The following is a 54,105-nucleotide window of genomic DNA, read 5'->3' on the forward strand; positions in this document are numbered from 1 at the left end:
ACGGTTGACAATTCAATCATCACAAGCAGGATAGAGTACTCAACATTCCTCAGAGATGATGTTTGCTGAAAAGTGATTTTAGAATGAACTAAGGGGTTGTGAGATGAAAAGAAAATTCTTCTAATTTAGTTTCTGTACAAAATCACGTCATCCTTAAAATAGACAGAGATTCATAATGAATCACTCTTATGAAAGAATCATTTGCAGGATTAATTAGAAGTAGGAGGAGCCCTACAAAACATACCCACGGTTCTATGACGGTAGTTATGGATTTAAACCACTAAATGATCAACAACTGCAAGTTTCAAGTAGCAACATAAAAATTAAAGCAGTGAAATGACCAGATGTGATCCAGACTTTACAAAGTAAAAGGGAATTCCCCTAAATTTGGAGATATTATATATCCACGGACCATACATATCTACATTTATATAGTTCCACCTGCCAACTTCTTCTTTTAAGCGCCTTTGGAAAACATTTTTTTTAAAAGCCACCGGCTGCCAATAAAGCTACCCCCTTGCCAACAGCCAACAATTTGTGATAATACGATCTGTGTGGTACAAGCTATTGAACTTATTGTCCTTGCTTGTACATGCTTATCCACGACTGTTTCATCATGGTCTTAGTCTACTGTTTTTTCCACGTTCTGGATCAGCCACGCAGAAATGTCATGTGTAATTTATGGTGGAAATTAAGGTGACGAAGATATATAAAGTTTTACGAGCTTGCTACCGTCCGGACGTCCGATGAGGCTCCGCTGCAATATTAAAACAATACATTTGCAACATCAAAAATATATAGATGCAACATTGAAAAATATGCAAAAAAAAAACTAATTAAGTCGATTGACTCTCGGATACGAAAATTCTCGCCGCAACATGAACACCATATTTCATGCAACATTCATCATGAAACATACGGAAATAACAGTTGCAACATTGAAGATCAACTATTGAAACATATGATGGAGCGTCCGATTTTTCTTCCCCATCGGACATCTGTATCTTAGCATTTCCATAAAGTTTTCATCTAGAAACAATTTCTGTCAAGTATTGATTCGGTCCAATACCTCTAAACCTCACTGAGCGTTTGATTTAGGCAGGCACGATTTTTAGCTGCCTCAAATATTCCCCATGATGTTTTAATGGCATTGCATAAATGCTATGAGAGACATACCCCTTTAAATTGCACACCATCCAGTCTTGCTCCATATGAGAAGGTACTCCATCACGATCGAGCATCAATAACATGAACTCACCACCCAGTACTGCCAAGCGCTACAAATACTTATTCCAGCTTGCCATGAACAATTTTCTTGTCACCGTTGCTGTGTTACTTGGAACCATCTTCTTGCTGAAAGCTGCTCAACTTGTTGGCCACCCTGCACAGATTCTCACATGGTTACACTCAGTGCAGCATGCCCACCTGTTCTTAGTCACCTTCCTTCCAATTGGCCTAGGTGCCCTCTACCTCACGCACCGCTCTCGCAGCTAGTGTATACCTTGTGGACTATGCTTGCTTCCGCCACACATCCGACTGCCGTATCCCCATCGCCTCTTTTGTCGAACATGCTCACCACATGCCATTCATCGATGATAAAATAAAGCATCCGCTTCATGAAGCGCATGCTTGAGAACTCCGGCATCGGTGATCAGAGCTACCTCCCAGCTGCTACCCACTACATCCCACCATCTAACACACTAAGTGATGCTCGCGACGAGGCTGAACAGGTTGTTTTCTCATCCATCGATGACCTATTCGCTAAGACATGCGTCAGCCCTGAGGCAATTGACATAGTCGTCACGAACTGCACCGTGTTCAGTCCAGTGCCATCTTTAGCTGACATGATTGTAAACAAATACAAGCTACGAAGTGACGTTCGTAGCATCCACGCAGGGTTTTTAATTTCGTTTTTGCAAAAATTTCGGCCAACACCGAAATTACCGAAATTCGCGAAATTTCGCCGAAATTTTTTAGAGACTAGCACATAAAGTATGCTTTTTCTAAAAAAATTTAGATCTAAACAACTATTAGTGTGATTTATGAATACACATTATGGAATAGAAAAATATGCAATATGAACAATAGAAAACATGAGTCTAAAGTTATATAGCACATGTATTAGTGTATTACAAAATTTCGGATTTTTCTTTCGGCCATCACCGAAATTCGCGAAATTTCGCCGAAATTTTGAACCCTGCATCCACGTCTCCGGGATGGGGTGCAGTACAGGAATGATTTCAGTGGAAGCTGCGAAGAACCTCCCGCAGGTTGCCCCCCAAGGCGCACACGCACTAGTGGTGTCTACGGAGATCATCTCATCACTCCAGTTCTACTCAGGGAGGAACCTTTCCATGTTGCTACCGAATGTCCTCTTTCGCATGGGTAGGGCTGCAGTGCTACTGTCCACATCTAGGTCCAAGTCCCGCTTCAAGCTTATGCACACCGTGCGCACAATCACTGCCGCCCAAGATAGGTCCTATCAGTGTGCATTCCAGCAGGAGGATGACAAGGGTGAGATGGGAGTCAACCTGTCCAGAGACCTTGTAGCTGTTGCTGGTGACACGCTACAAGCCAACATCACGGCGATAGGCTCCCTTGTTCTCCCATTGTCGGAGCAGCTGCAATTCGTGCTCTCACTGATTGCACGCAAGTTGCTGATGAACAGAAAGATGAAGCCCTACGTTCCTGATTTCTGGATGGCCTTCGAGCACATCTGCATCCATGCGGGTGGGCGAGCGGTGATTGATGCTGTGAAGCGTAGCCTTCGTCTATCAGATGAGGACGTTGGGCCATCACGGATGACGCTGCACAGATTTGGGAACACATCGAGCAGCTCGGTTTGGTATGAGAGCTTGGATACATTGATGCCAAGTGTCGGATGCGGAAGGGCGATCGAGTATGGATGATTGGGTTTGGATCAGGATTCAAGTGCAATAGCGTCGTGTGGCAGTGCATCCAGTCTCATAGCAACCTTGATGGACCTTGGGCTGATTGCATTCATAGGTACCCTGTAGGCATAACCAAAGTGGCCAGGTGAATGCTTTGGTCGAGGTTTAAGATACACTTGCACATTTGCAAGGGTCTTGTGTTGTGAACTGTGTGTATCCTGGTTATACACATGCAGAGGCTGAGAGTGTCTCAAGGTCTTTGTATCAGCTGGATGTAAAGATTTTGAATTCAATAAAACTTCCTTGATCGAAAACAAAACACACACTTTTAATGCAAGTATATATCTCTAAAACTTCTATGTGTTAAGTATGAAATAAATAGAAATTTAATTCATTATATGTCTTTTTCTTTGACGTAATTCATTCATTATATGTCTTACATATTCTTTAGCAATTCCAATTTATTTTGAGAAAACGATTCCTTGATGTCTGATTCTACCTCATATATACTACTTGAAAGTTTATAACAATATTTTATTTTTGTTAGAGCCCTAACTAAATGGACCATGGTTTCTGTAGGAACTTAAAACTTTCGAAAAGCATTGCCATCAAAAAGTAACTAGATATTTTTATCACAAGTGGTCATATTAGAATTGATGGCTGTTCGGTGAAAATGGCTGCGGCTGTAGCGGCAGCCCGACAGCAGCAGCAGCACTTCCATAAATTCCATTCCTGCAGCAATTCAAAAACTGCTGGGAAAAGATAGATGCAGTGCCCCAAACACATGTAGATACCAATACTTTATCAAAAATGTATAAAAAGCCACTGAAATGCATATTGAACTCAAGAGCATACATGGCACATATATGAATCACAGTATTACAGTGCTACCTTAGGTGACATCAACGAGGAAGGGAAGAAAAGGAAAAGGGAAACAATTCCAATATTGAGAGAAAAAAAAGGAAGAGGGAATACTATTAAAGACTACTAGTTGTTCAATTCAGATAGATTGGAGCATTTGACTATTTTTTAGATGGAACAAGAGGGGCAAACTCCTACTGGCTATATATATTAACTAAATAAATAAAAGGTACACAATTAGCAGAAGAAAAGTTACAAAAAATTTGCAAGATGGATTCTAGCCAAACAGATATTCCTGGGAAGTATCTCTTCTTTGTCCTGTGAAGCAGTAAAGCGAACTCACGCTTGAAGTTCTGGTAGTTCTGCACCGAGTGAACACTTTGGTTGAAAATAACTCCATTCCTTGTGTTCCAAATACTCCAGGACATTAAAATCACAACTTCCATGAAGAATGGACAAAATAGTTGTCTTCTGAAGTCTTCAAACAGCTCATGCAACTGAATTGAAGTTGATCATATACTTGAAAACCAATAGTGGTCCAGCACAGTTTAGAGAAGGGACATTGTATGAAGTGGTGATGCAGGCCAATTACAGGGTTTCCTCCGCATTGGAAGCGCGCAAAACACAGAAGTAGTTTTGAAGAGACATGTTTTTTTTTCATAAGTGACCTAGTATTAATCTTTCTCTGAGGATGAATCATTCTATATGAAGAATGTTTTCAGAATTTGACTAATAATTGCTGTGCATATCTTGAAGATTGGGGGGGGGGGTGCATTCAAAGGTCAGGCTATCTGTGGTGGGTGGTTTTGTACCTTTTTATCAGGGATACATATTTTTATTTCAATCGAATTGATTAAATTGCCTGAGTTTGTACATCACATGCATATATCTGTTCTAAAAAAATAAAAATTAACCACGATCAATTTACCAATTACATAGGATCTATAAACTAAACTGAGGAAAGAGAAGAAAAAAAAGCTTATAAAATATGCTTCTGTATGTGGGGTTGGAAAGTGTGCTAAGGTTAAGCGAGTATATTTTCAAAAAATCATTTCAAAAGTGAAAAAGCTAAGTGAAGTGGGCTCTCCATTTGGTCTAATTAGAGCAACTCCAGCCGGGCCCTTAAATGGGACTCTATCTCTTGTTTTAGTCTCCCAGTAGAAAAAACATCTCCAACCGGGCCCCTATACGAGCCCCCATTTTGGGGAGGCCACTAAATTTTGGTCCAGAGTCCCTAGAACTGGAGGCCCTCTAAATTTAGTCACCCTGCTGGAGTTTGAAGCCCCTAAATTTTTATAGGCTGGCTCCTAAAACCAATATAGGGGCTCAAATTTAGTCTCTCCGCTGGAGTTGCTCTTATTAAGCCAGTCCAGCTAACAACGTTGAGCTGTCATCTTCCTTTAGCTTTCATGTCCTATTAGGCCAAGGCCGTCTGTTGTTGGGAAGATTTTTTTAGATAATGGATAAAATATCCGGCCTCTACGTCCAGAGACATACACAGCCCAAAATATTACAACGATTATGAAAGAGAGCAACAACTGTTCACAAATAAGAACAACGAACTAGCACAGCCTATATAAGTGCTTCCAACCACCGTGAGCCTGCTCCAACGAGACCATCTCAATTCTAGTGCTCAACGATGAAAGTATGTTCTTGTGCTCATCACGCTGCAACTGTGCCAAAAAACGTAGCCAGTACGTTCCCTTGAAAATAAGCTGCAGAATAGAGTTATATTTAATCCTATTAAAAATAATATCATTCCGGGTATTCCAAATGGCTCAGCATAGAGCAGCAACCCCAACCCAAATCAAATCCCTAATCTTAGTATTTTGATTAGAGAGCCAAGAACAAAATAAATGGCTAATGGATTTGGGTTGAGTTAGACCCGTAGCAAGATAAACCATCCTCCAAACCACTCTAGCATAATGACAATCTAGGAACAAATGTTGGATTGATTCATCCAAATTACAGCCAACACATTTCAGGCTGCCTTTCCAATTTTTCCTAGCAAGATTGTCTTTAGTTAAGACCACCTGTTTTTGTAAAAACCAGAGGAAGATCTTAATCTTTAGAGGAACCTTAATCTTCCAGATTTTCTTATGTCTGAAAGGGTATGAGTATAAATTAAATGCAGATACAAAGAGCAGACCGTAAATAACCTAGATTTGGTTAAGTTCCATCTGAAAGAATCCGACCCATCCACTAGATTAAAAGGTGCTATCTGTGCTACAAGATTAGACCAGTCTCTCAGTTTAGGTCCCCACAATGTTCTCCTAAAAGAAATATTAAGAGGTTGAGAAGCCATAACTTTGGCCACCGTCGCATGAGGATCTCTCACAATATTATAGAGAGATGGGTACCTATCCTTGAAAGACATATTGCCTACCCAAGTGTCTTCCCAAAACCGTGTGGAACTTCCATCCTTGATCAAAAAGGTGCCATTGGTTAAGACTTCATCTTTAATTTTCATAAGTCCCCTCCAAAAATGGGAATCATACGGTTTAGCCTTAACCTGCGTTAAAGATTTGGACCGCAAATACTTGTTCTTCAGCAACTCTTGCCACATACCATCAGTGTTAAGCAAGTTCACAATCCATTTTGCTAGAAGGCATTTATTTTGTATTTGGAGGTCCAAGATGCCTAAGCCACCCTGATCTTTAGGACGACAAAGAATGTCCCATTTAGCAAGCCGATATTTATGTTTTTTGGAAGATCCTTGCCAAAAGAATCTTGATCTAAAATTATCTAGATTTTTCAAAACTCCTTTCGGAATTTCAAAAAATAACATCATGAACATGGGGAGACTACTAAGTACTGAATTTAGCAGAAACAACCGTCCTCCATAAGACAGGTACTTAGCTTTCTAGCAAGTGAGTTTTTTTCTCAAATCTTTCTTCTACTTTTCGCCACTCAGAATTTAGTAATTGTCTATGGTGCATAGGTATCCCCAAATATCTAAAGGGATATTCTCCAGCATTACAGCCAAAGAGGGTGGTATATTCGTCCTCCATCTCTTTAGCAGCACCATAGCAGAAGATTTCACTCTTGTGGAAATTAATCTTTAACCCAGACAAAAGCTGAAAGGCACAAAGCAAAAGTTTCATATTTTTTGCTTGTTCTAGGGCATCATCAACTAAATGAGGAATGACCCCACTTATTTGTCCATCAGCCTTTGCTCTCCTAATGATGTGTCGGCAGTTATGTACTTAGGTGTTCTGTGTGCAGTTAGGAAAATGGAGATCACAAGCATGTGCACGTACGTGGAGAGAGCTAGCATTATTTTGGTGATGAGAAGAGTTTATTAGGTAACCATCACGTGTCTTCACTTTTGAATTCCTGACCAGGGTCTCACATCTCACCATGTCGAACTACCCAACACATTTTCATTTATTTGACATCCTTTGAGGTAAAAAAAGATTCTTAAATGTTATATTCCCTTTCATTTATTTATTGGTACAAAACGAGTGACTGTGTTCCCAGACTAGGCCCAATAATTCATTGTTATAATGTGTTCATTGGATGATAAATGGAGATAATAAAAGCAAAACTTGACTTAGTCATGTATACTACTCCCTCTGTTTTTTTATGTGTCGTATTAGGTTTTTCCTAAGTCAAAATTGTCCAACTTTGACCGAATTTATAGAGAAATATAAATAAAATTTATACTACCAAATATACATACTCTTAAAATATATTCCATAATAGATTTAATGAAATAAATTTGGTATTACCGATGCTATTATATTTTTCCTATAAATTAATTTGGTCAAAGTTAGACAAGTCTGATTATTTAGGGCAAACCTAATACGACATATAAAGAAAATGGAGCGAGTATATGTAAACAACCATCCATTATTAACTAAGACTTTGGTAGATCTTGACGCTACTTTTGCCTAGCAACCCTTAGATCATGAAACAATATTACGAGTATGATATGAGCTTGCACCTTATCATAAGAACAACTAGATGAATCTTGAACCAACCATGACAAGAGGATAAGATTTTTACAAACTGACCGCAGATTTTATAAGCTCAACTCCAAAGGGTAATTTTCTCTCTCTCAAAACTCTATTTGTCCTCATACTAGGATTTGGACCAGGTAGCAATGCTAAGAGATGGCTGCGGTAACACCAATGTACATGCCTTGGGTGGTTTTCTATTGTTGCTATTCCCTCATTAATGTATAGATGCTAAACCTCTCATTAGGCATTATTGTTGCAAGTGAGTAGATGGGGAATTGAGGAGAGCGACCCCAGACTTAAAATGATGTCGAATGGAGGATCAAATCGCAGGCAGAGTTCATGTTTATGCCATTTTCAGGAAGGAGCGACCCAGGGAAAAAATTTCATAGAACTTTGCTCATTTTCCAGGTTTACTAATACAGCCAAATTATTTAAATTTGGTAATAAACTAATAATACATATGACCGAGTGTATTCATAACCGAATTTGGTTATGGGGACATATCCTGTCTCTCCACTGTCTTGACATAATCTGTGAAACGAACCGGGATCTTGTAAGGTGATCCCGACTCCCTGGATCGTCGTGATAGTCCCTGAATCAGACGCTATCACATATAGATTCATCATTTCAGACAATATTATAGTCATACCACTTAAATAGTACAATCGCTTATCTAAAAAAAGGTACAATCGCAGGTTTAATTATTACATAAATCCTGGGGATTTAGTATGGTTCTCCCATTACAAGCCTGTTGGGCTAAATTTAGAGCAAACAGAAAGCGACAGTGGAAACTAGGTCTTCAGGGCCTCCTTCTTCAGGACTCCTTCCTCACAGGCAGACTTGAGCATAGCCCAAGCCTCAGTATCCTGCTAACGGCTACGGCCATCATCCTGCTTTCCCGGGTCTGGGTACAATCTCCCGCGAGAGACCGTCCTGGAATTGTGAAACCTCTCCCAGCTGTATCGGGGCTCGTGAGGACCAATACTCCTTCACGCCAGTACTGGACCTCCCCCTGCACTGATCTCTATCCTCTTGCAGCCTTGGTGCCGCGCGTAGCTAGCTCGGACCGGATCCTTCCTCATAAAAGGATAAGTGGTGTGCACGCTGACATAGTTCCTTCACCAGGTCCAGCTAACTCAGTCCTTACTTGCAGAAATAAGCATCTTTGTCACAAGTGTGTCTCCGCCGCAACGGTCCACGAATGGCACCCATTACAAGTATTGCCCCTCATACGCCTTTCCTATACTACCACGGATCTTGGAGGATCAGTTCCCCCAATGGAAACACTTGTACCTGCCATAGGTACACACAAGGCATGCCCAACACATGCCCCCGACCCTCAATCAACGATCGAATTAACTTGTTCGCTCCCGCGGTATAATCCTATCCACCTTCTCCTCATGTGTAACACTACACTCACGCCAAGAGTATATCTCAGTATCCCACTCTCATATATCACACACAAGATCTCTCGACCATAAAATGGTAGAGTAGGTGATCAAGGGATAGGTATAAATAGACCATGCAGGTTTAGTTCAATAATAAGTAAAGCTATAGCAGATCTAGAATGCGATGCCTATAGGAGATAATAGCAGAGATGGGCATGAACCTGTTGGTTCTTCGTATAACTCCTGGGTCTCCTGGTACTCCTGGTCCTCGGTCAGCTCCTCGATGGCAGGTCCTATTCGTAATTACGTATAAGTATAGGTGCCAAAGTGTAAATATGCACAAAACTCTCAAATAAGATACAAATAGCACTCAAAACCTACTCTAACGTGAAGATCATGATTTTAGAAAAAATATGAAACTGGTTTCATAATTTTTGGAGCTCCGATTGATTTATTATGAATTTTTGAAGTTAAAAAGAATTTCTAAAATTGAAAAATAAATTTCAGAAAAATCAAAAAGAAAATCAGAGGCATGTGGCAGCCTCTGGGCATGCCATGTGGCATGCTGACATCAGCATGACATCATCCCAGGAGTCGGCTCTATTGACATCAGCATGGCCCCGTACTGACGTCAGCGTTAATCGGTCAACGGGTCAATGGTCAGTGGGTCAATCGGGCCCACCTATCGGTCAGTGGGTCAATCGGGCCCACCTATCGGTCAGTGTGTGCCACTGACCGGTGGAGCCCGCGTGTCAGTTCTCAGAAAACAAAAAGGAAAAAGAAAAATGTGACTGTGTTTGTGGGATGGATTTGGCGAGTCGGCCCATTTCCTCCCTTCGCTCGCGTTCGGCCCGAACTCTGGCCTGGTCCAGTTTGCCTCTTGGGATGCAGCCCGATTGTTTCTTCTCTTCTTACTTTTCTTTTCTTTTCCCTCTCTCTCACCGATGCTCTGATCCCACTTGTCGGCGCCGATTTCCTCTCTCTGACGTGTGGGTCCAGCTGTCAGCAACTCCAGGATTTTGTGTGGCGGACTCCCGATCTGGTGCGGCTTCCATGCGTGGGTCTCAGTGTGTGTGTGTGTTGTGTGTGTGTTGGCCACAGGCAGGGCGTTCAGGGAAATGCCCCAAGGGATCTGCGCATGACACGCCCGCAACGTCGCGGCGTGGGCGTGGCTACGGCGCATTGCCGGTGGTGGCGGTGGCGGCGAGGCGCATTCACGCACCCAGGCCAGAAAGGCCTAGCCTTTGGCATCTCCACGCGGCTCAAGAGAGCGCGCGTGCCTGGCAAGGCAGGCCTGCGGCGACTCGGTTCGGCGGCGAAATGGGGGCAAAAGCCCCGCCTTGGGCATGCACGTGCACGGGAGAGACCCTGGGCACGACAGCTGGCCGGGGGTGCGCATGTGCGCACCGGTGTGGCCACGGCTAATTGACGGCGGCGCTGCTCACCGCCGCAATGCAGCGGCAGCAGGCATTGGGCGCCATGGCTTCCAAAGGTCCAGCCTTGGGTGCCCCTGCGCACGCTCGTGCAGCACACGCAAGGTGTGACTGCAACGACGGCGGCGGAGCTCGGTTGCCGGTGATGGCAAAGCCATGCGCGGCTCAAGCGGGTTTGGGCGGCGGGGTGGCATCAAGATCCCTGCAGGCTTTCACACAAAGGGCTAGGGAAAACCGAAGGCAAGCTAGAGTTCATTCGCGGCGGCCAAAGCTCACCGGCAATGGGAGAGGGGCAAGGGGCCGGGTGGCTCGGCGGCGCTTCCCGGCGGGCTTGTGGTCGAGACGCTCGGTGCAGTGGAGAGGCGAGGTTGGCGAGTCGATGCTGTGCGGGAAGAGCCGCAACATTGGTGTAGACGATCGACGCCAGTGTGATGGAGTCCGGAGGCAGTGTAGCTCCCTCCTCACGGCACTCCCTTCCTCTGCTTCTCCTCTCTTCTCCAAAATCGGCGGCAGCGGAAGGGTGAAACCCCCAATTGTGGTAGGGTTATGGTTCGCGGCGGCAACGGGGGTTTATAGGCTGTGGCCAGGGCTCGGACGCCAAGGCAGCGGCGCCAATGGGACAGCCGCGGGGCTTGTTGAAAGCATCTAGGCCCTCAAGGTATGTTTCGGTGATTAATGACAACCATTATTGTGACTAATGAGTTTGTGCAGCTTAATGAAATCTTATCGCTCATTGGATCATATGTTAAAGAGGCCCCTAAATTTCATTATTCAAAAAGGCGATCTCGGTATTCAACTCATGTATATAACAAGACTAAGGATCTTTCTAGTCCTAAGTGTCGCAAGGTTGAGAAGGACACTTAGGTTTGTATAGGTTTTATAGTTTTGTAGAGGTCGCACTATTAAGAGGGGTTAAGGCCAAGTAACTTGAGTATGGACATGGGCAAATCAAAAATGGATGCACACATTGGTCACTCAGGTTCTTGGAAGCTCAAACAAGGGCTATTCAGTTCATATCTCAAGAATATTTGGATTTCATTCAAGACTCAGATTAGAAAAAGCAAAATCAAGAAAAGGTCTTATCACCGGTTTAACCGACGACATCAATTTTCTATACGTCGGCTAAACACAGTTGCTGAAGTCTGGACACAGTGTTCACCGGATTAACCGACGATGTTTGAAATTAACGTCGGTTCAGTTGTCCAGAGAGTCGGTTTTTCATGGGTTTTCAGGCTTACACTCACCGGTTAAACCGACGAAGGATTTGAGTTAGCGTCGGTGCAGTTATCCAGAGAGTTGGTTTTTTAGTTGATCAGTGGACAACTACACTCACCGGTTAAACTGATGATACGTCAGTTAAATTGCTCGAGCTATAACGGCTAGTATTTCAAATGGGCAGTTTACATTCATCGGTTGAACCGACGATGAGTTTTGGAGGGCCGTCGGATTAACCGGCGTTGCATACTTTTTCTGGCAGGTTTTCTCCAACAGCTCTATCCGCGTGAGCTGCCTATATATACCCCTTCAATGGGTCATTTTGAACTCTCTTGACACCAGACAACACTCATACACTCATTCTATTGTTGAGAGCCAGCTTGAGCTTCACATTCCACTCATTTGATCATTCAATCATCCAAGAAGCAAGGCTAAGGACTTGAGTAGGGAGAAGCTTGTGTGCATCCGTTCTTGGTGATCGGTTCTTGTTCAAGTGAAGGCCCTAGCTTGTTACTCTTGGTGATTGGCATCACCTAGGCGATCTTGGTGATTGAGGTGTTTCTTGCGGAGCTTGCCATGTTGATTGTGGGAACCCGAAGAAGATTGTACGTGGCTTGAGCTCCACCACGCCGGGATGGTGAACTGAGACTCTTAGTGGGCACCCTCGTCTCGGTGACTTGGGAGGTGACAAGACTCTTAGTGAGTGTCACAACGTGGATTATGGGTGTGTGCCAACACATCGACACCACGGGAAAAAATCCGGTCGTCTCTTGCCCACTCTTTACATTCAAGCACTTACTTTCATGCAATTTATTCATGTGCTTGACCCTAGAGATCATAACTTAGCTCTACCTTGCTTAGCTTTACATCTTGTTGTATCCTTTATAGCTTGTGTAGGTTGCTTAGTTAGCCGGTTGGTGAATTGAGCCTTACTAGTATTGCATAGGTTAAGGTTGCTTTATTTTGTTTTAGAAATTTGAAAAAGGCCCAATTCACCCCCCACTTGATCCATCGATCCTTACACTTGTGCACGTGGCGTGCATCCAAGGGCTCTGGGAGCTAGGGTTTTCGGCGAAGGAGGATCGCGGGCGCAAGAGCGGAGGACGTGGCCGACATCGGAGGCAGGCAGCGATGTCATCTGTCAGCACGGGGAGCGGCGGGAGACGCGGTGGTGGCAGGTGGCGCTCGGCTCGTGAGTGAGGTAGGGGAAAGCTGATAGTGGTCCCCACCTGTCAACAGTGGCGAGAGTGAGTATTGGGCGCGGTCGAGCGGGCTGAGGTGAGCGGCGGCCTTGGGCCGTTCCTAGCGCGGGCGGCTGGTGGGCCTGGCGAGTTGGGTTGGTTTGCGGGTTTCTGCCCGGTTAGCTTTAGGGTTTAGTTAGTTTTTGTATTTGATTTGAATGGTTAATTCAAATCAAATACCACCCAAATTCAAACCAGAAGTTGTCCAAATAAATTCAAACAATGCAGAGGCATAAATCTCAATAAAATTTAAATATTTTTCACACTAGCACTTAAATCCTTATATTTAATTTGATGTTATTTTTACTAGGAGAAGGGTGAGTAGAATTATTCTTAAATTATTCTATCTATTTACACTCCACACGAAATTTTTTGAAAATCCTCATTTTGCCCATATAAATATTATATAAAATTATGGGATGTTACAATCTGCTCCAATACCAATGCATAAGCTGCTTCTGATGGTCCCACAGTAGCGATGTAGCATCAGATAGACCCATAAGGACGAACAAAATTAGGGGTGTTAATTAGCGAGCCTTAGGTGCACCTCCAACCCTTTTTAGTTCAGTATAAAACTTTGAACTAAAGAGGGTTGGAGGTGCACCTAAGGCTCGCCAATTAACACTCCTAAACAAAATTATTTATCGTGTCGACAGTTTACTTGAAGTATATTAGGAGTTTTGATTTTTCTTATATACAGGCTCAAAGGCCCGTTTAATTTCACAGAAACATGCATGATAAGGGCGCCCAACATGATACCATAGCTAAGTACAGCTGATTGGGCGCAAGATTACAAAGACTTAAAATTACATTTTATTGGTAACGTTTAAGTTTCTTTATTTGAATTATTAAAAAAAAGTTTCTGCGTTTGCTACAACATGCTTTATGAATATTAACGAATATGTACTGGATAACGATGGATGCACCCAGCCCAAGGTCCATCTTCATTGCTGGCTGGAATGATGCACTCCCATACTGCACTGTTACACTTGAACCCAGACCCAAACCCAATCATCCATACCCGGTCGCCCTTGCGCATCCGGCCCTTGGCCTCTACGTATGCCAGTTCATACCACAAGGAGCTGCTGGATGTGTTGCCGAACCGATGAAGTGTCATCCTAGATGGCTCAACATGCTCATCTGACAGGCACAGGCTGCGTTGGATCCCATCGATCACCGCACGCCCACCTGCATGGACGCAAATGTGGTCGAACCCTGTGAGCAAGTTAGGCATGCGCAACTTCTCCCTCATCTTGAAAAGCTTTTGTGATACGAAGGACAGTGCAAACAGCAGTTTCTCAGAGACCGGGAGGATGAGCGGCGCAACCGTGGTGATGTTGGTTTTGAATGTGTTGGAAGCAACTTCTATGAGGTCAGTGGAGAGGTTGACCCCTGTGTTCCCCTTGTCATCCTCTTCCTGGTAGATGCATCGGTAAGATCTATCGTCTCCTGCAGTGAGTGTCCGTATGATGTGCTTGAGCCTGAATCGGGCCTTTGCTGGTGATGTCGATAACAGCACGGCAGCTCCACCCATGCGGAACAAGCAATATGGAAGCAGCATAGCTCTCTCGTTTCCAAGATAGTAGTTGGGTGTCAGGATCTCTGTGGATACGACTAGTGCTCGTGCACCTTGGGGCATCGCCTGCAACAGGTTCTTTGCAAGCTCTATTGAGATCAACCCAGCACTGCACCCCATTCCAGACAGATGGATGCTGCGGATGTCGCTACGCATCTTGTACTTGCTTACAATCATATCTGGCATAGATGGCGCTGGGCTGAATCCGCTGCAGTTTACGACAACTATGTCGATGGTGGTAGGATCGATGCCTGTCTTGGCAAGGAGATCATCGATGGCGGAGAAGATGACCAGCTCAACCTCCTTGAGACCAGCCTCCAGTGTGCTGTACTTGTGACCTTCGATGTAGAAGCTGAGCGGAGGCAGGCTCGTCTCCTCACCAAGGCCCGATCTCTCGAGAAGCCGTGTCAAGAAACGGATACTACGCTCGCTGAACTGGCTTACATGGCGGACATGCTCGGCAAAAGAGGCAGAGGGAACACGGTAGTTGTGTGGGGGCCGGAAGCAAGCGTAGTCGATGAGGTACACCATGCGCGGGCGCTGCATGATGTACACGGTCACCGCGGTGGCTAAGAACAACCCGATCATCAGCAAGATCTGATGTGAATGGTTGAGGGCTTGGACTCGATCAGTGAGAAGATCGTTAGTGTTGCTTCTTGCCATCGCAACGATAGCTGCAACTGTGAGCGACATTGAGACTACTAGGAGGAAGTTGTCTACAGTCTTCGTGTAGACGATTTTGAGGCACTTGTGAATTGGTGATGGACTCATGCTGGATCCTGTACGTGAAACAATGTTGGGGAGGTGAGAATGGGGAGGATTGGCTAGTGGCCGGAGTGTGAGAGAGAATTTAAAGTCTGCCGAGCAAATGACTGTTGTTTACATGCGGAAGTAGTGGGCACCACCACTGAATTGAATTGAAGTTACTCGGTAACCATATCCTTTCTTTTCTTTTTCGTGTTACTCGCAGAACAATACTGAATTTGTTAGTTGTTAGCTGTCAACTACATGGATTGTCTCCACCGCTCTTTTCCTTGTTGATGCTGATGTCATTGATTGTTGATCAATACTATTCACGTGCAGGGATTGAATTTGCATGGTGTTGATCAAATTGACTGTTGATGAATTTGTCACTAATTATTGATGTCATGGATTGTCTCCACCATTCTTTGCAACTAAAAATGTTGTTTGCTGGGACGGATAATGTCCCCGGCCCTGAAAATCTATTTCTAGGGGCGGGTCATTCCTGTAAATGAATTTACAATGGTGGGTGAGGGCACGATCCGCCCCTATAAATGGATTTTCAGGGGCGGGTCATGCCATGACCAGCCCCTATTGACTGAATAAAAAAAAGGAAAAACTCATTGGAGACGCAGCCGTTCCTCGTGCTGGCAGCTGCGCCTCCTGCCCGCGCCACCAACAGCTGCTGCGTCGAGCCGCCGCCGCTCCCCGCCCTGACCCGCCACTGCTCGAGTGCCATGGCCCGCGTCGCCGCTGTGCGTTGCGGCTCCACGCCGCCACGGACCCACCATTTCTGTCCTGCGCCAATGATCCGAACTGCCTTGTGCCACCGCGGACCCCAAGCCGCCGCTACTGACACGCTGCCACCACCGTGCGCTCGGTCCCGACTCGCCTCGCACCGCCAAGGACCCGCCGCCACCGCGCAGAACGGCCTCAGCCTGCTTCGTACCGCCGCAGACCTGCAGCAGCCTCGCCCCGGCCCGTGCCCCTTGTGGCCCCGATGCCTAGCATCACCGCCTCGACCTGCGCTCCACGCGCCGTCGCAGCCTGTCTCGCGCCGCCGCCCCAGCCTGCACCCCTCCCGCTGTCGGTGCCCCGCGACGTCGTGTGTTACAGCCCCGCGCGAAAAGGGAGGGAAGGGGAGGTGGCGGCGCTGCGGGGAAGAGAAGCGAGGGTGATGAAGGAGAGAAGGGAGGGGCAACGCGGCGAGAGAGGAGGGAGGGGATAAGAGGGAGAGAGAAGGCAGTGTGAGATTGGCGGATCGGTGAGCAGGTGCAAATTGATGACGTGGATGCTATCGGATCGAGGTGCACAAGCGATGGGGCTGATTTTTAGGGGTAGATGGTGGAGTCAACCGACCCTAGAAATTCATTTTTAGGGCCAGGTGATACCACCATCCGACCTACAAATGAATTTCCAGGTGCGGCCACCTGCCCTCAAAAATATTTTTTATTATAAATTTTATTTAACTGAAAACATATAGCAAAACATATCGAAAAAGTGGATTTTTTACCATAAGCTTATGGGACATGTATAACTTAAAACATCAAAACCATATTTCAGCATAAATAGTAATTAAGAGTGTGAAACCATAATGTATAACTCACTCTACTATCTTATACACAGTTCAATTTGTCATTTCCACACTCATATGATTTTAATATTTTTTTAGTTCTATAGATCACAATAGGCTTATGGTACAAATTTCACTTTTTCGTGTGTTTTGCTATTTTTTGAATTAAACGAATTTTTTGAAAAATGTGAATTATTTGTAGGGACGGATGAGAGGCTGACCCACGCTAAAAAATTTATTTCAAGAGCGAGGCGATTGCTACAGTAACTCCGCTCCATTTATAGCAACGGGTCACATTTTGACCGTCCTCTGGAAAAAATAGAGGCATTCCTATAAATTATTTTTGATAGTAGTGGAGCGGACCAAAGGATCTTGGGGCCTTTAGTACCTGGTAGAAACACCAACCGGTACTAAAACCATACATTAGTACTAGTTCATGTTTGCACCCGGTACTAATACCTCCACGCACATTAGTATGGGTTGATAATACCACCCGGAATGTAAGCTTTTTGTGCTGATTGGTGTTTATAAGTTCATAAGCCGTGGAACAAGAAAAGCTTGGTCCCCATATATAAGTCCGCCGATCATTTTAGCCACTTGTAGGCAGGTTAGAGAGTATTTACTAATTTTGTGGCATTTCAAGTTATAGCGAAGGGAATAACTGCTGATTGGTTACGTAGCAAATGGAACTCGTTGTATGTTTTAGTGTTAAAAAAACAAGACTTGTAACGCTCCAGGAATCGGCATCTCACACATGAAATTGATGTTGTCAAGTACAGTAGCATAAAAAATATGGGGCCATATGACTTTGCAATCAAACGGGGGTTGGCAGGCTAACTAGAATCTCCCATAATATGAACTACTACTCCTTCAGTCCATCCATCGTAAAAAGAATGCAATTCTCATTTCTCAAGGAGTCAAATAATTTTAGTTTTGACCAAATTTATATAAAAAATACTATCATTTATATCTCCAAATAAATTTAATATGAAAATATATTACATAATTAATCTAATAATATTATTTTGTAATATAAATTCTAATATCATTTTGTATAAATTTGGTCAAATAATTTAAAATTGTTTTGAATAAATTTAATCAAATTTGAAATTATTTGACTCCTCAAGAAGGGAGAGTTGCATTCTGTTTGGGACGGAGGGAGTATAACCAACGGTACAACTTTCACTAAATGATTTTGCAACTACTTCCTCGAATCTAGTAAGGCCAATCTCAGTAGGAGTGTCATTAACATTAAATATCACGACACATCAAATTTGTTGACATAATAAAGTTATTTATAAGGAGAGAGGAGGTGGAGTTTCAAGGGATGAGGGATGAGTGCCATCACCATGATACTCTTTCGGCACAGTTTTCAGTCATGATAATTGTACGATGATACCTTTTCATTGAGACTGGCCTAACATGAGCAAGACGATGCTGTTATTAGAATCATCCAATTGTGGAGGAGGTTTCCTACGGGATCGCAGATCACGGCATCGACGAAGGTCTGATTGGTGGATCCACAATAGAGCATGCAATGCAAATCTGATCGAGCTGTGGGTCACCCAATTGCAATTGCCGAAACATGTGCCATACATAGATTGAGTCGATCTGCGCCTAATTTATCATTTAAGCATTCACGGTTGGGTAATTACTCTCTCAAATATTGACTAGGCAGTTTCCCTCCCAAGAATCCTTCTCTGATACTTCGGTCGTCTCTCCAGTGTGCAAATCGAACAATACTTATTGGTAAAGACTCTATTACAGCAAGCCGTACAATTGTCGAGTCGCACGGCCGCTTCCATCTACCGTCCGCTCTCCATCCAACGACAAACACCCACACGCGCGCACATGCAGCTGATCGGGCGGCCCCACATTCTAGAAGGTGGTGCATTTCTGGATCTCACACCAGTTCATTTCCTCCCCCCACTCTCTCTCTCTCTCTCTCTCTAGGGTTTCTCTCTCCCCCTCTCGCACCCACCGGCGATTTCCTCGCACCACTGCCACCACCACGCGCATTTCTGGATCACGGCGGAGGGAGATAAACGGGAGCGCAGATTAGCACTAGGTGAGCCAATCCACACGCGCGCAGCATGCTCTAAAACCATGGCCCCAAGGTTTTTTCCATCACTTTTTGACTTTCGTTTCTCTTTTTTTTTGGGACGACGGAGGTTGCCAGCGGCGCGCTTCTAGAATCAGGCGAGGCATTCACAGGTGCGGAGGGGGACTACAACTTGCCAACTAGTTCAGGTGAGTTCATGCACCACGCGCCCCAAATCTCCCCTACTCGCGACCTCATTTTTTTTCCTTGCACGCGCCCCCGATGAAGCTGATCTGCGGCATGTATCTGTGATTAGGGGCGGAGAGCCGGAGACCGAGGCGTGCTTCTGGAATCCGGCAAGGTATACACAGGCGCGAAGGGGGACTACAACCTTCTAACCAGATCAGGTGAGTTCATCCACCACCCGCACACAAATCACACATGCTCGCGCTTTCGTGGTTTTTGTTTGCGCCCGAACGAAGCTAATATGTGGTAGTTGGTTGGGAGTGCAAATTTTTTAGGTTGAGTTGATGCACCTCACGCACCCCAAGCATTTCCTCTCACGCGTAGCATGTGTTTTGATTACTGCTCTATTCTCTGTCCCTCGTTTTTGTTTTCCGGCGGATCTCATCCACGAGTGGATTTTGATCAGAAGGGGGTTTATACGGTGGGTGGGATGGGGGGTGATGGGGGCTACAAGTGCAGATTAGGGTGTCAATTTTTTGCAGAGAAGATGTTGGACGGAAGTGCATATTAGATTGAGTTAATGCCCCCCCCCCCAAAACATACCTGCTCGTGTGCATTTGCTCTCTATTTCCTTTCTCTGTTTTCATCCCGTGGGGTGTGCACTTTTTATTCAGGCAAGTAGTTATTCAGATGGGATAGGGCTGCAAGCTCAGATTAGACGAGTTTTCACTTTTCAGCGCCAGGGGCACTGAATTTGTAGGGTATTTCGCACGCAGATTAGGCGAAATGCAGATTTGCGCTGAGATCATCCATGCATTATGTCTCTGATTTAGATCTCTATTTGTTTGTTTTTCTCTTCAACTTTTTGTTTCTAATGAGCTCATCTAGTGGTCGAAGAGTATTTTTATTCAGGCAGGGGCTATATTTTCAGGCGGGGTGAGACAGCAAGCCCATATTTAGCGATTTTTTTTTACTTTTTGCGGTACTCACCTATGTGTGTTTTGCAGGTTCGGCAGCGCGAGATCCCAATAGCCTTCAGTAGACGAGGCATGCCCGTTGCTAGTGGTTGGCGAGGTGTGTGGTGGTACACATCGAAGCTCTGGCCGAGCGGAGCTGATCATCGGAACTGTGAGCCAAAGACCGCTGGACTCCCACAATTTCTCTCTCCCCCACCGGATTTCTCCCCCTTATAGCTGGCTCCTCTCCCACCCCATGTTCCCCTTCCTGCGTAGATCCAAGCATCTGGTGCTTCCTCCTCTGCCACCCCCTGATGAGCTAACGGTGGGTTGAGGCCTTCAAAATATTTACATGTAGTATCCTTAGAACCAAAATGCCACCCGTAAGTCAGTAACCCATGCACCATATCTCAATTTTTATCTGGCCGGTAATTTTCACTTTATTAGATTTTTAGAGATTTAATGCAATACATAGAGGACAGAAGCGACAACAGGGATATGCTTCATCATCCAATGTCATATATGCTCCAAACAAAGATTTTTCGGTTCCTATGTTCAAAACAATATGTTACTTTTTTCAATAGCAATTATACTTATTCCTTATAGCATTTTTATAGCTTCCATTAAGCAATTTGCATATCTGATTTGGCAAATACGTTTCTTGTGTTTTTTATGCTATTATTAGCCTCTGACACAACTGGATATAATAAACTGAGATCTGCATCATTATATGATTCTGATCTATAAGCACATATATTTAACCAGAATGATACATCATATTTTCACCTTCAATTATAGGTTTTCTTTTCTCTTGTTTGTGCTAGATCCAACATTTTTTATGATATAAGTATCACTAGTTCTTTAGTTAGGCAATGATATAGATAAGAATTATGCAATAATATTATTTCAGACAGGCAATAATATGTGTTACAATAAGTTTTTTTGTAGAAGGTTACATACAGGCTTTTGCATGCTGCAGCTACAGAAGCTGATGAATCATCGTTTGGCAACTGTTGTAGCATATAGTATTGCAGTATGCTCAAGCAAGAGAAAGGGAACAAGAAATGCTTTATCTTGATGCCTGTGGTGCACATGGTAGAGGATGGATTAGCCAAGGGATGGCTCACTATAGGGGGCATGGAACAAGAGAAATGCATGCTCTGCATACTGCCTACCTTTCATGTGATACACTGGTGGATTTCTGGTCAGCACTAGGTGAAGAAACAAGATCATATCTTCTACTGGTAAGCATGGCTGTGCTGCAAGCAGGTGCGGCGTGCAGTGTTCGCTAGCTGGCAAACAAAAGCAGCGCAAATGCAGGAAGGTAGAGCAACACTGCAGAGGCTAAAATGAGTTCGATGGAAAGGAAAAGTGCAAGGCTAAGGCCAAATTGAGAGGTAAAGGATTGAAATTTGTAGTTTTTTGCATCTCCAATTTAGCATCAAATCTCACTTGGCTTTGTGTTTCTTATTGGTTTTGCTAAAACTTAGTGTTGGTTTGTACATGTGAGTAGCTTTTGGTCTAGTGGCACAAAATAAAACATCATTCGCACCGAGTATCCTAAATTTGTAGATCGTCTCTTGACATACAACTTCAAATTTGTAGAGATTCTCTATGACTTCGCACCGAGTATCCATGCATTATGAACTTGAGTGTTTCCACGCTGACACATCAGATCTTTGCAATAGGCATTTTTGTCAAACAGTAGAAGCATTTCAGTACTATCCATTAGGCAACTATATCAATTATAGAAGCATTTATCTTAGCTTGACTAGGCATCTATTTGTGTTTTAGCTTGTCTAGGTATCTATTTCAATTTTATGCATCATTTATCAACACAATCACAACTCTTTTCAGGTTTCGTTCCTCCTTGTTTCTTGTTCCTTAGGCCTCAACAAGATCACTCTCAGATTCGGCGCCGTACAGGGGCGAAACATCCTCCACACCGCATGGGCGTTATTTACAGGTCACCCTCACCCGATTCATTTCTGGAACATTCCGAAATGCTAGATCTGCCGAGCTAGGATTATTCTCTGAATTCCCGAGATGATCTAGGATGTGGTAGGAATCTTTCTCATTTCGGTCGGTGAAGAGAGGAATTGTTCTTCGTTTGGTGATTTGATGATGCCTTTGCGCAGCTTAAGAGTGACATGAACTACTGTGTGCCATCGTTTTAGGGATTTTGGGTGAAAATTGTAGTCAGCACTTGCCCCATGGTTCAGTTATTACGAACTGCCTACTGACTAGCAAATTGTTAAGTAGAACAATGTATCTAGAACTCCGTACATTTATCTGGAGTTTCTGTTTTGCTAAATAATAATTTAATCAGTGAGCTAGGCAATCTAGTGCATTTATTCAGACAATTCTTCTGATTTTATATACACAACTCAATGCATTTATCTAGGAAATAATGCGTTAAGAACAAGGAAAACTCAGTGAATTTATTTGGACAATTTTTCTTGTACATTTCAGTTACATGGAAAATAGTAATCATTTCTACAATCATCTTGTACATTTCAGTTATCTGGATAGTCTGTCCCTTATGAGTATTTTGTTTATAGGTTTTGCATGGAGCAAAGTCAAGTAGTAAGACCTTTCAAGAACTACAGGATGGACAGTTTTTGCGCAATTATTATATTTTCCTTGTTAGGCATCCTACTTGATTGCAAGTATAATTAACGTCGCCAAATTAGTTTTTCTACGCTCATGTCTAATTTTGTGCTGTGAGCTTCTTGCTGGATGGTTCCACACAATCTACCTGAAAACTTCATTTTTTGCTTCAAATGTCATCATGGCACTATACATATCTTTCATGTCTTGTTAACCAAAAAAGTATCGTCATCTATCTGTTATTGCTTACTGTGATAAGATTGTAAAAAAAATGCTTACTAATCCAATGCTTCATTATTTAGATCAAGAATGGTTTTGAGGAGGCAAGGACCTTTTGGTGACTGTTCAGTCAGCCATGGGGGAGGAGCATATGTGTGAGCTAAAGGACATTGCACTCAAGTAAATTCTCTAGAAAACACCAGCCTTAGAACAGAGGGACTAACTGTATTTGGTGCTTTTGTGCTTAGGTGCTATAGCAAGCTCACACAAATCTTGATGATGGAGCCATTCCATTTTTTTCAGTTTGGTGATAGAGGATGATACCTGAGATTTTTTTGTGAAGGTTTAGGATTTGGATGGTCAAAAATACATTTGTATATGTTCAAATTTGCTTACAGCTTTCCGAAGCTTAGCCTACCATGTCCCGAAAAGTTGCTTTTTATTATAGATGTTGAGTTAAATTACTAGTAATAAGACGATAGAATCTTTTGGAAGCAGGCAAAATTAGAGCTGGGACTTGGGCCGTGCCAATTTCGGGCGGGCTGCGGCACGATCATTTGGCACGACCCGAAGCACGGCACGGCACGAAATATTTTGGGCCGTGCCGGCACGACACGAACATGAGGGCCGTGCCGTGCCTAAGATCTCGGCACGATGGGCTATATGGCCCGGCCCGCATTTTGGGCCGTGCCGGCACGACACGAACATGAGGGCCGTGCCGTGCCTAAGATCTCGGCACGATGGGCTATATGGCCCGGCCCGCATTTTGGGCCGTGCTTGGGCCGGCACGGCACGAAAATAGCCTGCCAGCCCGCATATAGCCCGCTACGCTACTATGGTAGTTAATCTTCCTTTACAATTAAAAATCAAGTAATTTTTCCTGCCATACATAGTTAATTAGCTTCCTAATTGAGATATGTTGCCTTCCATATGACTGGGCAGTGGGCACCCATCCATGCATATAGTCGTACAATCCGGCCAATTGCCATTCCTCTCGTGATACACCATCGCACAAAAGAAAATGCCCCGGCAGAAACAACCAGCAGGGCGCCGCCGCCGGCGCTCACCTAGTCCGGTCGATCCACAGCAGCACTCCCCAGATACGGGAGACTACGAGGATGAAGAGCAACCTGGAGGCCCTTCTGTTCCGGAGAAACCAACGACAAGCAAGTTCTACCCTGAGACGCCGGCTGCCGGCAAGGATACTGCCGGGCCATCCGTTGTTCCCAGGGCCGGCGGCGCGGAATGCTGGAAACATTTCACTAAGAATATAGAAATGTGCAATGGTAAGTTGGTTGTAGTTTCTGCAACTTGTAAATATTGCAAAAAAGAATATTCTGCAGGATCACGTGGGGGTACTGGGCATCTTAATCGGCATTATGAGGCATGCTTGAAAAAGTATAGCAAGCACGAACAAGGCGGAGGAGTGCAAACTCAATTGAACATCGCAGCGGATGGCTCTGTAAGTACATGGGTTTATAATTCAGATGTTGCTCGTCAAGAAATTGCAAGGTATATAGCTGTGGAGGATCTACCCATTAGGATGGGTGAAAGTCCTGCTTTTGAAAGAATGATCCAACGTGCATTTTGTCCTCAGTACTCTAACGTGTCCAGGAAAACCACCAAGAAAGATATAGTCAAATCGTACCATGAAAAGTGGGATGCTCTAAGACAGAGTCTTAGTGCAGTAACCTTTTCTATTGCTTTGACATCAGATATTTGGACATCTTCACATCAGAGGACATCTTACCTCAGTGTAGTTGCCCATTACCTTGACAGCAAATACAGGCTAAACAAAAGGGTTATAGGATTCAAGGACATCGATGAGTCCCATACTGGAGAGGCCATTGCCTCACAAATTCTGGAGGTTATTCAGGAATACAAGATTGAAGATAGGGTTGTTTCTATTACATTGGATAATGCCTCAGCCAACACATCAGCCATGAACACCCTGGAACCATATATACAGAGCTACATTGGTGGATATGTTCTCCACCAAAGATGTGTGTGCCATATAATCAACCTCATCGTGCAGTCAGGTATGTCACAGGTAAGTAAACATCTAAGCAGTATTCGTAGTGCTATTCGCTTTCTTTCGACCTCTCCACTTGCTTACAGCAAATTCAAAGAGTATTGCAAGGTTAGAGGTAAGAAACCAAGAAAATTTGGCCTGGACATGAAGGTGAGGTGGAACTCCACTTACCATATGCTAAAGCAGGTAAAAGGGTACGAGAAAATTTTCACCAATTTTATCAATGCTCAAGATATAGGAATTGTGCTTACTAACACAGATTGGCAAGTTGTCGCAAGTTTATGTGATTTCCTCGAACCATTCTACAATGCCACAACGCAATTGTCTGGTATTTACTATCCTACTTCTCCTCTGGTTCTTGAATGGCTTATGAAAATTGTTGACACTTTTCAAGAAAAAAGTACAGACAGGATGCTAGCTCCCATTGTTGCTGCAATGAAGGAAAAATACTTGAAATATTTTGATGCTATCCCACATTTGTACTGTTTTGCTATCGTACTTGATCTGCGCAAGAAGCTAGATGGTTTAGACACTGCCTTCTGTTTTATTGGTGATGCACTTGATCTTGATTACTCATCTGCTTACTCACATGTGAAATCCGAGATATTTCGAGTTTTTGATATGTACCAGGATAAGTTTGGCCAAACTCGTCCAAGATCGGAGGCAGCACAGAATGAGAAGCCCAAAAGTACTGCAGCAGCTAACATGTGGAAGAAGCTGAAGAGCAGGGACTCTTCTTCATCACAGACGGCTCGATCATCTTGGAACCCCAGGGCAGAGTTCAATCACTACCTCGAAATAGATCATGTATCTCATGATCCACGGCTTTAGGAGGAGGATGACCAGATCGATCTTCTTGGATGGTGGAAGGATAACGAACGTCAATTTCCTGTGCTATCTCAGTTTGCACGTGATGTTCTTCTAGTTCCTGTGTCTACCGTCTCTTCTGAATCAACTTTCAGCACAGTTGGAAGAATAATCGAAGAACGGAGGTCCTCTCTTGCACCTGAGATGGTTGAAGCACTCACATGCCTCAAGGATTGGGAGGCAGCAGATACACGACAACAACATCAACTAGAGGACCAAGAGATTGCACAGGCGATGGCAGATCTTGAGCTCGAGGATGAGGAGTAGTGGTTATGTTACAGTAACAGTACACTGTACTCTTTTCCTTACTGGGGAGCCCTGTCATGGGGTGTAAGGTTTTTAACGAGGCAGTGTACTAATGCAAAATAAAATTAATAAAGCATATGTTTTCCCCAATTTTGTCTCTTCTCGTTCTTTATAAAGTTTACTTACTTTTCTTATATTATTTTGAACATTTTTTTCTCATCATGGTAGTAGTAGAAATATATAAGCGTGGTAGGTTAGTCATGATCATCTCTTTTTGTAATGATGATTAAACAAGTACGTAATTAGAGGGCCGTGCTTGGGCCGGCACGGCACGAAAGCGTGCCGGCGTGCCATGGACCATGCTTGGGCTTGGTAAAAGACTTGTCGTGCCAGCACGGCACGGCACAATGTGCCGAACGGGCCTGGAAGTGTAGACCCGACACGGCACGAGGCACGAGAGGGCCGGGCCGGGCCGGCACGGCACGGCCCAAGTCCCAGCTCTAGGCAAAATAGAAGGTAGCGGTAGTGCGGATTTCGTTCTGGCAGGACTTTAATCTTAACTAGTGCTAGCTGGTTTTTTATTGCCAGAAAAGGAAAGATTGCATGTGGGGGTGTTCTCCTTTCCAATAAAGGAGCAGCCGTAAGATAAGCCTATATTACGGCCTGCCGTAAGTTAGCCGCATCCATACTTATTTTCTCTTTCCCGGCCTCCAGTTCTGTTTCCTCGCACACTAGAGCTGCATGTATATAGGACCAAAACTCCAACGAAATTGAGCAGGCTAGTTTGTATTCTATGGCCTCTCCACTCAGTTTCATGGTTTCCAGTTGATAACTAGTGAGGTGATCCGCGTATTTACGTGGCTAGTATTGATATTCTAAATATATCTTGCATTTGTTATCCAATTATTATTCATAAACTTAAATCTTTTTCATCACATGCTACTTGCTTCAGTAATTAAGAGTGCTTCTCTGCTGCTAGTGCAGTGGTGCCTTCTTTTTCCTACATCTTTATATGTCAGTGATGTGGCCGCATGATAAGCGTACAACCCTAATCCTATCAAGACTGCCTATCGAGGATCTTAGCTACTATCATTCGCTAGTTGTAGTATTAGTAACATGTTTCTTATCTGCGAGCCCTTGCAGTAATACTGCCCACTGCTCAGTTCAATTGACTCAGTTGTTCCTTTGCTAGCCTCTCTACTTTATGATCCTCTTTGTCATCTGTTGCTACAATGTTTAATTTTGTCTTCTGTTGCATGGTGCATGGCGCCATGCCTCCATGGCCCAGTTTCTGTTGGGGAACAAACGATCCAAGTTTCTTGGTTTTTGGAAGCCAATAAATCTCCATAGTGCAGAGCGCAAGATTTCGTTCAGAATTTTAGCAACCTATATTCATGTTCAAGCCTGATGAGCTTACTATACCAATCATGGCCTGATCGATATTATCCTGGTTCTTGATCTGCTTGTGGTGTTATTTTTTTAAGCTTGTGGTGTTAATTGTGAGGTGCGGTAGTGTCTTGTAGCAATGTCGGCAACAAACATTTGGAGTAATGTCAAGGACCCTCCCTCGGCAAGAACATGGATGCAGGAGGATTGCGAAAAAGGGTTAGGTTGGACATGCAATGACCTTGTGCTTGTATTAGACCTGCGGACATGCACGTTCAGACATTACCAGTAGGCACTAGGTGATAGACCCACGGAGGGAGGATGAAGAAGTTTGTGGCGCGGCACTTACCTTTGCTCTTAGCCTCCAACTCTATGATCCTCATCATTGGTCAAACTTTGGCCACCGTCTCATCACGATCACTGTAGGTCAGGTGGTAGTCAAATATAGTGCAAAGTCTAAAATTATCTTATTTATTTTGACTAATAATAATATAATCGGCATTTGCGATTTTGGTAATATAATAAGATATATTAGTGGTAAAACATGTTAATTATTTGTGTAGCTAGTATCCTATAGGTATGCACGATATGTAGCTTGATATGCAAAATGATGGATATATTATATTTATAAATATAAATATATTTTAATGGCACTGGTGGATAATTTATAAACATGTATATGAGTATTTTAGGCTAATTTTTCGTAATGACAGTGGTGAGTAATTTTAATTTTTTTTCTTTCTCGGATTAACGTGAAAATTTCTAGACCTTGAGAGCGAATGTGGAGGCTCCGTTTGTTGGCCAAATAATAAGATAATAGATAGATTAAGGGGCCTCCTCCAAAGGATGGATATAGTTGCTAGCTTATATATCTAAGGGACAGTGCAAGTAGGGGTGGTAAAGGGCCCAACATTTTGAACTAGAAAATCTAAGGATCGGGCCCTAAAAGGGCCGGGCTCTAAACATATGTATTTTTGAACTAAAAATTTTAAGGGCTTTATTGGGCTGTGAAGAGGCCATTAGGGCCATGGCCCATTACCACCCCTAAGTGCAAGAGATATATTCTCCAACAGTTAGGGTCACTAGCTCATACATCTAGATAGGCCCACATATCATCCTCACTAATTTAGGGATATGTGCATAAGACTATCTCTTGAGTAAGATAGAGCTCTTTTTTCTCTCTTCTACGTAGATAAAAAACTAATGTGGCATAGTTATGAGCTTGCTGACTCACCTCCTTTGGAGGAGGCCTAACTCTTACTATGTGGGAAGGGAATGCATTATCATGTGCCAACTGCCAACTGAAACCCCTTGGTCGGTTGTTGTCACTTTGAATTTTTAGGAAATGTTTTAAAGATGTAGGGGGTATCGACAACCATGTACTTAAAAAACCTGTTCTAACAATCTGTTACTAGCGAGCACTACAGAGTGTGTGCATTGCTGGAAAGGTCTGCAGCCTTTAAAACTCGGCCTCCCTCAGCTTCGATCGATCTCGCCATGCTCGCCTCCGTTTTCATCCTCGTTGCTTGCTGCACACAAACAGTAGAGACAAGCAAGCACCATGACGATCTTGTCATCTTATATCAGATCACTCCACGAACACGTTCTGAACACTGTCATTCCACTCATCATCACAACCGCCTTCATCCTCGTGGCTGCACGGTTTGGTTTCGCTGAGCACACAATCTTCCATCTCCATGCCACGCGGTACATCTACTACCTGCTGCTGCTTGTTGTCGCCTTACTACCACCACCAGCTGCGGCGGCAGTTACTGTCTTTTTCCTTGTGAGCCGCCGCTCACGCCGCAGTGTGTATCTTGTCGATTATTCTTGCTTCAAGCCAATTTCCGACTGCCGGATTCCCATGGCCATGTTCAGAGAGTACATGGCGCATTTCATGCCGTTCCTCGACGACCGCAGCATCCACTTCATCACACGTGTGCTCGACACCTCTGGCCTTGGTGAGGAGACCTGCTTGCCCCCTTCCCTCCGTTACATACCTCCGAGCTTCGGATTCAGCCATGCCCGAGCCGAGGCCGAGCTGGTGGTCTTCTCAACCATCGATGACCTGTTACGCAAGACACGCATCAGCCCAACTGCAATAGACATACTGGTAGTCAACTGCTCCCTGTTCTCCCCAACCCCATCCTACAGCGACATGATCATGAGCAAGTACAAGCTCCGCGACGACATCCGCAGCGTGCACCTCTCTGGCATGGGGTGCAGTGCAGGGCTCATAGCCGTGGGGCTTGCCAAGAACCTGTTGCAGGTCACGCCGAATGCGGCGTGCGCATTGGCGGTGTCCACGGAGACGCTCTCGAGCTTCATGTACAAAGGGAAGAAGCGAGAGATGCATCTGCCCAACGTCCTGTTCCGCATGGGTGGGGCGGCGGCGTTGCTCTCAAACTCTAGGAACAAGGCTCGATTCCGGCTCAAACACCTTGTGCGCACGAGTACGAGCACCGAAAGCGCGTATCGGTCGGTGATACTAGATGAGGATGAGGAGGGGAACTTGGGGGTTAACCTTTCCAAGGACATCATCGGTGTCTCTGGTGATGCATTGAGGAGTGGTATCAGTGCCATTGGGCCCCTTATCCTCCCAGCACCAGAGAAGCTACTGTTTGCCCTGTCATGGATGGCACGGAAGGTTCTTGGTGGCAAGGTAGTGCAACCGTACGTTCCAAACTTTTGCAAGGCGGTTGAGCACTTCTGCATTCACCCTGGTGGACCGGCAGTGATCAACGCTGTCCAAAAAAACCTGCGCCTGTCTGAAGCCCTTGCCGAGCCATCGAGGATGACACTCCACCGATTTGGGAACACGTCAAGCAGCTCTCTGTGGTACGAGCTAGCGTACATCGAGGCTAAAGGTAGAATGCAGAAACGGGATCGAGTGCTGATGATTGCCTTTGGTTCAGGATACAAGTGCAACGTTGCTGTATGGGAGTGTATCCAACCATCAGATCATGCTGATGGGCCATGGAGTAAGTGCATCCATCGGTACCCAGTGAAAGCATGACTGAGCTGTTTCTCTTAATGAAACACGCGTTTAGCCGCGTTCTCTAAAAAGATAGCATGGTTGAGCTAATCGCCACTTGAGCGCTGAGGGTATGCAAACCCCCCCAAGCCATCCGACCTTGACATATTAATAAGATTAAATGACATGTAAATCCAATGCAATTATATATGCGGAGTGACAATAATCCAAGTATTTTGTAAACTGAAGTAAAGAGTGTATGTCTTGGAATTATAAATATAATGTCGTTGTTTTGCACCAGTATAATATAATGTCGTTGTCTTGGAATTATAATAACTCTCGTCCTGAATTTTGAAAAGAGTACAGACCCAATTAATTAAACTTTCTAGGCCACCAATTTGATTCCCTTGTATAGAGAGATAGATTGCATGTGTATAATGTATGGATCGGATGTGTATTAGTCTAAGCCTTGAGGCTGAATATATAGGGGCACATAATTTGAAGGACAAGTAGCCTCTCCTACACATATGATAGGATACGGATAGAATCCTAATTCGATTCCCTTGTAGAATTAAATATGAATCAAATCAACCCTAGTCGTTGAAATGGTAATTTCAGTCTAAAATATTAAACCGGGCACACACTGATCTTGCAAAAAACACCTTTATTAGACTATGTGAGCATGATGCCCTCCAAAAACACCATGAAGAATAAATCACCAAAGCCTGGATTAATAAACTCTTAATCTCAGGTCTAATCCGCTCTTTAAATAATGAGCGAGTGACTATTTAACACTCGAGTAAAAAAATGTAGTTCCATCACTCAATTTTTTGAGACAATAGAATAATGAAGCCACGTAGCAATGATAGTTTAGAAAATTGAGTAACGGTCAACATAGAAAACACTCGATTTTGCCAACTAACTCATGGGGTGGGAATCGGCTGAAAATTGGGTTACAAATCAATAAAAAAAGACCCACCTATACACATACAGTAGAACTTTTTTTTTTGAGACGGGTGTTTCATTCGTTACTCATGAACAATGTTACAATAAACTCATGAACAATGTTACAATAAGACACAAGGTGTCTCAGAACAAAATGGTGGGGCTATAGACTGCCACTCACCCACCATACTCGCACTAAAACACCTATAAGGTCAGCTCATGAGCCACAATTACGCCTAGTTACACCCATTGACATAGCAGAAAATTAGAAAAAGCTTCAAACTCAACCCCGACCTATATGAAGATTCGAATAGGAGCTGGCCGAGAAACTATGCCCATAGAACAACGACCAACATTCTTGCAGGTGGGATCGAGCCGAAACTTCCTCATCCTTCCTGCTCCACGAAAGGATCCATCCGAAAACGAATCGAATGGTCCAGACATTCCTCTCTGCCTCGCCACCATCAACAGCAAGCAGCAGAGGGAAAAGAAGCCGCATAGGATTCATCGTCACCTCCTCCATTCGACCAAAATCAAATGGAAAAAGCAACAAGAATCCCCCGGCACAAAATCCGCCGCCAGTGAACAACGCACCGACGCGGAAGAAGAAGAAGCCCCAGGAGGAGCACAACCTCCACCTTAAATCTTCAGCCGAGGCGATGCCGTCGCCATCACCGTCGCCGTTGAAGACCAGGGGAAACAAAAGCTTCACGCCGCTGTCATAAGCACCACCTACGACGCCGGGGAAGAAGGCCGTCCTCCCGTCGGAGGCCAAAGACGAGATCCCTTCGCAAGGGAGCGAAAGGATCCGACCCAATCTCACACAAGAAATCGAGCAAAAGGTCTCACCGGACATCTTGTGGAGAAACAAAATCCACCTCGTCGATGCGCCGACGCTGGACATCAGCAAGAGGAACAGAAGCCGCAGCGGACCAAGGAGCATCGCCTCCATCCGAAGACGAACAGTAACGCTGGCTTGACCCCGCCGGCAAACCCTAGCTCCGCCGCCCGGCGGTGGCAAGCAGTATTTAGGCCTAGATAAATATGTATCTAACCTATCTACAGCCGCGCGGAGGTTCCGCGGTCCATCTCCCTCGCCGATGACCGGCCGGCCGTCGAAGAGGAAGAGGACCGGCGAAAACCCCGCCGGCAACGGCGTGCGCCTCGAAGTCGCCCTCTTATCGCCTCAGAATGCTGTAGCAAGAGGATAAGGACGGGTCCGAAGTAAGGATTGCACATATACAGTAGAACATATCTTGGACTTACAAAACACTACAAATTGTTTCACTATTTTGATATGAATGAAAGTGATTGCACCCTATGAAACAAAAAGAATATTTAATATTTTGATGTCACAGAACTATCGGCGTCGATCACTATGAGATAGAGAAATGGCACTGAATACACATGCTAGTCCGAATATCAAAGCGCAGATAAAAATATAACTTCATAAGTTCACCCCAAACAAACTAGAGGCGCACACAATGTTGGTCTTGAAAAACTGGCCCAGTAGCTAGCCGGTTTGAAAAAAGAAAAAGTCTGTTTTACCTCCTTCAACTATCATAAAAATTTGGTTTTCCTCCCGCAACTACAAAACCAAATACTTCACCTCCCTCAATTTTTCAAATCGTGCATTTTACTTCCCTCGATTGGTTTTGAAGACCGTTTTGCTACAGTAACCGCGGTTGCTACAGTAGCAAACCAGTCTTCAAAACCACTCGAGGGAGGTAAAATGCACGATTTGAAAAGTTGAGGGAGGTGAAGTATCCGGTTTCGTAGTTGCGGGAGGAAAACCAAACTTTCGTGATAGTTGGAGGAGGTAAAACAGATTTTTTTACAGACAGGATATAGCCACGAGTCTAACCAATTTGTTGCCATTTACATTCTTCCAAAAAAAATGACGCCCTTTACATGGCCACAAATGAGTAGGATGGTGACTTGTTCATTCACAAATACAGTAGCTACCGAGACCGATCAGCCTCAGCTTGGTCGTATATATGCTCGCTGAACTGATCAAAAGATAGATATCTGGAAGGTGCGCTGAACTGAACCATCAGTTGTTTTCGTTTCAGTTAATAGTAAGACTCAAAGAAGGTAAGCTCTTCAAAGTAAAGGGATTAATACTTAATTGTTTGCCCGAACCATTACTGATTATGAGGCAGTCAACCCGGTGAGTCCGTTTTTTCAACTAATCATGATGCAAAAAATTAGCTACCTACCATAGAGCCATTGGCAACATGGATGATACTCCCTCAATCCCAAATTATTAGTCTCTTTTACTTTTATAGGTTTATAAGATTTGCTATGCATCCAGACATATTACATATATTTTTTAAATAAATATTACATATGTACAGTATAGATTTGTATCAAAGCCTATAAATTTAGAAAAACTAAAACAACTTATAATTTGGAACATAGAAAGTACTACTATATCGTTGCTGGTCATTCTTCTGAGTTAAAAATAAACTCCTCCCACAATCCTGAGGTGAAGTAAGACGGCAAGAGGGTATAATAAAGCACTGCACAAACAGTTAGGGGTTGTGCAGAACCATCAGTCCATGTCGTTGATTAATTAAGTAATAAACCACTACTAAATGTGTATATAATTATACACGCAGTAGCTACAGACAGGGTTTACAAATCCGACCGGTCCGGTCAAACCGCCGCCCTCCGGTAGCGGTTTACCGGACCGGTTTGACCGGAAACCGGTAGAAACCGGTTGAATTCAAATCCAAATTCAAAATCGCATGTGCAACCGGTTTCGACCGGTATACCGACCGGTTTGACCGGTTTACCGGCCGGGATGACCGGTATGGGAATTTTTTATTTTTTTTAAATTCAAATTTGAATTTTGAATTGGGGCCGGTAGACGGGTTTGACCAGTTTACCGTCCGGTATGACCGGTTTTGGAATTTTTATTTTTTAAAATTCAAATTTAAATTTTGAATTGGGGCCGGTCAAACCGACCTAAACCGTAACCGGGCCGGTTCCCACCAATCAAACCAGACCTGTTCCCACCGGTTTCGTTAACCTGCCTACAGAATAGTCAATACAGAAATTGCGACATATGGACATCGTTGATGACAAGCTTCTGGGCAGCGTCGTCATAAAAACAATAAATGTGACGGGACATGATGGCTCTGGACACCTAGCACTTGCAGTCTTGCAACAGGTCACCCACTGGCAAACTGGCGCAATTGTTGTAGTATTAGCAAAAAGTGGTTTTACATTTTTTTTGTCTAGATAAAGGGGGAAAAACAAGTTTTTTTTAATCCTTGCATGCATCGACGATACATACAGCCACAATTTATTATTGAACAGGCTAATTATGGAAGAAAAGTATCAAAAGTGGCATTTAGAAATTATGACTAAACCACCACTCATTTGGCAAAAACTTGACGTGGTCATTATCTCCAAGGAATGGGATGTCTTCCGAAATTCTTCCCTTTGATCCTCAACAATCTCTAGAACTGCACCTGCACTTTAGTAGTTAGAATTGAAATTTCTTTGAGTCGGATATAAGGCTTAAACTGTTATTATATACTACATCCGGTCATTTTTAAATGACGTCTCCGACAGCTAAATTGAACCACTCGCAAGCCAAATTTGATATCTAAAACGACATGTAAAGTTGACCGGAGGGAGTATGAGCATATATATAGGCGTGTGCACATGTTGTCCAGATATATCATGCCATTTCACGTTCTAAAACAAATGAAAGAAATGCAATCGCATTAATTTGGATTTGTTAATTTATGCATTTATTAACTGAGTGATCCACCCCCTTACAAATTAAAATTTTTAAGCAAAGTCAGATGGAGACATTGTGTACCAAAATTATAGTGTTTGATGAGATCTAAAATTCTGTAGTTGACAAATTTTTTAGTTGAGATTGTTTTGGAATCCAAGTATTTAATATAGGATTTAGAAAAATCAATATAAAAGAATAGCATTCCTTTACCCGTCACAAAGTGACTATGTGATCTGGTGGCAAGGAGGGGTAACCACTACTACAATACCTAATAATCGAAGCGGGCAAAAACTATAAACCGAGACGCTTTTCGCAATCATCTCGGACCAAAGGTCACGATAAATGAACTGTTTTCCAAGGCAGTTGCCTGACCGCCCCGATTAATCGAATAGAGAAAAAAAGAAAGTCTGTGGGCAAGCCCGCTAAGCCCATCCACGGGCCACCGCTCCGCGCCCAGCGCACCGCCACAGCCGGATCCGGTCCGCAGCCCCCGCGCTGCACGCCACCAGCCACCACTCCCGACCGCGCCGAGTGAGGGAGAAGGGAGGCGGGCTCAGGAGGAGGGAGAGGGATCACGGTTGTAGGGGAGAGCAAGGGGCGTGTAGGGAGAGGGAGAGAAGGGGCAGGGTGCGTGGGTGAAAACCCTAGTATCCTGTTTATATATGATAAGAGCACTATTGGGTCGAGATGGAATGTCTGGGCTCTGAGATGGGCTTGGATTATCCGAGGCGGGCGTTTTAAAGTGCTCGCCTCGGTTAATAGATTTTGTGAGGCGGTTATCGTAACTGCCTCGGTTAATTAATTTTGCGAGGCGGTTATTTGTAACCGCCTCGGCTAATGCCACGGTTGAAATCGTTTTTCGGAGGTGTTTGAAAAAGGCCGCGGTAAATTATTTTTTGTAGTAGTGAATATGACCCATTCAAATCCTCGTGAAGTCGAGAATTCACGCATTGCGTGCGAAAATTTTTGGGCGTTAAATGTTGTGGTGGTCACTTCGGTGTGATTGTTTTTGCCACCATTATCTTTTCTTATACTGTTTTTACACTATTTTTTGGGTTTCAAAGCAACCGGCAATGATAATGTTTACGTAGTGTTTGCTTATATAAAGGTGATCCATTTTGTGGGATTTTTCCATATCTGATTTGAGTGCTCTCTCTCCAATAAGAAAGTGATTGTAGTCCAATGGTAGGATGGTCCAGTGGGACGCTACCCACCAGGGTTCAAATTCTGGTGCTCGCACCTTTTTTTGGGATTTTCCTATGATTTACCGGTGTTACACGTTAAGTGATAAGCGACGTTCCCGTCGACGACGAGGCGCCAGTGGTGACTTCGGAAATCTTCAGATCTGCCGGTGCTCAGTCCTTCGGAAGTGCTCATAGGGGTAGGGTTTGCGTACGTGTATTCATAGGGTGTGAGTGTGCGTGCGTGTTGTGGGTGTCTTCGTTGTACTATGTGATTCTCAAAAAAAAAGTGATGGGTTTGCGAAACCCATAGTTTTTATCCTTAATTTGGTCCTGATTAAACATTGGTTTAGGCATTGTATTTCATGAAATTAATGAAGATCCTTTTCCTTAGATGATCTCCCTCCCTCTTTGCTTTCAAAGAAGGGCCACTTGGGATTTACTTGACCATTCTTCAAGCCCATACTATCATCAATGGAAAGACAGCGAGGTTATATGCTTTGGGATAACATGATAGCAGAAGGCGAAATAGACGTTATGGTCCCTCAACTTCACTCCAAGGGTCAAGTTCGTCTGTTAATTTTCAAAAAGGTCAATTTAGTCCATCAAGTTTTACTTTTAAGTCAAATTAATCCTTATACTAATGTGATGCTTCACAATACCATGAGACTAATATGAAAAGTCATCCTTGCCCTTGATTACTTCCTCTCCTTCACAATTTGCATGTTGAGCAGAGCTACGGAAAGTTGATCGAACATATGCATATTATTCTTATATGATCTAGATTAAACTAAATATGAAAGGGCACTTCAAAAAAAAATGAGACAATAAGCTAGAAAACAGAACAATGGATCTGTTCTGTCCTATCATTGATTAATTACAACGATACAATGATAGAAATTGAGTATGAGAAGGAGCTAAGGGCAAAAGTGACTTTTTGCATTAGTCCCATGGTATTATGGAGCATCACATTAGTATAAGGATGAATTTGATCGGAAAAAAATTGAGAAACTAAATTGGCCTTTTTAAGAGTTGGGAGGACAAACTTAAACTTCAGAGCAAAATTGAAGAACCAATACGCCTGTTTTGCCATAATAGAACGGGCTCAAACGCAACAATTTTTCAAAGCTGAGCATAAATTGCTACTTTGTTTCAGAGTTTTGATGCTTAATAACAATGCAGAATAAAAATGTCGCTCCATTTGGGCAGCTTGAATCCTGAACTTATACAGTCCAATAAAGGCCACCGCTTTCAAAAGAAATGCAGGAGATAATGCAAATGGCTTGTACTACCCTTAGCTCCCATGTCACTGTTAAACCTGTCACTTCCCCGTGAAGAAGTGTAGTGCACGTACGTAGCACATGCTTCACCCACCGCCAGCCTTTGTGATGTGTCTGTCCTTCATTTAGTCCAGTTGATTTGTCCTTTTAGCCAGCCTGGACACGTACAGCTAATGACATATAGTGGCCATGCACAGATTATTGACAGATCGGAGAATTCGTGACTTCAAAGCATCATTAACGTACTTGATTTTAACATGACTTCAACATAGTGGCCATGTACAGATAACGACTCACAAAGCGCATAACTTTAATTAACATGATTTACACTCATCATCACTCCCTCAGCTGCTACATAGCTAGATTCAAGTTCTGGTTAATTTGTATATATACAACTAATGCTGATCTTTAATATTCTTTCATGCCCATTTTATAAATTTTGAAGATTTTACAGCAAAGTACGTATGACAATTCTAAAATATTAGTCTATAATTGTTTGTTAATGCAACCATACGAGATTTCAATTTTCAATCCGGCAGAAAATGCAATCGTAGAAATTCTCAGAGAGATTGATTAGTAGTCTTGAGAAATGACCTAGTGCCCCTAAATAATGTCATTAGGGCATTTACAACAGTTTAGACAGTTGTTATTTATTTGACATACACAGACAGCTAAATAAATAGTTTTACAATAGTTTAGACAACTGTTGTATGTTTAGCTGTCTATGTGATATTTAATATGTATTCTAGTTGATGTTGTTTTGCATGGGAGCACGAGCCAGAGCAGTAGACGAGATACTAGTAGACAATATCACACTCTTTTCTTATTTAATGATGACCATATCAGCTCATTTTACTTACATGGAATCGTGGATGCCCTTAGAGATTGCTTTATCAGTGTGTTGTCTTTTGATTTCCCTGTGTATATTAAATGCACGTGTAGAAAAGGAAAGTTAGCCAATCAATCTTTCTAATTTATTTATAGTAGGCCAGATTTCGTCCAGACGTTGCCATGCCGTTGGAGATGGCTGCCGATCTAAACCGGCTTGTGTCCAAGACAAAGGTCCAAGAGAATCCCTAGTTATCTTCCAAAAAGGGTCCTCCCATTGATGAGCAAAACAATTCGGGCGGCCGCCCATTTCTGAGACACCCCAACAACCCCCTTTCGCGCTTTTCCTCGATCCGCAGCGGGGATTTTGATGATCTCGACGGAAAGCCGTGGCAGCTCGATTCGATCTGAGGTCCCGGCGGTACTTGCCGTTGCCGGTGCCCTAAACCCCGCGTCGCACTATACCACAACCCCGATACACCAACTGACCGTCAGTCGCTAAAAACCGTTGTACTGACAGACCATCAGTCGGTATAGATGTATGCGAACACCACGTTTCTGTCGTTGTAAGTGGCGTCGGTATAACTTATACCGACTGACAAAGTTATACCAACTGATGGTCTGATGCCCTACTAAGATATACCAACTGACACATATCCCAACCAATGATCTGTTACAATTTTTTTACCGACTGACAGCAAGTAGCTAAATTTCTTTACCAACTAACAATCCAATGCTAAGAATCCATATAAAATAATATAATTAATCTCTCATTGATCATACAGCACCAATTTTTTGAAACAATACATAACAAACACACTTAACTGATGGTTTTTCATTTGAAGCCAACAGATTCAATATGAGCATACAAACATTGACATTGATCACCCATACATTTACTTGTCCAATCTTTCCCCAGAACTACAGACAAAGGGTCCATATAAGCCAGCAATTACAAGAAGCATATACAGCCAAATTTTCCATCACAGTAAACACCAAAAGGCGCTCAGGAACGCCAAAAGACTTAACTACAGAGAAGGCCTAGCCTATAAACACAACCTAAAAAGCTACATACCAGGAACACAGCTAAGCACTTGACTCCTTATAAAGCATCCTCTTGGAGACACCTTATAAAGCATCCTCTTGGAGATCCTAGTTTTATCTCTAGGAAGTTCAGAAGAAACACAATTTCAATGTGCTGGAACTGGTAGACAAAAGAAGCATGCCCTCCCTCTGCGATCAGGCATCCATGCTCACATCTTGAAGGAAAAAAAATAATTAGAAATGATTGATTGAAATGATTCAATTACATAATACATACAGAACTCAAATATGTAGCTAATGCATGATATATTATCCAGATACTTGCACTGTTTGTAGGAATGTCTTTAAAAATACAGTTTAAAAAAATTACCTGAATTCCTAACATGCTATGCTGTGTGCAGCATGAGGAGTTGCGGAACATTCAAGATGGAAAGTCTAGACCTCTACAGTGGCTTTCAGCTCGATTGCTTGCCATGGTAAGTACTGTCATTTCTTCAGTCAGGTTATGGTGCTGTTAATAGATGCGTAAGAAATCTGCAGGCATTAATATGTCATACCATGTGCATTTACTTTCAGTTTAAGGGGGTATGCAAGAGCTAATGGGATGTCATACCTGGAGCCATTTCTTCCAGAGGTGCAGGACCAAGATCGTTTTCCTTGTTCTCCTCATTCCTTGTCACTACGTATCTATTACCCATGTATTCATTCCCATCAACAAAATTCGGTATATATGAAATGCTTATATAGTTCAGCTCACGGAATGCTAACCAACATGTGTTACAAGTAATTTGTAAGCAAAGAGGGGGGAAAACCCCTAGCACCACCGAACAACTTGACAGTTGACCCTAGCACGTCCTCAAATCAACAAGCATACATACGTATATGAATCCAGGACTACAAGTGCAACCGGATCTGCTAAAATCCAAGAAAGGGGAGGGGGGAAGGGAGGGAATGGAAAGTAATACCTTGATGGAGATTGAAAGATGGAGCGTGACGAGGGGCTCGGGCAGTCGGGCAGGCAAGGGGATCGATACGGCCCATGCGGCTTCGCGGCCGCCGCCACCGATGCGCTCTGCGCCCGCACGAATGGATGTGCTCCATAGTCCATACTGTGCAGCATCCGCCTCCTGGGAGGTCCCCCGCACGGATGCGAGCACAAGGCACGCGCCGGCTCCCGCGGTCCCTCACGCGCTCTCGCCGCCTGCAGCCTCCTGCGGGTCCCGCATTTCTTGCAATTCGAGCGGTGGGCGGCGCGCCTCCTGCTCTCCCGTGGGTCGATGCGGCGGCTCCTGGACGCGGCGGCCGGCGGGGCTGCCCGGTCTCCCGCTCCGGTGAATGGCAGGCGGATGCGAGGAGGCGTGGATTTGGGAGAGGAGCAGTGGGCGGGCAGCGGCGCGGCTCCACGAAACGGTGGCCGGCGGTTGCTGCCGGGTCTCCAGCTCTGGTGAGTGGCGAGCGGAGGTGAGGTGGGATGGATTTGGGAAAGGAGCACTGGGCGGGCAGCGACGCGCGGCTCTGGATGAGATCTGGGAGAGAAGCAGCAAACACGAGGCGGTCGAGTGCGCAAGACTTTGGGAGATTTGGGGAGAGCACGCGGCGGCGGAGACATTTGGGGAAGATGGCGGCGCGCAAGCGCGCAGGGGCAGAACGATAGAATTAGGTTTCTCCGAAGCTGATTGGTCACTGGTGAGCTCCTGAAGGAAAAATTGCGCGCCGGAGTGGGCCTAAAGCGCCCGATAGGCCCAGTACATGTATGCCGACGGATGGTTTGAGGTCTATATCAGCTTTTAACAACTGATGGTGGGATGGTATATATGAACAGAAATACCGACTGATGGTCAGTCGTTAAAACTTGAATTACCGACTGATTGACTGTTGCAGAGCTTTACCGACCGACAGTTTGTTACTATTAATCTACTTTTGCCAACACACGTCTGACGGGATTTTTGGGTTGTGGTATAGTGTCGTCCGTAAAAGCGCGCGGCAGCCATGGATGCGTGCATGTGAGCTTCAGCTAAGTAGCTTCCCCTCACCCTTCTTCCATGGCAGACAACAATCGCGTCGTACGCTCCATGGCCGATCCTCTCGTGAAAAAAGGAATCCAGGAGCTGATCGAGGTCATTTTTTAAGAAAAAAAAGGAAACGTCCCCAACCTCTGCAACCGTACACCGCTGATGATCGAGGTCATTGGACACACACTGGCTAGCGGTGCCGTGCAATCTCCCGTAACGGTTGGTATGTTCCCCATGCTCGCCTGAACCGGCCGGCCGGTAGTGACAACTGACAGCGTACCCCTCCGGCGAGCTTTCCATGGGGAAAAAACAAAATAGGAAAAGAAGGACAATGAAAACAAAATATTCGGCGAACTTGGCGGCCAACCAGAATCAGTTAATAGAAAAGTTCTTTTTATTAGCTAATAATAGGCTGAGGGCACCTAGCACCAGCTTTTTTCTGTCACCAGCTAAAACTGGGCACCGTGTGTGTACTGTGGCTGGAGCCCGCCCTGCCTGCCTGCCTGCGTGTCACTGAAGGAGACACCACCGTACCCCTGCACTGCACAGAGCGCCTGCGCCGCCTCCGCATCTTTAAAACCGCCTCACCCTCAGCTCGCTCCCTGCCGGAACCGGAACCCACAACACATCGTATCACTAGCTAGCGTGCAGCTGCGGCTAGCTACCGCACCGAACGCAGCACGCGTGCGCACCGCCACCGGCTACCATGAGCTCGCCACCCCAGCTCGCCGCCGGCGACGGCAAGGGCCTCGTCAAGGCCGTGTACCGCCGCGTCGTGGACAACTTCCTTGCCGTCGTGACGGTGCCGCTCGCGGCCGCCGCCCTCGTCGCCGCGGCGCGGTCCGGGCCCGACGGGGAGCTGGCCGCCGGCCGGCTCCTCCGGGAGGCGCGGCCCGTGCACCTGTTCCTGGCCGCGTTCCTCCCGGCCGCGGCGGCGACCGTGTACCTCATGCTGCGCCCGCGCACGGTGTACCTGGTGGACTACGCCTGCTTCCGCACGGCGCCCAACTGCCGCGTGCCCTTCTCCACGTTCCTGGAGCACGCGAGGCAGGTGCCGGCGCTCAACGAGCGCAGCGTCCGGTTCATGACCAAGCTGCTGGAGCGGTCGGGGCTCGGGGAGGAGACGTGCCTCCCCCCCGCGCACCACTACATCCCGCCGTACACCTACTCCACCCTCGACGCGGCGCGCGGCGAGGTGGAGCTCGTCGTGTTCGGGGCCCTCGACGACCTGTTCGCCAAGACCGGGGTCAGCCCCGGCGCCGTCGACATCCTCGTCGTCAACTGCAGCCTCTTCTGCCCGACCCCGTCCTTCGTCGACATGATCATCCGCAGGTACGGGATGCGGGAGGACATCCGGAACGTGCACCTCGCCGGCATGGGGTGCAGCGCGGGGCTCATCTCCGTGGGGCTGGCGCGCAACTTCCTGCAGGTGGCGCCCCGGGGCGCGCGCGCGCTGGTGGTGTCCACGGAGACCATCACGCCCAACTACTACGTCGGCACCGAGCGCGCCATGCTCCTGCCCAACTGCCTCTTCCGCATCGGCGGCGCGGCGGCGCTGCTGTCCAACTCCCCGGCCGGGGCCCGGTTCCGGCTCCGGCACGTCGTGCGCACGCTGACCGGCGCGCAGGACGACGCCGCGTACACGTGCGTGTTCCAGCAGGAGGACGAGCGGGGCAACGTCGGGATCAACCTGAACAAGGACCTGATGGCCATCGCCGGGAACGCGCTCAAGGCGAACATCACCGCGATCGGGCCGCTGGTGCTGCCGGCGTCGGAGCAGCTGCTGTTCGCGCTCTCCTTCATCGCGCGCAAGGTGCTGAGCGGCAGGTTCCGGCCGTACATCCCCGACTTCAGCACGGCGTTCGAGCACTTCTGCATCCACGCGGGCGGCCGCGCGGTGATCGACGAGCTGCAGCGCAGCCTGGCGCTGTCGGACGAGCAGGTGGAGGCGTCGCGGATGGCGCTGCACCGGTTCGGCAACACGTCGAGCAGCTCGCTCTGGTACGAGCTGGCCTACATCGAGGCCAAGGGCCGGATGAGGAAGGGCGACCGCGTGTGGATGATCGGCTTCGGGTCCGGGTTCAAGTGCAACAGCGCGGCGTGGGAGTGCATCGTGCCGGCGGCCACGGCGGAGGGGCCGTGGGCCACGGCGATCCACAGGTACCCGGTGGACATTCCGGACGTGCTCAAGCACTGACGACAGTCACTCTGCTGCCTTCCTTGGGCACCAACATGTCGCCGATATATCCTATCCCTGTGGAATAATGCATGGAGCCCTGCTGTGCAAGTACAGGCCTGCTCGCTCGATCTCCCTAAGAATTTGTTTACTCCGATCGATCCCTATGTATCACTGTAGTCTCTCTAGAGTGTAGTACCTATACGTGTGCGTGCGTGGCAAAGCCATGAAACAGGAGTGTGTGTGCGCCCTCTCAAGTCTCAACCTGTTGTAACCAGTAACTCTCACTGTCTTTACTCTGCAGTAGGTTGTTGGCCCGGCCTAGTGGACGACCGACGACGCTGCCGGACGTATTAACTACGGTCATTTTCGTTGTGTATGAGGTGGTTTATTTGCATTGCTTTTGGATAGGATGGAAAGGAGTCTCATTCACTAATTGACTATAAGTATTGCTATATGAGAGGTTACTTAAAACCAGTGGTGTAGCCAGAATTTTAGAGTTGGGTATTCTCATTTGCTAACTTAAAGTTTAGTTGAACAGTAAAAAAGTTCAATATATGTCAATACCGATAATCGAATAAATAAAGGTTCAGGTTGCTAGAGCTCCTGCTCTGTTGCTGGCTTGCTGCTGCTATACTTTGCTATGTCTGGTTTGCTAGCTACCTCCGGTTCAGGTTTTGTCAGCTCAACATCCCTACACTCAACACTGTGAATCTAAACTTCACTCCCAACTGTAACCAGTTGAGCTCAGTTTGCTTGTCTCAATTCTCAAAGAAGAATCAACGACATAACTGTTCATCTAATAACTTTATACATGTGTACACCTTATATGTACTAGATTATATTTTTGGGCAAAATTCGCAGGTATCTTGGGAATACCCAGGAATCATGCTGGCTCCTCCCCCTGCTTAAAACTGCAAAAGCTTTGAAATCGCTAGGGCTTACGAGTGACGAATGAAGAAGTACACTGCTGTATTTTTTTATTAAGATGTTTTGGATACATCAAAGTTAGATAAGTTTGATTTAGGAAAACCTAAAGCGATAAGTAATTTGAAATGGAAGGGCATAATCTATGATTTTTTTAGGGCATAATTTATGACAATATATAATATGATTTAATAACTACGGAATACTTACAAAATATGATAACAATTTACTATGTTTGACTACAGTATAATCCCTCCATTCCAAATTATTCACTTTATTTTTGTATTAAGTCAATGCTGTCTAACTTTGACCAAATTCACAGAAAAGTATAATAACATCTAGCATTCCATTCCAACTAAATACACATTCATGGCATATTTCATGGTGAAATCAATAAAACTAATTTGATGTTGTAGATGTTGACGATCTTTTCAAGTTAGATCAAAGTTAGATAAGTTTGGCTTAGACAAACCTAAAATGACCAATAATTTGAACGGTGGGTTTACCATTCAGTCAGTTAAATATAGTACCTGATGTTTTTTTCTTAAATCATAGTATAACATATTCAGATACAAAACAATTGTTCACACTGTATACCAAATCATGATTATTTACGACTGGGAATCATCCAACCGTAATAAAATTCTGGTGTTCCACTAGTATGTTGTTACTACCATATCCTTTCAAGAGTATAATATTTCAAACTGCAAATAAGTGGAATTCCTCTGTCCAAGTTAGTAATATAATAGGGCAGGCAACCTTTGATCATGTAGTTATCTATATAACCTATATAGATGCACCCCACTAAGAGTCATTAACTCTATTTCTCTCAACATGTAAGTTATCAACGTCATATAGGAATCCACTACATCAGACGCCACGTCACCATCTACTAAGACAATCTCACTACTACAGAAATCTTTTCAGATGCGGTTGAAAATGATTTACAGAGGCGGACACACCTAACCATCTCTAACATATCTTCACTATAAATAAAGCATTAATAGAGGCGGTTTCTTGCCCACCTCAATTAATAGACTAGAAAAAACAAAAAAAAAAGATAAAAGCCCGCCGAGCCCATCACGGACCCGACGAGCCCATTGCGCCGCCGCTGTCGTGTCCGTGCTCCGCGCCGCCGCCAGCCCGCAGCCGCGGCCACATCCCCGGTCCACACCGCCGCCAGCCCGCTGCCGGCCGTCTTAGCCGTGTGCTCGCCGGGGCCGACGGATCCAGGCTCTCTGCACCGGGCCCGCCCGCGACCGCGGCGCTGCCGCCCGCAGTGCAGAGTAGCTGCGCAGCACCCCGCCCGGTGTAAGGATCACCGGGGTGTCCGACCCTAGAGGGGGAGGGGGTGAATAGGGTCGCTAATCGCTTTTCTATCCTAGGGCTCAATCTAATTGCATAAGATAAACCTAACACGTCCTACACAAAGCTAGTTATGACTAAGGTTTATCTATGCTACCCTCTACTTACCCCAAAAGACTTGCAACCTATAGCCAATCCTAATCAAACTAACTAGGAAAGTAAAGGAAGCAAGAAAGAGTAAATGCGGAAACGTAATGCGGTAAGTAAAGCGGTAAGGGAGAGGATATGCAAACTCCCGAGTAGACACGGTCATGTAACGTGGTTCGGCACAAACGCCTACGTCCACAGGACACCGAGGCTCTTCCGATCACCGTCTTGCACTACGCCACCAAGGCGATGCCGGCAAGCAAAGGCAAGTGCGCACAAGACACCGAGTCTAGTGCACCGCCACCGTCTCTCTCGGTCACCCGGCCGAAATCCACTACGGAGCTTCTCCACCAAGGAGGGGGCCTCCTCTTCCCCCGCACAAAGTGTCGTTGCCACTCCACACCAAGACGGAGGGTCACACGACGGATCACAAGTTGCTTGCCGCAGCAAGACTTCTCTCAAGGGAGCTCTCGCAAGAACTAATCCCTAAACAAGCACTAAGCACTCTCACAAGTGTGCTTAAGCCTATATGATGTACAATGAAGCTCTATGGTGGTTGGAGATGTTCTTGGGTGTGTTTGGGATGTTCAGCAACTCCAGCACCCTTCAAATGGACGGGGTGAGGCATATATATAGGCCACCAAGTCTTGTAGCCGTTGCTCCAACGGTCAGCTGAAAATCTGCTACCACCGGAAGAACCGATGCCTCTTGGCAGGGTAGCGTCGGTTCATCCGGTCACTCACAACATGAAGTAGCCGTTGAAGTCCTGACAGCTGACGCAGAGACCACCGGTTGAACCGATGCAATGCACCGATGCCTCACCGGTTCAACCGGTGCTGAAAGAATCTTCTCCTGGATGCTGACGTCATTACACCGGTGGTATGCACCGATGCACCGTCGGTTGAACCGGTGCTGAAGAAACTTCTTCTGGGCACTTGACATCGTCTCTGGTACAAAGGACGGCCATTGCACCGATGCCCTATTTTGGACCGTCGGTTCAACCGGTGCCTATAGGCTGACTTGGCTTCGATTCCCTTCTGCACCAAAGTATCAAGGCGTCGGTTCTTCCGACTACCATCGGATGCTCCGATGCCCTGGCGTCGGTTCTTCCGGTGCTCCTGAATCGAAGAGCTTTCAGGGCGCTGCCCTGAGACCCGCGAGGGGCGGCTCCCCCTCGACCCCCGTCCGCTAACCGGGTAGCGGAACCCCCGTAGGGGCAGTCCATCGGGCCTTGCTACGCCTATCTTCTCTTTCTCTTTGTCATCACTTGAACCTAAAAGCCTGAGAATGATCATCTTAACAATCATATTAGTCCAAGTATTGTGTTGTCATTCGATCACCAAAATCACTCGAAATGGCATCAATGGTGCCATGTTCGTTACACCCGGCCCGTCGTTGATGCCACCGCGCCCAGATCCACCGCTCCTGGCCCTCCGCGCCGCACCTGCCGCCGCGCTCGCCGCCAGCGCTAGCGTTGCGCCCCGCAGAAGGATCGAGCCGCTGTCGAGTATACCTCATCATGGGCTACCTGACCTGAGAAACCCGACCCGCCCGAAAAAACCCGACCCGACCCGACCCGACCCGACCCGATTAATGCATGGGTCAGGCTCGAGCCGAATTTTTTTGACCCGACAAAAAAACAGGTTGGGCTCGGGCTGAATTTTTTGACCCGAAAATCGACCCAACCCAACCCAACCTGAATTTTGTACACAAAAATTTGGGTTTGACCCGACCCGACGCACCATGTGACGGGTTGGGTTCGGGCCAAAAAATTGAGCCCGATGGTCGGGTCGGGCCAAAGAAAACAACGTCGGTTTTTTTTTGCCCGACCCGGCCCGATAAATGATCAGGTCTACTGTCGAGAGGGCCAAGGGGGCTCGGGGAGAGAGATGGAGAGGATAAGGGTGCGGAGAGGATAGAGTTAGGGTTTTTTTTTTGAAGGGAAGTAGTTATATATGCGTGCTCCTAATTGGGCTTTGTGGGTAAATGGGCTGGGCTTTATTTATCGAGACGGTTGAGTAACGATGACCGTCTCAATTAATTTATTTTGCGAGGTGGTTGTCGTAACCGCCTCGGTTAATAGCGATGACCGCCTCTGTTAATATATTTTACGAGGCGTCTGTAGTAATCGCTTCGGTTAATAAGGACCGACCGCCTCAGTTAATGCTAGGCATTTACTGAGGCGGTTTTTTCCATGCCCGCCTCTTAGACTTTTTAAAAGGTCACAGTTTATCTCTTTTTGTAGTAAGTATCTATTTATTTTTTACATCAATTTTTTGTGACTAATAGCATCCATGCATGCAACTTACTTAGTTTTTGCGAGTACCACGATACAAAATTTCTACATGGTGGATCAATCATTTAAGAGCCGTTCTCAACAAAATGAACATGTTTTCATATATAATATCATTAGCAAAGAATGTTGCCATACAATCACCTTAGTATTTCTATTTTCAAATTTCAACTTAAAATTATTTTTAAAAAATTCCCGCAGCAACACGCTGGGTATCACCTATTTAATTATATGTTTGCAATTCAGGGAGATTTGGGAAGAAATACATTATAACACGACTAGGAAAAAAACGTCAAACAAAGGAGAATATACTCCCTCCATTCTAAATTATATGTTATTTTGATTCTTTTCAAATACGTGACTTTTGCTATACACCTGGATATATGTAACTTTTGTTATAGAACCTAATTGAGGAAAATAACCGTTCAGGTAGACTTTCAACATATTCAGCTTCTAACTTCTGACATGAATGGCTGAACTTCCAACATGAATCAATATTTCTCTCATATTTCAATCTTTGGGAATCTCAACTCCAACTTAGAATTTACAAATTTCAACTCAATAATACTACAGTAACCATTCTCATAAATTATTATACTGTGAAGAAAACTTCTCTCGCTGGTCTAATGGCTAGCACGTACTCTCACCTTTATCCTTGCATTATTCATCCATCTTAACATTTGACATTGATCCGGCCAGCTGTTATCTTTGACTTAAAAGGTAAGAATGTCCCTATGAAAAGGAAAGATGACATCAACTTTAGCAAATGCATCATCAACTGGCAGGACATTTCCAGATCAGAAAAGTTGGTTATGAATTTATATTTGAAAAAAGTTGAAGAGCCCCTTTGTTTTAGGACACCGGTACAAGTAATGATCGAACTAGTGAATAAAGAATTTACGATAAACTAGTTCTCAGTTTTTCTGACATGTCCACATACATATCCATTTAGATGAAGCTTTATGAAGAGATGTGTAAACCTCTTGTAGAATATCTACAGGAAATAGGGGAAGTTCGGTATGAACTACAGGAAAACAAGTGAATAAATTTATAAGCTCAAAAAAGTATTATAGTATTATACTACATAAATAGTTTCAATAAAAAATTGCACAGTGATTGTTTATGTTTCAAACAATAATATTTAGAAGTCGTTGATAAAGCAAAGCTTCAAAAGGTTAACCAATGCGCGCAAGATCTCTAAAAACCATGAAGTATTTTTGACTCAACACTATACACATCAAAGTCTCATCTGACATGGTTCGTAAGTCCTATTTGCCACATCATATTCGGCATATACATCCACATAAACTAGCTGTTGCAACTCTCCACGTCACCATTTTTATCACCGGATAATCCCTTGTATTGTATTCACCATGTCCTAAAGGTTTATCTGGCACCTAGAACTTCAATCTAGACTAAGTCAAATTATTCGCTATGTTAACCTCATGAATTTACATTGTTGGCTTGTAGACCATCATTATACGGGTGATAATAGGCCATGACCCTAATGGTCTCTTCCGTACTCCAACTTGATTTTTATATATTTTTGGCTCAAAATTATATAAGATTAGAGCCCAGCTCTTGAATTATCGAAGTGAAATTTCAAGGCCCTTTCAGACCTTCTGGTGCATTCAAATGAACTGTCAAGCGAGCCCTTGTTTCTATTGTGCATTCTCCGACTATAAATATACCCTACATGTCCAAAGTCGATTATCCAACGCTTCAATACTTTGATGCGGACTTATATATTCAATACGGTGTCTATAACATGGCTGCGGGTTGAATTCATTGTCGTCTCGTCCCCTGCATGTGCACAACACGCCCGGTGCTTCACTGCATCTTATTCTGTGTCTACTGCTCTGACTCAAACATAGAATTTCACAACATAACCTCGTGGGATAATCCAGCGTGTACAAACTCCGTATAATTGTTCATATCCTCTTATATATCCAACAAGTACAGAATCCAAGTCACTGGTTTATCTAAGAATTTTCTTAGACTTATGCTTGAATCAGCTTCAATTAATATTTGTCTCCGCCTCAGTGGCTTTTGCTTGGATTCCATCCTTAGACCTAGCTAGTAAAGACATGTACATTAGTCTACATGATTGTTAGCTTTTGGCATAGCAAGTTAGAGCACGAATTCGTCGTTATGGCTTCTCAATTTCTTTCTCAATTTCTCATGTAGCCCTCCCCGGGTGGAAAAGTTGTTGACACGATCCGATCCACGTTGCCGGCTCCGGCTGTATTAACTAGCTACCGTGTCGTCGTTTTCGCTCCGGTGCGCGTGTCTTCCTATATGTGGACCGGCCGGTATGGGCAGCATCGACGACGTACGGCCAGCAGCTAGGCCGCTGCAGCGCGCAGCGGTTCCTTCACGGCGGTCGTCCGATCGTCCCCCGGCGATCAAGCTGCATCGTAGCAACGCCATCCAACTCGCCAGGAGTCAGGCCACTTTCGCAGCGATAAATTCCGGTGGAGAGGGGTCAGCAATATAATGATCCGCCTGGAACGACCTCTCTCCGGCCAGCGGACGTCGACCGTGTGATGTCGCCAGATGAACTGACGCCGCGCACGCCTGCCGGATTCAGCCGCGCGCCGCTGGTCGACGGACGACGGGCTCTCCAGTCCTGCCCATTCTTCGAAAGCGTCAGCACCCAACGTCCCAACTAAGCGTGTGATGTGACACTAGCGATAATCAGTTAGCTTCCTCGGACTAGCTACTTCTAATTGATTATATATAAGCACTAGAGAGGCTGGTTGGACCCCAATTAAGCAAGTGTGATCTGACAGTAGGACGTGGAAAGGGACCGGAGGAGGAAGAAGACTCTACACACACAGAGAAGACGTACGGTCTTAATTCCGATCTTAGGGAGGCAGGCCGCTACTGATGCCTAAGACCAATCTCAGTAGATAGTGTTATTGCGCAGTTACAAAGATTGTGAATTAGATAAATAAATCGGAGGAGTGTCGTGTTATGGTGATAACACTTCTCTCATATTTCATGCCACTCCTCTTTCTGTTTTCTATCATGTTAACAAATTTAATAATTATAATACTCCTATAACACTATTATTGAGACTCTCATGACACTACTGTTGAGATTGGTCTAATAAGTAATAACCACCTTCGTTAGTTGATGAATGGAATTTATTATGCAAGCCACTAGGCCACCCCAATCGCTACTCCAGCAACAGAGCAACTGATTGGCATGGCCAACGGCGCGACGACCGCAAGCCACCCGAACTTTTAATCTGCTCTTCCAACGGCTCGCGTCCACATCCGCGTTCAGGTCACGTCGCTTCGTGCGCTCATCATATCTATCTATCGCGTCGCGCCCAACGCCCAACTGAACGCGTCAAGTAGGAGCGAGGAGCACTGTCAACGAACACTAGCGCGCGCGTCGCCGCTTGCCCCGCCCGCGTCCGGCTCCGCCTTCAAAGAGGAACACCGCGATTAGGTGTCGCTTCGGGTGATGGTTCACGCAACCATCTCCAGGTGATGGTTCACGCAACCATCATCTGAAGCATGGGTGCGCAGCATTATTTTGAGTGGTAATTAGATTCATTGTTGAAATATTAATGGACTGTTTCCGTAAATCTACATATGAAGAGATTCTGTGCATACAAAAGAGGATAGGGGTGATGATGTCACTCACACATATAAATTTGAAATTTAAAAAAGCTATAAATATTAAACTAAGTATCCAAATTAAATTTGGATTGTATCATTATTCTTCTTATAATAATTTTTTTAAAAAAAAGACCACACTTGCCTGTATTTGCATGTTATTTTGAAAAAAATATTCTTAGTAATTAATTTCGGCTCGTGGGAATAAATATTTTAACAACACAAAAAGATGATTATTTTCTACAAATAAAAAAGTTAACATAATGAACAAATAATAATGTACAACGAACAAAATACACTCGCGAACATTTGATTGTATAGGATAAATAATAAAAAAATAAATATCACGAACAAATAAGTTAACATCGTGGAATAATTTAATCTAACAAATAATTTGGTGTTGTAAACAAATTAGTTATACACAGACAAATAATTTTACATGAATAAAATGTATCTATATTGTAAATATATAAAGAAAAACAAGGAAGGAAAAAAGAAAATCTAGTTTATTTGGAATAGAAAGGAATCTATGAATGAGTACATATATATTGGAAAGAAGAACCAGAAAGATGGGAAATAGAAAAGGAAAGAAAATGAAAAAGAAAGGGAAAAGATCCCATATCGTGAAAAAAGCTAAAAATGAAAAAAAAAGAGAAAACGCTCACTCAAAAGAAGAAATAGAAACGTGGACCATCCTTGAAGAAGAAAAATAATTTAATAGTATGGGTATGTGGGTCAACATTGTTTTGTTAGGAAGACATCAAAAATATGTCTCATATCTGATTCATATTAAAGAAAAAAAATGACACAATAGAAGAACAACTTGGCACAAGGCAACATAAGAAAATAAAATCATACCGAAGAGATCCACAGGAGCTTGAAAAAACACTGAAACGACAATAAGGGAAAGAAACACATGCAAAAGTAAGTGCAGTCTGTGTTAGAAACATATGTTAAGCTATAAGCATAAATCATCCTAATTGGCCGCCGACCTCTGTTTGGCCCGTAACCGGAGTAGAGAAGCAGCGCGTGGGCGACATGCCATGCAAGAATTTGTTGTGCCAAATTTTTCTACTGGACCGAATTAGAGCTCTATTCTCTTTAGACGATGGATCGGACAACTAGCACGATGCATAGCTCGCGGCGGCGGATCGAGTCCGGCCCGGCCCGTCAGGTAGCCTGCCGATGACCGGCCGGTCCAGTTTATCCTGGCAGGCCCAGCTGCAGTGTTACGGAGCACAAGGCCCATCCCATGTTCTAGTTTGCGGGCTTGAAGATGATTGTGCTCGGTGGGGGATTTCATTTCCCAGTCGCGTGATCGAGGACGACGAACGCCCCCGTCATGGTGGTGGGCTTCTTCTCCACGTCCAATGTCCAAATATTAGAGATTGCCAGGCTTGGTTGGTGCTGTGGACGGACAGTGCTCGGTCCAGTCCATGCGGTTTTTTCTTTTTTATATTTAAAAAAAATTAAAATTTCAAAAATATATGTCTGTTTTGGAAAATTTCAAAAATATATCCCGGTCGCCCTATGGGGGGCGACAGGGCTGAAATGTAATTTTTTTCTTCTTCAAATTTGCAACAAAGTCCCTGGAGAAAAAAAAAGAGGGAGCCTGTCGCCCTCCCAACGGGCGACAGACCCCTGTCGCCCACCACAGGGGCGACCGACCAGTGGGCCCAGCCTACAGGCGCCAGGGGGCCGGTCATCTTATTGATAATTATTGTCATAATTCTATTCTAATGTATAATTATTTTATTTGAAAAAGTCTGTAATAGTACTCAAATTGTAATACTAAACCAGTGTTCTAAAGCACCAAATCTAATTCAGCTAATCCACTAATTAAATTAAATTGTTATACAATATCAACGAATTTATACGGAAGTTACCAGTAGATCACAAGTGCGGAATTCGGCAGAGCTTCGCCGCTTCCCTTCTCCTTACCCCTCTCTTTTTTCTGGATTTTTGGTGGATTTTTTGAGGTCAAATGAGGAGGAGGGAATGAGGGGGGAGGCCTGACCCGGTCGCCCTCGGGGGGGGGGGGGGGGCGACAGGCCCCCCAGTCGCCCGCGGGAGGGGCGACCGGCCCCCTGGCGCCTGTAGGTTGGGCCCACTGGTCGGTCGCCCCTGTGGTGGGCGACAGGGGCCTGTCGCCCGTTGGGGGGCGACAGGCCCCCTCTTTTTTTTCT

The 54,105-nt window shown here is 44.9% G+C and overlaps 4 protein-coding genes and 2 pseudogenes across 11 annotated transcripts; 4 read left to right on the forward strand and 2 right to left on the reverse strand.

Annotated features, from left to right (window-relative positions):
• The first annotated feature begins 1,273 nt into the window (after window positions 1-1,273).
• On the forward strand, window positions 1,274-2,144 carry LOC120670579 (annotated as a pseudogene).
• Window positions 2,145-2,194: 50 nt separating this feature from the next.
• LOC120670578 lies at window positions 2,195-3,100 on the forward strand (annotated as a pseudogene).
• Window positions 3,101-13,660: 10,560 nt separating this feature from the next.
• On the reverse strand, window positions 13,661-15,371 carry LOC120671573 (3-ketoacyl-CoA synthase 6-like). Its single transcript, XM_039951947.1, has one exon. It carries the CDS (start codon window positions 15,336-15,338, stop codon window positions 13,884-13,886), a length of 1,455 nt encoding a protein of 484 aa, XP_039807881.1. The 5' UTR covers window positions 15,339-15,371; the 3' UTR covers window positions 13,661-13,883.
• A 13,484-nt stretch (window positions 15,372-28,855) lies between these two features.
• Window positions 28,856-30,682, forward strand: LOC120668644 (3-ketoacyl-CoA synthase 5-like). Its single transcript, XM_039948388.1, has one exon. The coding sequence runs from the start codon at window positions 28,986-28,988 to the stop codon at window positions 30,438-30,440; it is 1,455 nt and encodes a 484-aa protein (XP_039804322.1). The 5' UTR covers window positions 28,856-28,985; the 3' UTR covers window positions 30,441-30,682.
• An 8,527-nt stretch (window positions 30,683-39,209) lies between these two features.
• Window positions 39,210-41,150, reverse strand: LOC120669928. Of its 8 annotated transcripts, none has more exons than XR_005672890.1 (4): window positions 40,396-41,112; window positions 40,044-40,109; window positions 39,801-39,964; window positions 39,210-39,645 (listed from the first exon to the last, which is right to left on the reverse strand). XR_005672890.1 is itself a non-coding variant. In XM_039949835.1 (3 exons), the coding sequence occupies exons 1-3, from the start codon at window positions 41,037-41,039 to the stop codon at window positions 39,626-39,628; spliced, it is 738 nt and encodes a 245-aa protein (XP_039805769.1). In that variant the 5' UTR covers window positions 41,040-41,116; the 3' UTR covers window positions 39,210-39,625. The 8 variants fall into 8 exon arrangements, 1 of the variants encoding a protein (XP_039805769.1); XR_005672891.1 differs by having other exon boundaries at window positions 39,801-39,941; window positions 40,396-41,111; XR_005672887.1 differs by having other exon boundaries at window positions 40,044-40,117; window positions 40,396-41,109.
• A 902-nt stretch (window positions 41,151-42,052) lies between these two features.
• On the forward strand, window positions 42,053-44,220 carry LOC120669927 (3-ketoacyl-CoA synthase 6-like). Its single transcript, XM_039949834.1, has one exon. It carries the CDS (start codon window positions 42,149-42,151, stop codon window positions 43,637-43,639), a length of 1,491 nt encoding a protein of 496 aa, XP_039805768.1. The 5' UTR covers window positions 42,053-42,148; the 3' UTR covers window positions 43,640-44,220.
• The last annotated feature ends 9,885 nt before the right edge of the window (window positions 44,221-54,105 follow it).

The sequence above is a fragment of the Panicum virgatum genome, chromosome 4N (genome assembly GCF_016808335.1).
Source record: "Panicum virgatum strain AP13 chromosome 4N, P.virgatum_v5, whole genome shotgun sequence".
Classification (NCBI taxonomy): Eukaryota; Viridiplantae; Streptophyta; class Magnoliopsida; order Poales; family Poaceae; genus Panicum; species Panicum virgatum.

Excerpts from the sequence above, each read along its gene's own strand:
- LOC120671573 (XM_039951947.1), bottom strand. The coding sequence starts at position 15,338 with ATGAGTCCATCACCAATTCACAAGTGCCTCAAAATCGTCTACACGAAG.
- LOC120668644 (XM_039948388.1), top strand. The coding sequence starts at position 28,986 with ATGACGATCTTGTCATCTTATATCAGATCACTCCACGAACACGTTCTG.
- LOC120669928 (XM_039949835.1), bottom strand. The coding sequence starts at position 41,039 with ATGTCTCCGCCGCCGCGTGCTCTCCCCAAATCTCCCAAAGTCTTGCGC. Across the intron at positions 40,118-40,395 it reads ATCTTTCAATCTCCATCAAG|ATACGTAGTGACAAGGAATG; the intron begins GTATTACTTTCC and ends CATGGGTAATAG. Across the intron at positions 39,646-40,043 it reads TCTGGAAGAAATGGCTCCAG|ATGTGAGCATGGATGCCTGA; the intron begins GTATGACATCCC and ends TTTTCCTTCAAG.
- LOC120669927 (XM_039949834.1), top strand. The coding sequence starts at position 42,149 with ATGAGCTCGCCACCCCAGCTCGCCGCCGGCGACGGCAAGGGCCTCGTC.